The 70,116-nt window shown below is 44.0% G+C and overlaps 3 protein-coding genes and 1 long non-coding RNA gene across 8 annotated transcripts; 1 reads left to right on the top strand and 3 right to left on the bottom strand.

Moving 5' to 3' along the window:
- Nucleotides 1-15,766: 15,766 nt before the first annotated feature.
- On the bottom strand, nucleotides 15,767-24,061 carry LOC105474426 (HLA class II histocompatibility antigen, DM beta chain). 2 transcript variants are annotated; one of them, XM_011729040.3, is made up of 6 exons: nucleotides 21,945-24,059; nucleotides 19,798-20,079; nucleotides 18,290-18,574; nucleotides 16,673-16,789; nucleotides 16,479-16,514; nucleotides 15,767-16,125 (listed from the first exon to the last, which is right to left on the bottom strand). In XM_011729040.3, the coding sequence occupies exons 1-6, from the start codon at nucleotides 21,997-21,999 to the stop codon at nucleotides 16,109-16,111; spliced, it is 792 nt and encodes a 263-aa protein (XP_011727342.2). In that variant the 5' UTR covers nucleotides 22,000-24,059; the 3' UTR covers nucleotides 15,767-16,108. The 2 variants fall into 2 exon arrangements, with proteins under 2 accessions (XP_011727342.2, XP_011727343.2); XM_011729041.3 differs by lacking the exon at nucleotides 16,479-16,514 and having other exon boundaries at nucleotides 21,945-24,061.
- Nucleotides 24,062-29,837: 5,776 nt separating this feature from the next.
- On the bottom strand, nucleotides 29,838-35,030 carry LOC105474428 (HLA class II histocompatibility antigen, DM alpha chain). 2 transcript variants are annotated; one of them, XM_011729043.3, is made up of 5 exons: nucleotides 34,626-35,030; nucleotides 32,153-32,437; nucleotides 31,243-31,419; nucleotides 30,883-31,011; nucleotides 29,838-30,086 (listed from the first exon to the last, which is right to left on the bottom strand). In XM_011729043.3, the coding sequence occupies exons 1-5, from the start codon at nucleotides 34,711-34,713 to the stop codon at nucleotides 30,082-30,084; spliced, it is 684 nt and encodes a 227-aa protein (XP_011727345.2). In that variant the 5' UTR covers nucleotides 34,714-35,030; the 3' UTR covers nucleotides 29,838-30,081. The 2 variants fall into 2 exon arrangements, with proteins under 2 accessions (XP_011727345.2, XP_011727344.2); XM_011729042.3 differs by having other exon boundaries at nucleotides 31,243-31,521; nucleotides 34,626-34,813.
- A 12,852-nt stretch (nucleotides 35,031-47,882) lies between these two features.
- LOC139363432 (uncharacterized) lies at nucleotides 47,883-50,826 on the bottom strand. Its single transcript, XR_011623819.1, has 2 exons — nucleotides 50,731-50,826; nucleotides 47,883-50,500 (listed from the first exon to the last, which is right to left on the bottom strand). It is a non-coding gene; the product is annotated as an uncharacterized lncRNA (long non-coding RNA).
- A 4,089-nt stretch (nucleotides 50,827-54,915) lies between these two features.
- Nucleotides 54,916-63,580, top strand: LOC105474429 (bromodomain containing 2). Of its 3 annotated transcripts, XM_011729050.3 has the most exons (13): nucleotides 54,916-55,053; nucleotides 56,577-56,880; nucleotides 57,135-57,227; nucleotides 57,485-57,622; nucleotides 58,167-58,305; nucleotides 58,392-58,606; nucleotides 58,701-59,075; nucleotides 59,586-59,714; nucleotides 59,905-60,156; nucleotides 60,274-60,536; nucleotides 62,102-62,406; nucleotides 62,615-62,737; nucleotides 62,851-63,580. In XM_011729050.3, the coding sequence occupies exons 4-13, from the start codon at nucleotides 57,512-57,514 to the stop codon at nucleotides 62,985-62,987; spliced, it is 2,049 nt and encodes a 682-aa protein (XP_011727352.1). In that variant the 5' UTR covers nucleotides 54,916-55,053; nucleotides 56,577-56,880; nucleotides 57,135-57,227; nucleotides 57,485-57,511; the 3' UTR covers nucleotides 62,988-63,580. The 3 variants fall into 3 exon arrangements, with proteins under 3 accessions (XP_011727352.1, XP_011727347.1, XP_011727351.1); XM_011729045.2 differs by lacking the exon at nucleotides 57,135-57,227; XM_011729049.3 differs by lacking the exons at nucleotides 54,916-55,053; nucleotides 57,135-57,227 and adding an exon at nucleotides 55,214-55,260.
- Nucleotides 63,581-70,116: the final 6,536 nt, after the last annotated feature.

Below are 70,116 nucleotides of genomic sequence, written 5' to 3'. Positions count from 1 at the left end.
CCTCTGCCTCCTGGGTTCAAGTGATTCTCCTGTCTCAGCCTCCCGAGTAGCTGGGATTACACGTGTCCCACCATGTCTGGCTAATTTTTTGTGTTTTCAGTATAAACAGTTTTACCATGTTAGCCAGGCTGGTCTTGAACTCCTGAACTCAGGTGATACACCCACCTCAGCATCCCAAAGTGCTAGGATTACAGGTGTGAGCCACCACGCCCAGCCTGCACTTTATTTTTAACTTTAGAATCTATTTTCGGCCAGGTGCAGTGGCTCACGCCTGTAATCCTAGCATTTCAGGAGGCTGAGGAGGGCGGATTACCTGAGGTCAGGAGTTGGAGACCAGCCTGGCTAACATGGTGAAACCTTGTCTCTACCAAAAATACAAAAAAATTTGCCGGTCGTGGTGGCATGCCCCTGTAATCTCAGCTACTCGGTAGGCTGAGGCAGAAGAATCTCTTGAACCTGGGAGATGGAGGTTGCAGTGAGCCAAGACCGCGCCACTGCACTCCAGCCTGGTCAATAAGAGTGAAACTCCGTCTCAAAAAAAATAAAAATAAAAAAATAAAGTGCATAAAGGACAAAAGAAAAGATGTTCATGGGCTGGGCGCGGTGGCTCAAGCCTGTAATCCCAGCACTTTAGGAGGCCGAGACGGGCGAATCACGAGGTCAGGATATCGAGACTATCCTGGCTAACCCGGTGAAACCCCGTCTCTACTAAAAAAATACAAAAAACTAGCCGGGCAAGGTGGTGGGCGCCTATAGTCCCAGCTACTCGGGAGGCTGAGGCAGGAGAATGGCGTGAACCCGGGAGGTGGAGCTTGCAGTGAGCTGAGATCCGGCCACTGCACTCCAGCCTGGGCGACAGAGCAAGACTACTCCGTCTCAAAAAAAAAAAAAAAAAAAAAAAAAAAAAAAAAAAAAAAAAGATGTTAATGTAATTTTTAAAGAAACGAGAAGATATATTAATCATGAATATATATAAACTCAACAATACAGCCTCACAATTTATAAAGCAACAAGTGAAAGAACTACAGTTAGAAATTGAGTTTTTTAAAAAATACATTTGATGATTTTTACAAACCGTCTCTCAAAAACTGATAGATAAACTAGACCCAAAAAGACAAAAAAAAAAAAAAAGAAAGAAAGAAAAAAAGCAGAGTTCTTGAAGAGCAAAACAATAAAAAATTATGTAAGTTCAAGCTAATTAATAAAACCTGAATAAATAAGAAACTGATAGACTCTCTCACATTAAAAATTACCAAAGAGATATGAAAACTTACTGAAATGCTTGATTCTGGATTGCAGGACAAGAGCGTGGGAGTGGCTGGAGTTATAAGGTTCTTTTTTTGGGAAAACTGGTAAAATTTGAATATGTACTGTGGATTAGCTAATATTATATCCCAGTTAAATTTTCTTAATATGACTGTTTTTCTGTGTTTATGTAAGAGAACATCCTTGTTCTTAGGAAATACATTGAAATACTTAGCAGGAAAGGGGCATGTGTGTGTGTAACTTCAGACTTCGTAACCATTTTAAAGTAAACCATTTTTTCTCTCTAATGTTCTTTCATAACCATTTTAGAATAAGTCCCTAAAATGGACTTAGGAATATTAATTTTTTTAAGGAAAAAAACAGAGTGGGAAACAGAGACAGAGAGAAAAAGAAAGCAAATATGCAAAATGTTGCAAATCATTGAATTTGGACAAGTGTATGTAAGAATTCTTTGTACTACTCTTATAAAATTACTTCAAAATAAAAAATGTTTAAATGTCACAATAACCTGTGAGTTAAAAGAAAAATACAAAGAATACATACAATTAAATAAAAATTACAACACTGCATATCAAAATGTGTTAGATATGATTAAAGCAGAACTTAGAGGGAAATTTTTTACCTTTAAATACACTTACTAGGAAACACAAAAAAAGACCAAAATCAATGAGCTGAGTGTTCAACTCAAACGCTAGGTAAAGAGGAACAGAATACACCCAAAGGAGGAAGGAAATAGTAAAGATAAGGAGCTCAATGAAATAGAGAACTAAAAACAATAAAATAGATGAACAAAAACAAAAGCTGGCCTTTGAAAATATATTTCTATTCATTATTCCAGGAAACAGAATGAAGAACAAAATCTGCCTAGGTTGTTGTTTAGAGAAATTTTTATTACAAAAACAAACAAAGAAATACAAGAAAGGCAAGTTTTACGTCCATGCTTTATAAAAGTAAATACAACACCCTCAGTAAATATTAACTAAATAACACCAACAGTAAATGTGTAACTATAGGATGAACAAATAGGGTTTATCCCAGGAATGCAAAGATGTTTCACATTTTAAAAATCTCTCAATATAATTCACTATATTAGGAGATTAAGAAGAAAAATACAATGAAATAAGTCAATTCTGTTAAACTATTTTTTAAATGCAAAAATCCATTTATGTTTCAAAAATAAACTTTTAGAAAACCAGGAATAAAAGGAAACCTACTAATTGAGTAAAGGTTGACAGCAAAGACCTGGAAAAATTGAGTAGACATACTTTTTCCTATCTGTCTCAGTAAGTACAACTATAAACTCTGGACATTATATATAAAACAAACATAAGAAGACTCTAAAAGGTGGAGATGAGAAGGCAGAACAACTAGAATCTCAGGATCTGAGGAATGACATACTGGTGAGTTCCCTGAGCTTTCTTTTTACCACATATATGCCAGGCGTGGAGGTGAAGAAACTGACAATTTGGAAAGACCAACTGGCACAAACAAACAAACAAAAAGCCCCAACGACACTAACAACAAAAGCCCTAATATCACTAGCCAAAAGACCAACACAGAGGCAGCCTGTCAAGCCTAGAAAGTAACTGCTCAGTTCTAGGCAAATACCATAGCAATAACTGTGACTCTACTGCTGCTCACATCAGAAAGACCAAATGGGAAACCTAAGCGTTCACCCTCTTGAAGCTGTAACAAGGTGCTCCAACATCACTCTGCAGTGGTGTCCAAGAAGACCAATTAGGAAGCTAAGAATTTCATTGCTGCAAGCCAGTAATGAGGCCCCCTCTCTAAGATGTCAGTGGAGATGGGGGTGGGGGGAGAACACCTGCCCAGAAATAACGAAAATGGCTAAAAGAAGTTATCTAAACAGAATGGAAATGATAAAATAGGAACGTTGGAACATCAAGGAAGAAGAAAGAGCAAGGTAAGCAAATAGATGGGTAAATACAATAAAATTTTTCTTCTCAAGTTTTCTAAAGTATGTTTGATGGTTGAAGCAAAAATTATAACACTGATGTGGTTCTAAATGTATGTAGAGGAAACATTTAAGACAATTATATTTTCAGTGAGGAAGAAAAAGGGATGGGACATAAATTAGGAAGGTAAGATTTTTATTATTTACTCAAAATGGTAAATAATGACTCCAGCACACTGTGACAAGTTACATGTATATGTAATACTTAAAGCAACCACTTAAAAGTTATGCATCAATACACTCAAAAACACTATAAATAAAAGTGGCATTACAAAAAATGCCCAAGTAGGCCACAGAAAGTCAGAAAAAAGTAAACAGAGATGAAAACTGGAAAGAACAAACAACATAAATAAAAAAGAATTAAGCCCTTCATGTTACTACAGGCTGGATTGTGTCCCACAGAATCCTATGCTGAAGCCCTAACCACTAATGGGACTATATTTGGAGATAGGGCCTTTTTCAGAAATAATTCAGGTTAAATGAATTCATAAGGGTAGGGCCGTGATTCAATAGGATGAATTCAATAGGAAGAAAAACCAGGGTATGCTCTCTCGCTCTTTCTCCCTCCCAGCCTTCCTCTCTCTCTCTTTCTCTCTCACTCTGCCCCCAGAAGATGGCAACTCTCTATAAGCCAGGAAGACCCCTTACCAGAAGCTGACCATGCTGGCACCTTGATCTCAGGCTTCCAATGTCCAGAACTGTGAGATAATATATTCTGTTATTTAAGCCACCTAATTTTATTTTGTTATGGCACACCAAGCTAATACATATATCAATAATTCCATTATTCTTAATACAAAGAAATGATAAATCCTCGAGGTGATAGATGCCCCAATTACTCTGATTTGGTCATTGCACATTGTATGCCTGTAACTAACATCACATGTACCTCACTATATACAACGATTATGTACCCATAATAATTAAACATAAAAATTAAGAAAAAATTACACTAAATACAAATGGTCTAAATACGTCAATGAAGAAACCCAGTTCAGGTCAGGCATGGTGGCTTACACCTGTAAACCCAGCACTCTACAAAAGAAAAAAAAAAAGAAACCCAGTTAAAAATAACAGTATAGTCCAGGCTTAGTGGCTGTCAGCACTTTGGGAGGCTAAGCCGAGTGGATAATTTGAGGTAGGTTAGGAGTTCGAGACCAGCCTGGTCTACATGGTGAAACCCTGTCTCTACTAAAAATACAAAAATTAGCCAGGCATGGTGGTGCACACCTGTGGTCCCAGCTACTCAGGAGGCTGAGGCAGGAGAATCACTTGAACCCAGAAGACAGAGGTTGCCGTGAGCAGAGATTATGCCGCTGCACTCCAGCCTAGGTGACAGGTTGAGACTTTTTCTCAAAACAAACAAACAAAGACACAACAACAAAACCACACAAATATAAACAGCTTAAAAGTAAAAGGATGGAAAAAGATACAACATGTTTTCCTTAATTAGAGGACTACAAGAGTGAGTGTACTATTCTCAGATAAGGTAAACTTCAGAGCCAAAAAAAAAAAAAAAAAATTACCAGAGAAAGATAGGGACATTTTATAATAATAAAAGGGTCGGTCTACCAAGAAGATATTGCAATCACAAATGTGTATGCCCAAAACACCAGAGCTGCAAAATATGTGAAGCAAAAGCTGACAGAACTGAAAGAAAAAATAGAAAATCCACATTTATAATTGGAGACTTCGACACAACTCTCACAACTATTAATAAAACTAGAAAGAAAATTAGCAAAGATATAGAAGAGTTCAATAACACCATTAACCAACAGGATCAAATCCACATTTATAGGACACTCCACCCATCAATAGCAGAATACACATTGGTTCCTTTTTTGTTGTTTTTCTTTTCTGGTTTTACTAGGTGCAAGGGGTACATATGCAGGTTTGTTATATGGGTAAATTGTGTGTCACAAGGGTTTGGTGTACAGATAATTTTAAAAGAATTTGAATTATACAAATTGTTCTCTGACTATAATGGAATCAAATTAGAAATCAATCAATAACAGAAAGATAACAGAGGAAAGATGATCAGCATAATAACTGATAGGTACTTTTTCAATGGTCACCCTCCACCCTCAAATAGGCCCCAGTGTCTATTTTTCCCGGTTGTGTCCACGTGTACTCAATTTAGCTGGGTTTCTGCTCCTGCGGTAATTTGTTTAGGATTATGGCCTCCAGTTCCCTCTATGTTGCTGTAAAGGCCATGATCCCATTTTTCATAGCTGTGTAGTATTTCATGGTGTATATGTACCACATTTTCTTCATCCAGTGCACTGTCGATGAACACCAGATAAAGAAATCTAGGTTGATCCCATGTCTTTGCTATTGTGAATAACGATGCGATGAACATGCATGTGCATGTGTCTTTATGACAGAACAATTTCTATTCCTTTAGGTATATACCCAATAATGGAATTACTGGGTTGTATGGGAACTTTGCTTTAAGTTCTTTGAGAAATCTCCAGACTGCTTTCCACAGTGGCTGAACTAATTTACATTACCACCAATACCATGCAAGTGTTCCCTTTTTTCCAAAACCCTGTCAGCACCTGTTGTTTTTGACTTTTTAACAATAGCCATTCTGACTGGGGTGAGATGGTATCTCATTGTTTTGATTTGTATTTCCCTAATGATTAGTTATACGCAGCATTTTTTTCACATGCTTGTTGGCTGCACAGAATATACATTCTTTTCAAGTGCCCATGCAATATATGCCAAGTTGGACTATATCCAGGGCCATAAAACAAAAGTTGATAATTTAAAAGAATTTAAATTGTACAGAATGTGTTCTCTGACTACACTGGAATCAAACTAGACAGAGGAAAGTCAAGAAACTAAGCAAGCACTTTTAAATAATCTACAAGTCAAAAAGTAAATCTCAAAGGAAATTTAAAAATACACTGAACTGAAAGAAGATAAGAATACAACATATCAAAAATTTCTAGGAGAGACATCCCACAGAATGAGAGAAGATATTTGCAAACTACCCCTCTAACAAAGGATTAATAACTAGAATATATAAGGAGTTCAGACAACTCTATAGGAAAAAAAGTCTAATAGTCCAAACAAAAAATGAGCTGATTTGAATAGACATTTCTCAAAAGAAGACATACAAATGGCAATCAGGCTTATGAAGGGTGCTCAACGTTATGAATCATCAGAGAAATGCAAATCAAAAGTGCAACGAGATATCATCTCACTTAGTTAAAATGGCTTGTATCCAGGCTGGACACAGTGGCTCACACTTGTAATCCCAGCACTGAGGGAGGCCAAGGCAGACAGATCACCTGAGGTCAGGAGTTCAAGACCAGCCTGACCAATATGGTGAAACCCTGTCTACACTAAAAATACAAAAATCAGCTGGGCATGGTGGGACACGCCTGTAGTCCCAGCTATTCGGAAGCTGAGGCAGAAGAACCGCTTGAACCTGGGAGATGGAGGTTGCAGGGAGCAGAGATTGGGCCACTGCACTCCAGCCTGGGCAACAGAGTAAGACTGTCTCACAAACAAAAACAAACAAACAAAAATGGCTTGTCTCTAAAAGAGAGGCAATAACAAGTACTGGTGAGTATGCGGAGAAGGCTTTGTACACTGTTTGCAGGAATGTAAATTAATTCACTGTGGAGAACAGTTTGGAGGTTCCTCCAAAAAAAATTAAAATTGAGCTACCATATGATCCAGCAGTTCCACTGCTGGTTATATACCCGAAAGAAAGAAAATTAGTATTTCAAAGAGGTATTTGCAGTCCAATGTTAATTGCAGCATTGTTTACAATAGCTAAGACTTGGGGGCAACATAAGTGTCTATCAACAGATGAATGGATAAAGAAAATGTGGTACATACATACAATGGGGCACTATTTAGCTAGAAAAAAGAATGAGATCCAGTTATTTGCAACGACACAGATGGAACTGGAGATCATTATGTTAAGTGAAATAAGCCAGGTACAGAAAGACAAACATCACATGTCATTTATTTGTGGAATCTAAAAATCAAAACAATGGAACTAATGGACATAGCGAGTAGAAGGATGGTTACTAGAGCCTGGGAAAGGTAGTGGGTAGCTGAGCGGGGAGGTGGGGATGGTTAATGGGTACAAAAAAATAGAAAGAATGAATATGACCTACTATGTGATAGCACAATAGGGTGACTATAGTCAAAAATAACTTAATTGTATATTTTTAAATAACTTAAAGAATGTAATTGAATTGTTTGTAACTCAAAGGATAAATGCTCAAGGGAATGGCTACCCCATTCTCCATGATGTGCTGATTTCACATTCCACGCCTGCATCAAAACATCTCATGTACCCCAGAAACATATACACCTACCATGTCCCCACAAAATATTTTCAAAATAATAAAAAACATTATAGGACACAGCTAAACCTGTGCTGAAAGGGAAATTTTAGCATTAAATGCACACATTAAAAAGAAGAAAAACTGGGTGCTACTTGGGAGGCTGAGGCAGGAAAGGATCACTTGAGCCCAGTAGTTCAAGGCCAGCCTGGGCAACATAAGGAGACCTTGTCTCTTAAAAAAAAAAAAAAAAAAACCAGTACTCAAATTAATAATCCACACTCTCATCTCAAGAACCCCGAAAAAGAAGATCAAAATACACCCAAAGAAGAAAGGAAGACCGAGCGCAGTGGCTCACGCCTATAATCCCAATACTTTGGGAGGCCAAGGCAGGTGGATCACTTGAGCTCAGGAGTTAAAGACCAGCCTGCCCAACGTGGTGAAACTCTGCTTCTACTAAAACCACAAAAAATTAGCCGAACGTGGCGGCAGGCGCCTATAGTCCCAGCTACTTCGAAGGCTGAGGCAGGAGAATCACTTGAGCCTGGGAGCTGGAGGTTGTAGTGAGCTGACATTGCATCCTGCACTCCAGCCTGGGCCACAGAGTGAGACACAAAAAGTTGCTTCTTTGAAAAGATCAGTCAACAGATGAACCTCTAGCAGACTACACTGAAAAAGAAAAAAAGAAAGAAGGTAGAAATGTCCACAGGGAATATCACTACACACCCTGCAGATATCAGAAAAACATAAATGGTGCTGGAACAATTGAACATCCAAGGGCCATAGGAGGAGAGAAAGACAACGAGGAGGAAGAGAAGGAGGAACAGCAGCTTAACCTAAGTCTCATACCTTCTGCAAAAATTGACTCAATATGGATTACAAACTTATATGCAAAATGTAAAACTATACAACTTTTAGAACAAGATAGGGGGAAATCTTCTGAATCTAGATCTGGGCAACAAGTTCTTAGATTTGACACCAAAAACATGATCTGTAAAATGAAAAAATTAATATATTAGACCTAATTAAAATTCAAAACTGTTGCTCTGTGAAAGACTTGTAAAGGAATGGAAAGGCAAGCTACATAACGGAAGAAAATATTTGCAAATCATGTATGCAACGCAGGACTAGTATCTAGAATATATAACAAATTATCAAAACTCAGGCCAGGCCCCGTGGCTCATGCCTGTAATCCCAGCACTTTAGGAGTATGAGGCGAGTGGATGACTTGAGGTCAGAAGTTTGAGACCAGCCTAGCCAACGTGGTGAAACTCTGTCTCTACTAAAACTACAAAAAGTTAACTGGGCGTTGTGGCATATGCCTGTAATCCCAGGAGGCAGAGGTTGCAGTGAGCCAAGGTTATGCCACTGCACTCCAGCCTGAGCGACAGAGTAAGACTCCATCTCAGAAAAAAAAAGTAAAAAAATTCAACAGTAAAAAAAAAAAAAAAATTTTAATTAGAAAATGGGAAAAATTCATGAAGAGATATCTCATCAGAAGGGTATACAGATGGCAAATAAGCACATGAAAAGATGTTCAATATCATTAGCTATTAAGGAAATGCAAATTAAAACCACAATAAGATCTCACCACACGTATTAGAATGGCTGAAATAAAAAATAGTGACAATAAGCCAGGCGTGATGGCTCACGCCCGTAATCCCAGCACTTTGGGAGGCCGAGGCGGGCGGATCATGAGGTCAGGAGATCGAGACCATCCTGGTTAACACGGTGAAGCCCCGTCTCTACTAAAAATACAAAAAAATAACTGGGCATGGTGGTGGGCACCTGTAGTCCCAGCTACTCAGGAGGCTGAGGCAGGAGAATGGCGTGAACTCAGGAGGCTGAGCTTGCAGTGAGCCGAGATCGCGCTGCTGCACTCCAGCCTGGGTGACAAAGCGAGACTCCGTCTCAAAAAAAAAAAAAAAAAAAAAAATAGTGACAATACCAAATGCCTGTGAGGATGCAGTAAAACAATCACTCACACATTGCTGGTGCAACCACTCTGGAAAACAGTCTGACAGTTTATTTAAAAAACTAAAAATTAGAAAATGGGAAAAATTCATGAAGCGACATCTCATCAAAAGGATATACAGATGGCAAATAAGCACATACAATTCAGCAACCACCATACAATTCAGCAGGTATACTCCTGGGCATTTGCTCCAGAGAAATTAAGACTTATGTCCACACAAAAACGTATATAAGCCAAATCTGGAAACAACCCAGATGTCTTCAATGGGCAGGTGGCTAAACTAACTGTGCTATACCCATACCATATAATACAACCAGGCAATAATAAATTATTCATATATGCAACAACCTTGTATGATCTCCAGAGAAATACACTGGAGAAAAAAAGTCAATCCCAAAAGTTTATATACTATATGTTTCCATTTATTAAACATTTGTCTTAAAATGACAAAAAAAATTTGTCTTGAAGTGACAAAGTCATAGAAATGGATAACAGATTAGTGACTGCTAGACATTAAGGGGGATATGGGATGGTAGGGAAGTGGGTGTGTCTAGAAAAGGGCAAGGTGAAGAATCCTTGTGATCATAGAAGTGTTCTGCATTGTGGCTGTATCCATGTATCCTAATTGTGATATTGTACCATAGTTTTGCAAAATGTTACCATCAAGGGAAACTGGGTAAAAGATACACAGGATTGTTTTTATTATTTCTTACAACTGCATGTGAATCTACAATATACAGCAAAATGTATACTTAATGGAGAATATTTAGGTTTATTTCCTTTAAGAGTAATGCTCATTATCACCCTCCTGTTTGACACAGCATTGGAGATCCTAGTCAACAACATGAAAAAGAAAACACTAAGGATTAAGAGGGAAAACACAAAACTCAGTGTTTGCAGATGATACTATTATCTACCTGGAAAAAGAGAGAGACAGAGAGAATATCAATAACAACGACGACAACAACAACAACAACAACAAAAACCCCACTAAAACCAATAAGAGAATCCAGCAAGGTTGTCCCATATAAGATCAACCTACAAAAATTGATTAATTTCTAATACTTGAAAACATATATCAATATTTGAATATCATACATCAAATAAAGGGTTAATATCCAGAATATATAAAGAACTCATAAAACCCAACAACAATTGTTTATACAAACAATTAAAAAGGGGGCAACGGCCGGGCGCGGTGGCTCAAGCCTGTAATCCCAGCACTTTGGGAGGCCGAGGCGGGTGGATCACAAGGTCAGGAGATCGAGACCACAGTGAAACCCCGTCTCTACTAAAAATACAAAAAATTAGCCGGGCGCGGTGGCGGGCGCCTGTAGTCCCAGCTACTCAGGAGGCTGAGGCAGGAGAATGGCAGGAACCCGGGAGGCGGAGCTTGCAGTGAGCCGAGATCGCGCCACTGCACTCCAGCCTGGGCAACAGCGTGAGACTCCGTCTCAAAAAAAAAAAAAAAAAAAAAAAAAAAAAAAGGGGGCAACGAACTTCAATAGACATTTTTCCAAAGATGATATACAAGTGGCAAACACATATGAAAAGATGCTCAGCATTACTTATTATTAGAGAAGTGCAAATTAAAACCATAACATCATCTAACACTCATTAGCATGGCTACTATAAAAATGAAAGGAAAAAGGAAAGAAGAGAAGGACTGAAGGAGGGAGCAAATGAAGGAGGAAAGGAAAGAAGGAAGGAAGGAAGGAAGGAAGGAAGGAAGGGTTGGTGAGGATGTAGAGACATTAGAACCTTTATATGCAATGTTCGTGGGATTGTAAAATGCGTAACTGCTATGGGAAACAGTATGGCAGTTCCTAAAAAAATTAATAATAAAACTACTATATGACCCAAGAGTCCCACTTCTGGGTATAAACGCAAAAGAATTGAAAGCAGAGACTTAAGCAGGTATTTCCCTCCATATTCATAGCAGCACTATTCTCAATAACCGAGAGGTGGAAGCAACAAAAATGTCCATAGACAGACGAGTGGGAAAACAAAATATGGCATATACATACAGTGGCTTATCATTCGGCCTGAAAAGGAAGGAAATACTCTTACATGCTGCAACAAGTATCAATTTTAAGGACATTATGCTAAGTGAAATAAGCCAATCGCCAAAAGACAAAAACTCAGTGATTGCACTTGTACGAGGTATCTAAAGTAGTCAGATTCATAGAAGCAGAAAGTAGAGTGATGGTAGCCAGGGGCTAGAGGAAGAGAGAAATGAGGAGTTGTTGTTTAATGGGTGTAGAGTTCTGGTTTTGCAAGGTGAAAAAGAGTTCTGGAGATTGGTTGCACAAAAATGTGAATATACTTAACATTGCTGAGCAGTACACTTAGATTGAGTACATTCTTCTACATCAGAAATTACTGATTCAAAAGTAGAATTGCAATAAGATACCAATCACAATAGCAGCAAAAGCTATAACATGTCTAACAATTAACTGAGCATACTCAGGACTACTATGAAAAAGTAAAATTTAAAAACCATAATAAAGAGCAAACAGAATGATTTGAATAAATGAGAAAACAGTCTGTTTTTGCATGGTATGATTTAGTAATAAAAACAAGTCAGTTAACCCCAAATTTCTATAAATTCAGTATAACCACAGTCAAACTTCAAGTGGGAAAGACAGAACAGAAGCGAGTGTCCTCCCAAATTCCCCAGTAGGAAACTGCAAACTTAGTTTCTGTTGCTACTATGCGTTCGTCGTTGTCCAAGGCCAAAAGAAGCCCAATTTTTGCACCTCTCTCTCCATCCCGCAACATTGACATTTTTCCTTCTTGTTGTGAATGTGCTTCCTGTCCTCCATCTGTGCTTCTGGACCCACTCTCAATACTTCTGCACCTGGGGTCTGCCTCAGGCGCTGACCTGCATGGCATTAACTGCCTCCCATGCTCCCTGGCTGCTTCTTGCTTCCAGCATCAGCCTAAGAGCAGAGGGAGGAGGGGAGTGAGGTCAGTGTTTCTAATCCCTTGGCTTCCTCCCTACAAGGTCACCTTAAGCTGTTGTGCCCCTTGACTGAAGGGCACTGCTCTTGGCAAGGTGGTGACTGTACAGGGCTTGCCGTCCTTCTGAGTCCTGATAACCCCTTCTGTCCCTGGCCTCTTTGGACCTTGGGGTAGTAACAGCTATCCTCCACCCACTTCTTTGTAAATACTTTCCTAATGAATAAATTCTCTTTGAAATGTCCTACTTGGAGTATGCCATCTGTTTTCTGTTGAGACTCTGATACAATAAAAGCCATTTCTTTATTCCCTGCCCCAGACCAGCGTGGCCAGGGGCCTCTTAGAAGCCTCATATGAAATGGAAGAGGAAGGGTCTGGAGAAACAAGAAGCCCCCCATCTGGGAGTAGTCTCCATAGGTTTGGGGCCTCTCCACTCTCTGAAACCCCTGGAGACTGGTCTGGCCAAGTAGTGGCAGAAAGCATCATGGAGAAATCCCCCATGCCTTGCTTCAAGGCAGTTGGAGGGCTCTTGGGAATGACAGACACTCAAGCCAAAAAAAAAAAAAAGGCTTTGAGGATGGGGTTGAACTCCACCCTCATTTGCATCTAATTTGCCCGATTTTACTGTGGAAACAGAAAAACTTGAGAAAATGGCCTAAAGATAATTTTCATAAATAGACACTGGGATTAAATGTCAATTTTGTCCGTTTCTTTCACACGCATGTGTGCATGGGCAGGGAGGCAAAGAGAACCTGGAACCCAGGAGCATACTCTCCCTCAGGGAAAAAAAAAAATGCCAAGGATACCACCTCCCATGGTGTATTTGAGATTTATTCTCACTGTCTTTAATGGTCAATAGAAGAAGCTCAAATATGGGGTCAACACATTTCTCTAAAATATTGTTATCTGCCCCAAGTGTTGGAGGAACTCCCCGCACTGTGTGTGCCCTCGTTAACACAGGCCCAGTTCTTTCACGGGAGGGCAGTGGGACTAGATGACCTTTAAAACCAATTCTAGCTCCGAGTTCAGCTTTTAAAACAACAAGACATGGAAGGGAGAAAACAATTCTTTGTGCAGCTTGGATTATGTATAACCCAAAAGTCCAGCTCTCTCTCTCTTCCCTCCTTCCCTTCCCTCTACGTGTCTCTCCTTCTTTCTCCTACTCCACTTCTCTCCTCTCGCCCCTTTTCTCCCTTTCTCCTACTCTCTTCCACTCCTTCTCTTTTTTTCCTTTCTCTCACATGTGCTCAAGTGCGCGCGCGCACACACACACACACACACACACACACACACGCATGCACTCCTTTTTTAGCAATCCATTATGTTTGACATTCCATTCTCTTCATGCGGCATCCATTTTCCTCTCCTCATCCTCCTACAGTTTGGTCCGCCATTACCCTTCTTCCACCTTCCTTTCAAGTACCACTCATTCCCCTGTGTAAAGACTCCCCTTTCTATCTATAGTATTCTGACTGTCTGGATCGTAGGAGACCTACATATACTTTTCCCTCTTCCTTACCTGGAATGGTACAGCCTTTCCTATAAAACAAAAAACCTACAAAGTTAGGGCAGAGAAAAGCCTGCACTGGGAATTTCTAGAAAAGGAACTGGAAGCTGTCCCGTTAGCTAACTCTCTACTTCCTTCCTCTGGGGTCCTGTCACTTTGATTCCCACTGCTGTGACTAGAACTAGACCCTTCAGATCTGCAGCTTGTCCTTTAAAACTGTCCAAATAGGCCGAGTGCGGTGGCTCACGCCTGTAATCCCAGCACTTTGGGAGCCGAGGCAAGTGGATCACTTGAGGTCAAGAAATCGAGACCAGCCTGACCAACATGGTGAAACCCCATCTCTACTAATAAAATACAAAATTAGCCAGGCGTGGTGGTGCACGCCTGTAATCTCAGCTACTTGGGAGGCTGAGGCAGGAGAATCGCTTGAACCCGGGAGGCGGAAGTTGCAATAAGCCGAGATTGCACCATCACACTTCAGCCTGGGCAACAAGAGCAAAACACTATCTCGAAAATAAATAAATAAATAAAATAAAAATAATAAATAAAACTGCCCAGTTATAGACAAGGCCCAAAGCCCCATTCCTAGACTAAACTAGAATTTAAAAAGGAGTTTGCTTTGTCAAGCGAACAAAAATAAAAACAAAAACAGTGAATAGAAAAAAATGAATATGAAACATAAAAATGATAAAATATAGACATTAACTTCCTTCCACTGACTTCTGTTAACCCCTTCCAGAAGAGATGCTCTAATTCCAAGGATCCGTCTGAAGAAACTATGGATGTGTTCCAGATCAACTCATTTCTGGTTTCTTTTTCTTACCCACATTCTAGTACTTAACTCTAATTCCAAAAACAATTCCACACCCTAGCTTTCTGTGTCCAGCAGGTGTCGCCTTTCATGGGACAACAAACCACCAGCCAGCATCCTCTCTTCCATGGCGTGGAGTCCATTCCCCCAAAGGGTTCTCCTTGGGCTTGGGTTAGAAGGGAATAGAACGGAGGCCCTGAAGAGGTGTGTGCTCACCAGCATGAGGGTCTTCAGAATAAAGTAATCTGCTACTTCCAGCTGAGGTAGACAAACATCCTACAGAAATCTGTTCTTTGACCTTGGACAAGTCACTTAAATGTCTCTGAGCCTCATATCCTTTGTCTGTAACATAGAGGGAAGCAATCTGTCCCTTGTGGGGTTATTGTGAGAAGAGAAGGAGCTACAAATATAAAGGTCTGAGCCCAGTGCCTAAGATAAAATAATCACTCAAGCTATGCTCCCTTCTGCATTCAGGGTATGGAAGAAATAACTGTCTAGAACTCAATCCAGAGTTAAGCTCTGTTCCCTGAATCCTGAGGGGTCTGAGGGGTCTGAGGGGTCTGCCTTACGGTTGTGATGAGGATCAAAGCACCTGGTACAATGCCTGGCCAGAAAGTTGAATAACTGAAAATAGCTAACGTCCCTATTGCAGGCTGGCTGTGTGTCTGGCAGTGTTCTTAGCCATTTACAAGTATGAACTCATTTAATCCTTATAAGATCCTGTACGGGGTGAGTAAGCTGTTAATCCCCTTCCTTGCCCATACTCTGTGACTCCATCCCACCACAGTTTAATTTCTCCTTATGAATTATTAATCAGAAAACGGCCCCAAATTCTGTCATGTCTAAGTGGGAAAATGGAAGAAGGCACTGTTTCTCCCCCACTCAAGTAGAAGAGAATTAACCTCAGCCCCTGCTTTGCCCATATTCCTTCCCCAGGGCCCCAGGAAGAAGACATGGAAAAACATTATTTCCACTAAAGTTTATTTCTCCGAAACAATCACCAGTGACTTGCTGTCCTCTATGGCACACTGAGGGCCCCAGGAGGGTCTTTAACTCCCTTCCTCGGATTATATCCATCCCAGAAATATAGCCTTGGACGATAATTTGGTTGTAGCATAGTCCCAGGAATGAGGTCCCCCAAGTTGCTAAGTTTTACATAGGGGAGACTGGGAAATTCAAATAATTGGATGGAGAAACCATAGGATCCAAGATAATGTCAGAGTGTTGAAGATGTTGGAGAGGCATGGTAGCATCATTGAGTCTGAATCTCCTTCTCACTTGGAGTGGAAGTTGTAGGATTCTGCCTCTAGGAAATGTGCCGTCCTACAGAATAAATAAAAGGGAGATAATGAGGCTTGAACCCAACTTGCCCCCATCATTTGCCACTGTAACTATCCCATGCCTTAATACAGTGATATTGAGAACTCCAGGGCACCAACAACTAGTACAAAGGAAACACCTTTATCCTCCTGTCTGCAGATACCCCACTTAGTAGAAGAGGAGGATGCTCCTTCCTGCTCTTAATCCTAGCAATGGCAGCTTAAATCATGCCCTTGGCTAGATCCTCATGGAAGCTCACCCATATAATAAGCAAGATTAGTTGAACCCAACACTGACCCTCTAACCTGCACCCCAACCAAAGGACAAGTAGGGAAGTAGACCAACAGAGATGTTACCTTCTGGATAATTGGACCCAGGAAGAGGAGTGTAACCTAAGAGAGGAAGATACTTGATTATACCAGTCTTTGTGGATGAAAGTATCTAGCATTATTCATAGCAAAGGGAGTAGGAAGGAAAGAGTCAATCACAAACAGAAAGTAAGCAGAGATTGGGACCAAGAGTGGGGATGGGAATTCAGGGAGTCACTCACTAGAGGAGCCAGCTCTCCGCCAGCTGATCAAACCAAGAGAGAAGATGATGAGGCCCAGGCCCAGAGTCACTGCAGACACAGAAACCTTCAGGGTCTGCATGGGGGACAGCCCAGGTGCTGCAAAAAATAGAAACTTACTTGAACCAATTTCTGTTGCTCACCCCCAGGGCAATTCCATTTATTGCAGCCACCTCTCAGTGGGTTAAAAGGTCCTTTATCCCAGCTCCAAGGGTCTAGCTCGCACCACCCACTCCCAAGAAAATGATCTTTCTCAAATCAAACCCTCGTCCCATGGGCCTCTACTCCTAGAGTAAGCCTGGGGAACCCATCTCCCCAGAATTAGTATCCTGGCTTCCAGGTCCTCTCTAATACAGTGGCGCCTCTCAAGGCATCCTCTTTCCTTTCTTTACCCAAAAGGCACTCTTACCAGGATAAAGGCTCCTCACTGTCCTCTCCATTGCCCCCACGGTGACAACGTTTGCTTCCTTACTTTCTCCGACTGAGCAGCTTCCTGTTACACTGTCTTACCACGTGTCTTAACCTCCAGTGGATCCATCCTGTGAGTTATCCTACTACTTGTGTACCTTCTACATCTAGATGTCCCATGGAGCTTGTCTCCATCCCACTCCACAGCCCCTGCACTTCCTTGGGCTGGTCCTGTTCTGAATCATGTCCCACTCAGATTCTTTTCCTATGATAAAATGAACACTCTATTACCAAAGGGAGGTTCTTGTACACCCTGTGAGGAGATGTTCCCCAGGAAAGTTCAAGTGAGCATGTGATTTCCACTGTCTTCTCTGTTCTCCATTCCCTTCCCAACTGCCCAGCAGGAAACAGCACTTCCCACAAGGGGAAAACCTGGTTACAGCAGCTGATCTGAGATCCTGTTCTCTGGCTTTTGTAGACACCCTTCCTCTTCCTCATTTCTTTCTCTTTCTTTTCCAAGAATACCCAAAGCTGTGTGCAACTTCTCACAATACCTTTAACTACTCCCGACAGTGTTTGAACTGTAATTAATTCTTTAGCCATTAGCCCCTGAGCATGCACGCCAAATGGTCTGCCAGCCGTGGCTTGACTACTCCCCTATGCTTGGTAGAGCAGGCCAAATGTAGTACTGCCCCACACCAAGAAATGTCCCCCTTCTTCAACCTTCATCATTCCTTCAGCTCCCATCTGCTTCTGGCACCAGAATAGTTGAAATCTAAGGAGGCTAGAATAGTGTATTACAATTTGGGGTTCTGAAAATACGATTGCCAAATTTACATCCTCATTTCAAAGCAAGCACGCTCCCCTCCCGCCCTCAAATATAGATGCAGCAACATCAACCACACCACCAGAGCAACAATAGCACAGTCTAAATAGAAATATTAAATTGGTGCAAAAGTAATTGCGTTTTTTGCCACTAAAAGTAATGGCAAAAACTGCAAATCCTTTTCACCAACCTAAATATTTCCATTTCTTTATCCCATTTCCCAATTCTGGTCCTAAGCCCCCCATAAGTTCCTCCAGACTCAGTCCCCATTTTCAGCACCTTGCTGTCTACTATGTACCATGTATCGATCCACATCTCATTTTCTCTGCTTTGACCCTAATTCCATCCATCTGCCATACACTTACTCCAGTCCCGAAGGATGGGCTCAGGAGCCCCAATGTGCTCCACCACACAGGTGTAGGTGTCCCCGTAAGAGGGGGTTAAGGCTAAATAGGAGAGGGTCTGGTACGTCCAGTCTCCATTGGGCTGGGCCGTCTTCTGGCCACTGCCGTGAGGGATGACAAGATTCCCGTTCTTCATCCACGTGATGGTCACATCTGCTGGGTAGAAGCCCCACACATAGCAGGCCAGCATCACAGGCTCCCTCGTGTTAAAAGGAGTGGTTTGGGCTACTTGCACAGATGGTGGCCCTGCATAGGAGAAAAAACATCTTTAGGAAGGAGGGTGACATTCTGGCCTCTTCTCCAACCCGGTTTCTTTTTCTATCGCAACTCTTCATAGATTTTGCAACCCACTTCCCACCCCAGCCCCCCTGCCATGCTGCCCCTTGAAAGGGAATCATTAGAATATATTCCTGCATTCCTCTTTCTTCTCTCACATTCCTTCATTGCCCCTTTCTTTCTTTCCTCCTCCAGAGTTATGTTTGATTACAATTAGTAAAAACCAGATCTGAACTGCAAGCTGTTCTGGAAGTCATTGTATTATATTTCAAGTACGTAAGCTGGAAAGTATTTGAAATAAGTAAGCTAAGAGTAATCCAGAGTTGTACATTGGGTTTTTTTAAGGTGGAAAAGGAATTTTTCTCCAAATCTTGTTTAATACATTAATTTGCTAGTTAAAGCCTTTTCTCCTCGCATAGTTTAAGGAAACAAGCCTAACTTAAGATTCACTCTTAAATTTGGAATGAATGTAGTCAAATTAATGAGATTGCTAATACTGCCATATTTTACTGATTTACTCTCCTAGGTGACCCTCTTGCTTGCCTCTATCTTGACATTTTTCAAACACAATCTTAAATAAAAATCCAAGAAATTATGTTAAAATGCAGATTTCCTAGCCTGTATCCCCAGATACTTTCAACAGATCTGGAGTGGTACCAAGGGGCTTGCATATTTAACAAGCACCTCCTCCAGGCAATTCTGAGAAAGGTGGTTCAGAAATCACCCTTGAAACACACTATTCTGTACTGTGGAGAGCTTCAAATTTACTTTTACAAACTTCAAGCCATTGTCAATGCAAGAGTTTAAATGTGAGAAAAAGCATGTGTCAGGATCCCCTAGGATTCCGAATATTCCCATGCCTGGGCCCACCTCAGATCTAGAACACCAAAATCTGGGATAAGAAGGCATGAACATCTTGGGTACCCATCCTGAGATGCCCTGGCCTCTGCATAAGCTCCCCTCATGATTCCTCGCAGTTCAAACCTCACCTCCCCTTCTCTACTCCTGTTCCACTCAGGTCAGCCACCTTGTTCCTCTTGAGGTTCAATCCTCCCTCTTTCTACATTTCAGATCCACACATTTTCTCTTCTTTGCTGCTCAAATCTCAAACCCCTGGGCCACTGTGGGACCCTCCCTGGCCTGCCCTCTTAACTGCACTTCCTGGTAGCCCCTCTGCATCCCTCTCTCCTCACGTGTCCTGTGGGTCAGTGATCCCCAGAAGGGCTGGGTGTGTGTGGTACAATTCTGAAGCCCATTGCGCAAGCGCTGCATCAGGGTGTCCTGTTGGTTGAGGTAATGTGAGATGCCATTGGCCAAGGGATTCAGCACCCCAAATTCGCAAGGGACCATCTTGTTCTCCTCTGGATCCCAGCAGGTCAGCAGATCCTTGTTGAAGGAGATACAGTATGTGAAATCCTTTGCAGTCCCATCATCATCCAGTAGACAGGTGCTTTCCACATGGGCCACAAAGCCACCTAGAGGAGCCAGGGAAGGGAGAGCAGGTCAATGTCTTCTATTGGCCTGACGATAAATAAATAATAAATATACATAAATAATAAATATATATAACATATAGACATATATTTAGGAGCTCTGCACTGAGCTCTTAAAACCCTTGTAATTTCCTGAGTGATAGGGACGCTAGGTGCATCTTTTGTTTTTGTTCTAATATTTTGTCTTTGACCCTGATTCCTGAGATAGAGTGCCTAATCGCTTAGAATTTCCTAGATAACAGGAGTGTCTTTTGTTCTAATGGGGTAACTCTTGGTGGGCTCCTAGAGGAGGGGCTGGTCACCAGAAAGACCAAGCCATGATTAGAAGCCTGGAACTTTTAGTCCCTTCCCCCATCCTCCCTGAAGGGGAAGGGGCTGGAGATTGAGTTAATAATCAGTCATGCTTATGTGATGAAGCCTCCATAAAAATCCCGGAACTGTGAAGTTCAGAGAACTTCTCAGTTGGTAAACACATCCACGTACCAGGAGGTGAAGTACCCCAATTTTGTTGGGACAGAGCTCCTGTGATTGGGACCCTTCCAGACCTGGTATTTCTTCATCTGGTTGTTCATTTGTATGCTTTAAAATATCCTTTGTTAAAGGATGCAAAATTACAATCTAGTGTTCTATACCACTGTGGGATGACTATAATTAACAATAATACATTATATCATTTCAAATCACTAGAAGAAGGATATTGAATGTTTCCAACACAAAGAAATGATAAATGAGATGATGGATATGCTAATTACTCTGATCTTATCACTGTACATTACATGTACTAAAACACCATTATCCACCCCAGGAATATGTATAATCATATCAATTAAAATAAAATATCCCTTCTAAAAGTCTACAATAGTAAGTAAACTTTTCCTGAGTTCCATAAGCCACTTTAGCAAATTATCAACCCCAAGGAGGGGGTCATGAGAACCTCTGATTTGTAGCCAAGTTGGACAGAAGATGTAGGTAACTCGGGAAGCTACTACTTGTGATTGGTGTCTGAAATGGAGGTGGCCTTATGGGACTGAGTCTTTAACCTTTGGACTCTATGTTAACTCCAGTTAATGTCACAATGGAATTGAATTATAGGATATCCAGCTAATATAGGATAATTGGTTGCTATGAGTTAAAAAAAAAAAAGACAAAACCCACACAATTGGTCAAAGAAGTGTTGAGTGTGAGCATATAGAAGAAAAAAAGTTGATTTTTCTTATATTCAGCTGAGAACCTAAGCCTTGGTGACATCCAGTTAGTCTGGCACAGATTTCCTGCTCAGGGACCGTCTACTGACCAAGCTCATACCCTGAAGTTTCTGAAAGCCTGATTTGAGGGAGTCGATAGACATAGTAGATAAGTTTGTAGATCCAGTCTCCTCTTTATGCAAGACTAAGCACAGGGATAGGAGTGGCCCCCCGAGATTATTTGCATATTTAAACATGACAATCTGCCCAGAACACAGACCTTCACTATGGCAAATTATTGAGAGAGAATAAGGGTCAAGAGAAAGAGTCAGCCTTGTACTGTGCTGGAAATATTAAATATTCAGTTTGCACATATTTACGAAGCACTTGCTGCATGCAGGCACTGTGCTAGGAGCTGGGGATGCAGCAATAAATAAGATGAACAATGTCCTTGCCTATATTCCAGCAGGGAATATACACTGCACAGATAATTATACAGATTAATTACATTAAAATTGCTACAAAGATAAAGTACAAAGTGCTATAGGAATACATACCAGGGAGACAAACTATCCAGGGGGTCATATGCAATTACAAAACGGAACACCCTTATCCTGAAACAGGAGCAGGGGAAGGGAGAGTCCCCGGAAGAAGTGTCCTTACCTGCTCTTGTGCAGCCCAGGCTGAGCCCCAGCAGCAGCGGCAGGAATATGATCATGCTCTGCTCTGTAGAGATGCCCGGAGTTCAATCCCCTGGACCAGCTCTTCCAGGGTCCGTGGGTCCTCACCTGTCCCAGAAGCTCCAGCCTGGGTAGATGATCTCCAGACACTGAGCAGAATACTATATTGCCCGGGTCCCTTGATCCCCCGAAATGAGTGATTTGGGGATACCCAGCCCCTAGATATTAAACCTGTTCCTTCCAGCTCACGGGAGTCCAGTGTTCAAACAGGGACAGATTTGCTAGGTAGGCGGGGACAGATGTAGAGACAAATCGCTGAGTGCCTCAGCCTAGCGTCATCAGTTACTAGGTAAACCTCATCCTGCCTTAGGCTTAGACAACAGGTCTCCTGTTCTCTCTTAATTCTTTTTCTGCAGAACAACCAGTAGATTTCCCTAGATTACTGGAGAGAATAATCGCAATATTCCCAGGATGTATGCAGCCTGGGCTGCCCACTGGTTTAACTTTTTCCTCTCAATGCTCTCCCAAAAGACCAGGACCAGATAACCTCTCCTATTCCTTACAGGGAGGTTACCCAAGAAGATAATTACAAAAATCTTTGTCTGTCCTGAGATGAGAGGACCCAGAGCCCTTCTGGGGCAGGTGGTAGAGGCAGGGCTGCTGAGAAGGAAGGAGGCACAGACAGAGTACAGAATTGTCTGGTCTCAAAGCAAGACTGCAGAATAAGGGAAGCAGCGCCACTTTAGAGATCAGGAATAGGGGCCTGGAAAATCCCTCCATGGGCCTCCATTGTTGCTTCTGTTCTAGCCAGTCAAGCTTCATTTCCTCCTCAGTTATAATAGCTGCTTTCTGGAGCCAGTAAACCATATCCTCCTACACTCTGAGCAATCTCACGGGGTAGACTGCAGGTTAACACCACTCAGACTCCTTGAAAAATAGCTGGTGACGGGTCAGTGCCCAGAGCTCACCTGCCTTCCCCCAAACTCTAAACACCCCTATGTGTTTCCTCTACTGTATCCTGTTCCCTGGGGGCAGGTCCCTGCATTATGAAGCCACTAGGAAAATGAGATAAAGCTTTCCTACTTTTCTTCCCCTAAAAAGACAGATTTTGTTTTTTATTTTTTGAGAATAGCAAGTAAGATTTTATATTTTATTTATTTTTAATTATTTTAACCTTTGTTTTAGGTTCAAGGGTACATGCGCAGGTTTGTTATATAGGTAAATTGTGTGTCATGGGGATTTGGAATACAAATTTATTTCATCACCCGGGTAATAAGTATGGTATCTGATAGGCAGTGTTTTGATCCTCTCCCTCTTCCCAACCTCCACCCTCAAGTAGGGCCCAGTGTCTATTATTCCCTTTTTTGTGTGTCCATGTGTACTCAATGTTTAGTTCCCACTTATAAAAGTGAGAACATGTAGTATTTCATTTTCTGCTCCTGTGTTAGTTTGCCTAGGATAATGGCCCCCAGCTCCATCCATGACGCTGCAAAAGACGTGATCTCGTCTTTTTTTGTCTGTGTAGTATTCCATGGTGTATATGTACCACATTTTCTTTATACAATCTACTGTTGGTGGGCATTTAGGTTGATTCCATGTCTTTGCTGTGATGGATACTGCTGCAGTGAACATTTATGTGCGTATGTCTTTATGGTAGAACAATTAATACTCCTTTGGGTATATGCCTAATAACGGGATTGCTGGGACAAATGGTAGCTCTGCTTTAAGTTTCTTGAGAAATTGCCAAACTGCTTTCCTCAATGACTGAACTAATTTATGTTCCCACCAGCAGTGTATAAGCCTTCTGTTTTCTCTGCAACTTCTCCAACATTTGTTATTTTTTGACTTTTTAATAATAGCCATAATGAGATGATATCTCACTATGATTTTGATTTGCATTTCTCTAATCATTAGTAATGTTGAACATTTTTTCATATGCTTGTTGGTCACGTGTGTGTCTTGAAAAGGCAGATTTTACGTATTTGCGTATTTATTTTTTCACGGCTTTTTTTAAAGAGTCTCACTCTGTTGCCTAGGCTGGAGTGCAGTGGAATGATCTTGGCTTACTGCAGTCTCTGCCTCCTGGGTTCAGATGATTCTCATGCCTCAGCCACCCGAGCAGCTGGGGTTACAGGCATGTGCCACCACGCCTGGTTAATTTTTGTAATTTTTTTTTTTTTTTCAGTAGAGACGGGGTTTCACTATGTTGGCCAGGCTGGTCTTGAACTCCTGACCTCAAGTGATCCACCCACCTCAGCCTCCTAAAGTGCTAGGATTACAGGCATACATTGTGCCTGGCCTGAAAAAGCAGATTTTAAATGGCAATTCATTCTTCTATCCCATTGTGAACTATACAGTTGATGGATTTTCCATTACTAACTTGAAACTCTAAATTGGCTTCCTTCTGCTCCTCAGTAGGTTTCAGGGCTGCCTCTCCACACCTTAGTTTCTGAGGACTCTTGGATTTCATTAAATAGTGAGCTAAACAAAAGAAGATGTGGAGGGGTCCCCTTGACACCACACTTAGCTGCCCTCCCCCAAAGTCCCTGATCTCAGGAAAATCTAATACCTACGGAGAAAATGGTTAGAAAAAAATACATACAAAGATCATTACCAAAAACAAAAGACTCCTCGTGTAACTAATTGAGATTAACTGAAGCTCTGCCATAGCTCCCAGCCACTGCCCCCACTCACCTTGATTATATACTCTAACTCTGCTAATGAACTGTCAAGTGTGTTGGAGTGGGCAGAATATGGGGTGGGGAGTGCATAATTTGTAGAGCTTCTACTTTAGAACAGATACAATGCTAGGTAGGTCCATTATATACTATCTCATCTCATCTTAAAAGACTTGTTGGCCAGATGTGGTGACTCACACCTGTAATCCCAGCACTTTGGGAGGGATTCGCCTCCCAAAGGCAGGCACATCGCCTGAGGTCAGAAGTTCGAGACCAGACTGGCAAACATGGTGAAACTCTGTCTCTATTAAAAATACAAAAATTAGCCGGGCATGGTGGCGCGTGCCTGTAATCCCAGCTACTCTGGAGGCTGAGGCGGGAGAATCACTTGAACCTGGGAGGCAGAGGTTGCAGTGAGCTGAGATCGTGCCACTGCACTCCAGCCTGGGTGACAGAGTGAGACTCGTCTTAAAAAAAGAAAATCACACACACAAAAAACTTGTTAATTGTCCTCATTTCCCAGGTTGGAAAACAGGTCCAAAGATTCACACCCAAGGTCTAAAGGTTGTAACTCCTCTTCTTATACAGCTCTTACACATGCATGTGCGTACACACACACACACACACTTGAGCATGCCCACACACTCACTACATCCTGGAACTGGGATGGCTCAGATAAAGGGAGTCACTGAGGCCTCTGCTGAGAAAGGGAGAAAGAGAAGAGTCACAATCCATAACCCAGTTCACCCAAGTCTTATCTTTCCCGTCCTCAGAGTTCCTTCTGCTCTGCGAACCACCGTCCCTTCCACTTTCTCTTTTGACAAGTTTTAAAACTGAATTTTCCCCTGCGCCCCCCACTCCATACATTTCCCCCTCACATTCCTCCCCATCCTGTCCAGGTAAGCTGTTATCCTAACCTTATAGGAACCAAGTCCTGGGATCCTTTTCAATGTCTACAAAGCCTAGCCCTGGCAAGGGGGCACTGGCTGTGTGGTCCTGTGCCAGCACTGAACATGGCCGTAGCCAGTAACAGTGAGGCTGAATGTAGTTCCCTCTTATGTCTAGATCTCTGCTCCAGCAGTCAAAGGAGATGTGAAACCTTCTGTGAGGCCACAACAGGAGATGACAGGAGAAGATTTCACTTCTCTATTAATTCAAACACTGAGGGAGCTTTTCAGAATAAAGAAGGACAGAAAACCCAGACACCTGTGCTCAGCAGTGTTTTCCTTCCTCTCCTCCTCCCAGCCCTTCCATTTTTACAGCTATAGCTCTGTCTTCCCACCTCCAGCCAACCCAAAATAACATCTCAATGGCGCTGTCCATTGTTGCTTTTTGTTAATTATTGATATAGCACCGGGACTGAAGAGGCATGGAGCCCCAACCGGGTTCCCACATGTTGCCTTTCTTTTACTGACTCTACACAACCACCCAAAGAGTGAGTCCTCTCCTTTCCCACTGCCTCTGCCCTTAGCCTGGCCACCACATGCCTGCAGTGGACTAGTCCCAGGGTTTGTGTGCAAAGCATTACTGGGAACATTCAGAATGAGAAGATATGGATTCTGCTCCCGTATCACTTTGCTTGTAGGTCAGTTGGGGAGTGAGAACAAACACTTTAAATAGTTTATATTAAAGCAAGTAAGCAATAAGAGAGCAATAAGGCCCGTGGTCTTAAAAAAGAAGAGAGAAATCACCATGGGCATGGTAGACAGGGAGTACTCTCAATCAAGAGGACCTGGAATGAGCCTTGAATACTGGGCTGGAGTTGTGCTGGAGAGGACGAAGGCAGTTGGCATCGTAGGTCTGGTGTATAGCTTCACAAGCTTGACAATGCTGTGAGGTGCCATCAGGGAGGAGGTGTCCTACGAGGAGCTTGGGGTAGCTAAAACAAAGACAAGCTACAATAACATCACTGGCACTGCACATTGGAGGAAGTCACACATGCAATCTCTTGTGTTTTTCTGAGAGTATGGCCATAATAATAAATCTCTTCTAGGCACTTCCTAAAGTTGCTCCATGTCAGTTCTCAGGTTCCTCTTTGGGGCAGATGGTTTTAACTGAAGTCTCCATTTTATAAACACAAAATTGCTCAACCAGTTAATCATGCCTCATAGCATAAGACCACATTCGTGACTTCGGTGTCTTTTCAAAACTACACACACCTACATCCTGCCAAGATTATATTACTTGCCCAATCTGTCCAATCCCCACCCTACTCCTGCCATCTACGCCTTACCTCACCTCCGCCCACACACACACCCTTCTACCCTGTCAGGATTCACTGCTCTAGATCTGACCTTTGGATTATAGTTTCTGTAGTCAGTTCACCATCCTTCCATCATACAGCCAAATTACTTGAACTACTAGGAGATAGTCTATCTGATTTGCCACCACAACTATTTTTCCTTTTTTATTTTTATTTTTTAACACCACAACTATTGAAGAATGCTATCTTCATCTTACCCATGAGAAAATGGAGGCAGAGGGAGGTTAAGTGGTTGCTGAGGTTTACCCAGATACTAAGTAATAGAATCATTACTTGAACTCAGGATTTCTTACTTTAAATCCTGTATTGCTAATAATCAATTGGAAAATAACTGAAAATTGCCTACCTTTTATAATAACAATAAAAACCATAGCATATTTATGAATTAACATACCAAATATAAGAATTTTAAGAAAAAAGAAAACTTTATTGAAGTGCACAAAGACCTGAGAGGTGTAGAGATATACCATATTCATGGATAGGCCATGCTAACATAATGACAACCTCTCCCCACATCTCTAACCTAAATGCTACCCCAATTAAAGTAACAGTAGGATTTCAGGAGAATTTAACAAACTGATTATAAAATGTACATGGAAATATAGTCCAAGAGTATCTTAGAATATTTTGATAAAGAAAAGAAAAATAAGTTTTTTGGGAAGATGGTAAAGGAATGGAGACTAGTTCTACTAAATAGTAACACATATTAAAAAGCCAAAATCATCAAACCATGTGATACTGATTAGTAATGAGAGAAAAGCAAATTAAAACAACAAAATACCACTCTATGCCCACCATGTTGCCAACATTTAAAAGTCAAATAATTACAAGTATTAGTGAGCATAAAGGGAAATGTGAACTATCTTGCTCTGTTGGTGAGAGTATAAACTGTTTATGATCCCTGAATTATAGAAATTATAAACTAGTTGGGTGAAAAAAAATTAACCTAGGAAATAAAGTGGCATATCCCAATCCTTAGGTTGAGTGCTTTAAGTCTTGGAAGATTTCAGTAAAGAGAAATTAGGGGCAGGTTCATGGAATAAGCTGAACTGGAGTTGGACCTATGGAGTGGGTTAAGACAGGAACAAGACAAGCAGAATAAAGAAGGCATTCCTGTGAGAGGAAAGAGCCTGGGCAAATGCCCTAAACCAAAAACAGATATAATACCTCAAGAAAGAGTGAGGAAAAAAGATTCATTCAAGAACAGCTTTCCTGCTGGGAATAGTGAGTAATATTTTTTATTAGAAAAGGGGCACCAGACTAGAGAGGATACTGAGTGCTTCTAGAGTACTTAAGTAACAGTATCATAGAAGGTTTGTTCAGAAAGCATCTAATCTAAGCCCATCATTTTATAGATGAGGACTTTGAGGCCCAGAGAGGGGAAGTGACTTGTCTAAGGTCACACAGCATAATAAAGCACTTTTAAAGCTTGCCTGACAGGAAATATCTAGATAAGTTGGAAAATAGAGAGCGAGAGAGAGAAATTAGGAAGAACTAGAAAGCACCGTATCTAGAATTAGTAAAGTGAGAATAAAAAGAAAAACATCTAAAATGGAGAAAACACAATACTTGAAGCTAGTATTAAGGTGTATTTCAGAAAAGAGAAAGAAGTCTACGAGGCAACTAAGTTCTCCTCTGAAGATCAAGACAAGTAATGATAAGATTAGGTTATTGAGCACATTTTGTATGTGCCAAACGCTATTGTAAGCATTCTATAGATATTAACTTATTTAAGCTTCACAGCATGAGGATATGCTGCCTTATTTCCTATATTAATTTTTTCACTCAACTAGTTTATAATTTCTGTAATTCAAGGGTCATAAACAGTTTACAATCCCACCAACAGACCAAGATATTAGAGTTCACCTTTCCCTTTATCCTCACTAACATTTATTTGACTTTCAAATGTTGGCAACATGGTGGCAAGGTGGACACCATTGTTATCATCATCCTTTTACACAAAATGATACCAAAGCACAAGTTAAGTAACTTGCTCAAGGGCTCACAGCTAAACGCTGACAGTTACAATTGAATCCCCAGCAGTCTGGTTCCAGAGCCCGTGCTTCTTAACCAGCACACATGATGCTGTTAGAAATGAGATGGTTCAGAGACAGTGCTAACTTCTCTTAGGGGGAATTTTTATTTTAGATTAGACTCTAATACAATGCCAAGAACAGAAACTCCCTCACCAAGTAATTGCCCTCTCAACTTTATTGCCACCCTGTCATCCAAAGCAAATCCCAGACCCTAAGGAATGCAAGAAAGAAAGCACATGCAAAGCAATTTACCACCAGTGGTCATGTGCTACCAGCTTTCATTATCTGCCCAGGACAGCACCTGTGCAGTTCTCCTTGGACAGTTCACTCAGGCCAAGGAACAGATTGTCAGGAAAGACATGTGAATTCTTTGCCCTTCCAGGCTGTTTTCACTTCATGTTAGGGGCTTCATGATACTGTTTTCCCAGAACTGACATGACTGATTGGAATTGCACCTGGGGGCTTACTCTACCCATCCCTGAGCTTCCGTTTCCCAGTTACAGTGAGGGTTGTAGGGAGTTACATGTTTCTCAGGGCAGCCTATACAAGACATAAACATTTTCACAAACAGTAAAGTACACACACACACACACACACACACACACACACACACCCCGCACAAGCAGCTTCCTTAACCATTTGGTAAGCAGATTATTAGAAAATAACTCTTCCTTTGTTTCTCACATATTTTGCACAAACCGATAGAAGGAAAAACATCATGTACCGCCGAGACCAGGGAATAAGAACTCAGCTGGAAAATTAGGGGTTTTCCCTATTTCCCTCCCTAACGAGGGCAAGCTGTGTCCAGGTTAAGGCATGCTGAATTTGAAACGACAACCCACTAAAGTTGAGCTATCCAGAAACAAATACCATAAGTTAAGAAAGAAGCCACCCTGATATAAAGAAATGAGATGATTTATTGTCTTGTGCGGGGAAGGGATGTGGTTGTGATAGGCAGGCCACTCTGGGATCCCTGGGATGCAAGCCCAGGGATAGCAGAGTCCCCAGGTGGGAAATCTACACACACACCCCAGGGATGTCCCAGAGATTTCTTCTACCCTGAGAAGAAGAGATCCTGAGAAACCTGAGCATCCTCTGTTTGGATGGCCGAAGCTGTTGGCATCAAACTCTGGTCTGGAAGAATCAGTCTGGGGAGAGACAGGGATGGAGGAAAGGCATCAGGGGATTCCTCCTTCTCCTCCTCCTCTTCCTCCTTCTCCTCCTCCTCTTCCTCCTTCTCCTCCTCCTCTTCCTCCTTCTCCTCCTCCTCCTCCTTCTCCTCCTCTTCCTTCTCCTCCTCCTCCTCCTTCTCCTCCTCCTCCTCTTCCTTCTCCTCCTCCTCCTCCTCCTCCTCCTCCTCCTTCTCCTCCTCCTTCTCCTCCTCCTCCCCCTCCTCCTCCTTCTCCTCCTCCTCCTTCTCCTCCTCCTCCTTCTCCTTCTCCTCCTTCTCCTCCTCCTCCTTCTCCTCCTCCTCCCCCTCCTCCTCCTTCTCCTCCTCCTCCTTCTCCTCCTCCTCCTTCTCCTTCTCCTCCTTCTCCTCCTTCTCCTCCTCCTCCTTCTCCTCCTCCTCTTTCTCCTCCTCCTTCTCCTCCTCCTCCTTCTCCTCCTCCTTCTCCTCCCCAAAGGCCTTGCTCGCCCTGCCTTCAGCATACCCTGCAGAGGTTGATCTCTCCTTGTTCCCAAATCATCTCCAAGCACCCTTCCTACAGCACCCCATGATTCCTTTTTTCACTCAAAGCCATTCTTGTGACCCATAACTGTATGTGTGTAACTGGGTCCCCAACTGGGAAGATGTGCTCCCATGGTGCTGAATACAGGCCCCTACACCCAAGAGCCTGAGGATCGCTATATGTCCCCCCATGCCACAAAATAATGCTGACACATGCACACATGCACCACCGTATCTGGCTCCCACGGCTCACCCGCCCCCTCCAGATGACATACCACCTGAGCAAGGCTTCCGGAAGTAGATGATGAGAACAATGCCCACGATGATGCCCAGCACACCCAGACCAAAGGCCACACCACACAGCACATTCTCCAGCAGATCTGAGGGTAGTGCGTTCTGCGGCACTGGAGGAAATAAGGAGTGGCTCAGCCTGGGGACCTAGTTAGGGAGCCTCCCTCCCAGGGGAATGACTTGGGTGTCTGGGATGACATGGGAGAAACTGAGGCATGGAAGATTGGGATGGGCTTAGGGTAGGAATGGACTAAACAAGGTACCAGTGGAGAAAGAAGACTCCTCCCATGGATCTATCCCTTTTTGCGCCCAAAAGCACCAGACTTCCAGGGAGAAAGCCTCACCCCAATAGGCAATTGCTGTGTAGCGGTCAATTTCGTGAGTCACAATGCAGGAGAAAATGTCCGAAGGTTCCGGTGTGATGTTTAAGTAAGAAAAGGCCTGGAAGCTGAGTCCATCGACAGCTGAGACAAAAGTAGGCCCAGATCCTTCCACAGGGACGGAATGATGCTGCCAGTTCACTGTCAGCATGGGTGGGAAGAGATTACTGACAAAACAGACCAACGTGTTGGGTTTGCCAAACTCCAGGGGCTTCAGCGTGAACACCTCAGCGATAGGAAACCCTGGTGGGGGGATTGTGGTGTGGGGGAAAAAAGAGACTAGTTTAGATGGTATCTCTGTGTTTGGAGGGTGCATGGCATATGGAGGGGAGGGCAGAGAAGAACACAGTGGGTCAGGCTTTGGGAGACAGAGATGAGGGAGGAGCTGGGCTCCCAAGGGAGGTCTTCTTCCAGGCAAGGACTGCAGCTAGACCTAGAAGCAGAGCCCGATCCAGGCCACTCTGGACCCCTCCACCATGACTTCCTTCAGCACTTCCTGTCTAGAGCTCACATTGACGTCTAACCATGCACTGTCTTCTCACTAAGACATAGTCACATCATCAGATATTTCCACTCTTCCCATCCATCTTGCTGGGCATAGCAGCACAAGTGTTAATATTCAGTAGGTATCAACTGGTACCTGTTGAATTCATCACATTCAATACATAGTTCTGAATGCCTACTACATGCTAGGTACTTCTGCCCACCAAAAAACACAGGGTGCAGACCAAGGCTGGTGGAAAACTTAAGGTGATGGAGAGAACCAGAAGGTATTTGAGATGGGGAGCTGGTATCAAGGGGAATTATTCAGTGTACAGATCAATGAGGTTAAGAATGCAGCCCTCCTTCCTTCACTCCCCAGAAAACTCCTGACCTCTGGACACCGGGATTTTCCCATCAAGTTGTGGCCCTATTTGCTGGATCATCATCTCGCAGAATGCTTTGTCAAATAAAATGGCAGGAGCATCTCCCTGTTCCTGAGCCCAGTCAGCAAATTCAGGCAGGCGAGGCACCCGAGTGTTCTGGGAAAAGTCGAAGAAGAAAAGCTGGTCCTCGTCGTAGGCCTCAGAGAGTCCCATACTGGGACTCCCATCCTGGCAGTACACTGTGTGCAGGAACGTGTGGTTTTGCAGGTCATCTCGCCACACTGGAGTAGGAGCTGCAAAGGACATAGGGTGAGGTTCAGGGAGGTGGGAGCCTTCTCCTTCAACTTAAAAAACAGCAAGGTGGGGCTGGGCGCGGTGGTTCATGCCTGTAATCCCAGCACTTTGGGAGGCCAAGGCGGGCAGATCACGAGGTCAGGAGTTAGAGACCAGCCTGGCCAGCATGGTGAAACGCCGTCTCTACTAAAAATACAAAAAATTAGCTGAGCACGGTGGCGGGCGCCTGTTGTCCCAGCTACTCAGGAGGCTGAGGGAGGAGAATTGCTTGAACCAGGAAGGCAGAGGTTGCAGCGAGCTAAGATTAAGCCACTGCACTCCAGCCTGGGTGATAGAGTGAGACTCTGTCTCAAAACAAAAAACAACACCACCACCAAAAAAAAAAAAAACAAGCAAGGCCTGCTTCAAGGAGCGTGGGCTGAGGTGAGACCCTTTCCCGTGTCTGTTATTTAGACTCCCCCTCCCAATGGGGGTGAAGAACATATTATAGCATCTCTCCAAGCTTCCCTGGCCTATAAAAAGGCCAGTTGTCTAAAGTTGGCAAAAGTAAAAAGAGTTCTACTGTCTAAAGTGACAGATTCAGTCCAGGCATGGTGGCTCAAATCTCGACCCTTTGGAACGCTGAGGCAGGCAGATTGCTGGAGCCCAGGAGTTCAAGACCAACCTGGGCAACACAGCGAGACCCTGTCTCTACAAAAAATACAAAAACTTAGCCAGGTGTGGTGGCAAGCACCTGTGGTCTCAGCTACTCTGGAGGCTGAGGGGGGAGGATTGCTTGTATCTAGGAGCTTGGGGCTGTAGTGAGCCGTGATTGTGTCACTGGACTCCAGCCCAGGTGACAGAATGAGCCCATCTCAAAAATATATATATATAAAGGCCGGGTGCAGTGGCTCAAGCTTGTAATCCCAGCACTTTGGGAGGCCAAGGCAGGTGGATCACTTGAGGTCAGGAGTTTGAGACCAGCCTGGCCAACATGATGAAACCCCATCTCTACTAAAAATACAAAAATCAGCCGGATGAGGTGGCATGCACCTGTAATCCCAGCTACTCGGGAGGCTGAGGCAGGAGAGTCTCTTGAACCCTGGAGGCAGTGGTTGCAGTGAGCCGAGATCGCATCACTGCCCTCCAGCCTGGGTGACAGAGAGAGATTCTGCCTCAAAATAATAAGAAGAAGAATTAATTAATCAAATAAAAATTTTAAAAATGCATATACATAAAATAAAGTGACAGATTCAGAGTTACTCTGTTCGTTGTGTGTTTGTGGGCTGCACAAAGACACCTAGCCAAAGCAGCAAGTGGAAGCCTGCATTCTGCTCACCACGCCACACATCCTGGCATAGGGCTGTATCCTCCCAAAGATTCCTTTGTCTAATTCACACCAGGCCACTGTATTGACTAGAGAAGGCCATGGATGGGTTTCTCACTCTTAGAAGGGAAGGAGGAGGAATGGCTACAGCCTCCCCAAGCCATAGATGGGACTGCCTCCCACTACCCCCAGACACAAATGGTAAATTGGAAAACCAGTCTCCAGACATTTCTTCAGCCACTTCATTGGCACCAAGCCTCTCTGAAAATGTCTTCTGTTCCTTAACCTACCAGGCCTCCCAAAGACAGCACTGGGAGAAGTGACCCCATAACTGCATAAAATAATCCCTCTTCTTTGAAGCGCTTGGCAGGAATCGCTCAGCGAGCAGGAAACCTTTAACCCAATACCCAGAAAAACAGACATTTGGAGGAAGAGCGACCTTCCAGATTATTCTTCCATTCTGGGCCATCCTCTACAGAGAATGAAACTAAGAGACTTTTCAAGAATCACAAGATAAGTTAATGATAGAAAGCAGAGTAGAATCTTGAGTGGAGGAGTGAAAATAACATCCACTTTGTTCAAATCCCAGCTCTACCACTTTCCAATGTTGTGAACTTGCACAAATAACTCTGAGTCTCACTTTCTTCATTTGTAAAACGGAGAGAACAATCTCCACTTCAAGAGATTGTCTTAAATGGAACATGTAAAGCATCTCTGATATCGTTTACCAACCATACATAGTAGCTGTCTTTCCCCACTCCCCTACTGTTTCCACTGCCTCAAAAGACTTCCCACCACTCACAAAGCACAGCGCTTTTCCTCACAAACGCTGGGTGGGCTCCCTAGGTTCAGGATGGAAGTAAATGGGAGTACCATCTTACCTTCTGGGACGGCCCAGGAGTGGGGTAGCAGCCACAGAAGTGGTAGCATCTGTAGCAGCGCAGCTCCTTGGTTCTGTTCATGACCCATACCTTCTCACCACACAGTAGGTAGGAGCTACCAACCCAGCCAACCCTTGCACTTCCCCAACTCCTTCCCCCAGAGGGTGGCCTTAGATCATGTTTTGCCAGATAATTTCCAATAGCTGCCCTTGTCATTTTGTCTAAACCAATCAGAGAAGTGTAGGGTTTAACATCATCAGTCACTGGGGAGATGCCTGGGGCTAGCAACCTCCTGAAGACTTGGCTGTTTGACCAGGGCAGAGTATGGCATGTAACTGGGCTGGGAAGCACAGTGGAGGAATGTTGCTTCGTGGTGGAGTTCCCTCTTTGGTTTCAAGCTGTCAACCTCAGGCTGTAAGCCACCAGCTGGCTCTTCAGAGCAGTGCCACCTCCTGGCAGAATGCTGCAGTGGGGAACCGCATCTTCCTGAAGTAAACTCCCAGAGCTCTTCAGATCCTGCCTTCTCCCTCCTGGCTCTTCCTCTTTCTGAAAAAAAATCATTCTCCTTCAGGCATTAGCTCTAATTCATTTTGCAGAAATATACTGAAAATACAAGAAATGCTGGGTGTTGGGCCCAGGGCTAGAAATACAAAGATGAATAGGCATAGTCTGCCTTCAAACAGCTTAGAGTCTAGTGCTTGGAGAGAGGGCCAAGGGATAATTACACAACAATGTAACGTATTCAATAAGAATGTGCCAAGTGCTTTGTAATTTTATGAGGATGCAGTAATTTTACGAGGATGCGGAATAGGAGGAACATAATCAGGCAGGCTCCTAAGTCTTGAAGGAAAAACAATTTGATCAGCAGAACATAAGGGAAGAGAAAAACATTCCAGGGCAAAGGGTAGGCAGAAGTACAAAGATCACAGGCATCCAGAGGTCCTCTTTGGAGACCCTGTGTACTCGCTGATATGAATGTTGTGAAGGTCACTTGTGTGTTCCTGTATAATAGGAGGTAATGGGGGGTAGAGGGATGTTGTGATGAGCTACAAATTCAGGCAAGGGCCAGATCACATGGGCCCTGCTACGCCACAAGGAGGAGCTTGCTTTTACTTAGCAGATGATAGGGATATTAAAACTGGGGGATGATACAATCATTTTAGCATTTTGGAAAAAATGTTCTGATTGATATTTCAAACAATGAACCAGAGTTTTTAAAGAATTGAGGCAAAACTGCTGGGCAAGAGTCTATAGCATACCAAGAGGGACATTTGCACATACACACACCACTCCTGTAGCAATACAGCAATAATTTAAATGACAGATGATAAGAGCCTGAATTAAGTCATAATTAGAGGAGGTGCAGGAGATAGAATATCGAGATAATTAGGAAGTAGAATCTAAAGGGTTTAGCTACTTATTAGTTGTGGGAGTGAGAAGGTGGAGGAATCAAGGATATCTCAGATTTCCAGCATGGGTGGCTGGGTGGGTGGTCAGGGATGGACGGAATTGAAGTAGGAAAGAATGCCATGGGAGCAGGTTTACAGAGAGAAAGAGCTTGATTTTGTACATGTTGAATTTGAAATGCCAGTGGAACAGCCAGCTAAAACTGCACGGGAGCACAGTGAGTCATGTGGGTATGGACCCCAGGTATGGTCTGAAGAGCCTGATTTGAGAGTCATCAGCACAAATGTCAAAGCAGAGGCCATGAATAAGATCACCCAAGTAAACTGTGCAGAAGGAGTGGGAAGTGAAACAAGGACAAAAGTATGCATGGGCTCAACCCCAAACTTCATACCAGTTATCCAGGATCCAGTCAGGAGCATTTAACTACTTTATGTGCTTCAGACTGAAAGAATTTAATATAGAGAATTGGTTACAAAGGTTAAAAAAAAAAAAAAAAAAAAGAGCGTCCTAGAAATGTAAATTTAAAAAAAAGATTGCTATCTGGAAATCAGAAGCTGCCATCATCCCTGAGCTGGAATCTGGAAATCTACTCATTGTCTTGTGAAAGACATTGTCATAGTCAGTTCCAATCTACTAAAAAGGTGCCACCTCCTTCAAGGCTAGAATCCTTGAGAAGGTACTTCTTTTGCTCAGGAGGCTGGAGTCCTGAGTCTCCCATTCTTCCTGCTGCTACATCCACCAGCTATTCCCAGCAACTGTCACTCTGTTTAGAGGCTGAAGCAGGATGCTTCTCAGTTTCTCTTGCCTTCTGATCTCCCACCAGTGCCTCCTACTGGCAGAATCTAACAGGAAGCCAGATGTCCAGGAAGGCTGGGAAATACACACCTGGCTAATTCCTAAGCTGAGCAATTCAGAACACAGTAGAGGAGGGTGTGTGTGTCACTGAGACAAAAGATAATAACGAGTATACTGAAATACCCTGGTTTGTGAGAATCTGGTGGCATGAGGACCATCCAGAGCACTGAGAAAAGAACAAGGTAGAAGCAGATCAGAGAAATAAAAAAGAGGTGTGCCACAAAGGAGGGCAAGGTCAGCATTTCTAAATGCTACTCAAAAGTCAAGGGAGGATTGAAAAGTGTCCTTAGATTTGGTGATTATGAGATGGCTGACAAATTTATTGAGAGCAGTTTCAGTGTTGTAGTGGGAGTTGACTCCAGATTGTGGTGGGCTGAGAAGTAAGTGGGAGGTGAGGAAGAAACTGTCAGTGTATATGCTTCAAGTTTGTTAGACAAAAGAAAGAGAAAGACAGAAGGGGTGGGGGAAGAGGCAGTGAGAAAGTTCTCATGTGGCAATCAAGTAATCTGAGAAATTAATATATGTGAATATTATCCATCAGTGTTTCTGAGACTTTCAAAATTCGTACTTTCCATCATTTTTTTTTTCTTTTAGACAAAGTTTCCCTTGTTGCCCAGGCTGGAGTGCAGTGGCTACTTACAGGTGCAATCATAACTCACTCCAGTCTTGAACCCCTGAGTTCAAGCGATCCTCCCGCCTCAGCCTCCCAAGTAGCTGGGGACTACAGGCACATGCCACTGTGCCTGGCATCATACCCTCTTTTGATAAACAAGTAATAGTAGCAGTAATAGCCAAAAACAAAAACAACTCCATGACCTCCTAGATATTCTGGAACAGCCATGTGTATACATGTGTGTGTGTCTGTGTGGTGGAGGCAGGGTGCCAGGGAAGGACTAGGGTTTGGAAATCATTGTAACCTTCCAAAAACCAAAAGAACATTTCCCAGTATCCCAACATTCAGGGACTAACCCATCAGTGGTTCTGGCAGTGGGGAGATTCAGGCCCCTCGGGACAGTAGAAAAGAAGTTTATGAGACTACCAGTGGGGAGACATATGGGACACAGCCACCTAGAGTCCTAAATCAGGGGTTAGCAAACTTTTTCTGTAAGGGGCCAGATGGCAAATATTTTAGGCATTGTGGGCTATCCGATCTCTGTCATGAGTACTCAACTGTGGCACGAAAGCCTCCATGCACAATATGTAAATGAAGGAGCGTGGCTGTGTTCCTAGTTTCCTCCTAGCTTTTCCTCCCACTTCTTGAGCATCTCCTTCTCAGTCTCCTTCATAGACTCCTTCCTTTCAGCTACTCTTTAAATACTGGTGTTCCCTGGAGTTTTGTCCTCAGCGCTCTTTTTATTTATGGACACTAAAATTCAAATTTCATGTAATTTTCATGTGTCACGAAATATTCTTCATTTGCTTTTTTTTTTCCCAACCATTTAAAAATGTGAAGACCATTCTTAGCTTTTAGGCCATTTTAAAACAGGTGGTAGGCAAGATTGTGCTAAAAGCCCATAGGGTGCTGAATGATGCTCTACACATGTGGTCAGAATTGATATGGAAACCCCACATAAACCCACCCTTCAAAGAAGAACCTCAGTCCCCTTATTATTGGATTGGCAATCAGTTAACAAACATTTTGTGCCAGTTACACCAGTCTATTTGGAAGGAGATCTGGGGAAGAACAGGAGAAATAGGCTGGGTGGAAGGGCATAGGAATAGGTACAACAGACACTATAATTTCTCTGGGTGAGAGGAACAAGGCAGAGGGGTCCAAATTCTCCATAGGGAGCACAGTGTAGAAAAGACCAAGGTGAGGAGAAACATAACCATCCCTCACCAAGGCTATGGTGAGTGGTGGTTAACTCCATTCACCCCTTCTATAATCACAGTTTAAATGGTAACAAGTTCAAACATTTATAACTACTCTTCCTTCTATGTAATCCTTCCCCACCAGGACCTCCCAACTACCTCCATCATAAGTATCTCAGGAATAGTCTCTCATCAGTTTGGAAAGTGATAATTGTGGGCAAGAGATGAGCAAGGCAGACAGTTCTGCCTTGTAGTAGTTCACTGTCTACTTTGTCATTAGCTATGAATGCCTCTGAAAATAATGGCACAGCCCTGGTAAATCCAGGAGGCTCTGGTTTTCTAACACTCAGCTCTGCTATCCCTCTCTAGCATTTAAAAATGGACTCTCTTTGGCCGGGCGCAGTGGCTCACGCCTGTAATCCCAGCACTTTGGGAGGTGAGGCGGGCGGATCATGAGGTCAGTGGTGAAACCCCATCTCTACTAAAAATACAAAAAAAAAAAAAAAAATTAGCCAGGCGTGGTGGAGGATGCCTGTAACCCCAGCTACTCGGGAGGCTGAGGCAGGAGAATCGGTTGAACCCAGGAGGCGGAGGTTGCAGTGAGCCGAGATCGTGCCATTGCACTCCAGCCTGGGTGACAGAGCAAGACTCCGTCTCAAAATAAAATAGAATAGAATAAAATAAAATAAATAAAATAAAATAAAATAAGACTCTATTTTTCCCCCTAGCAGAGTCAAATTTCTTGGAAAAGTCATGGGCAACTGTGGCCCGGTTCTCATATTTGCCATTTAATCTTTTAACTCTCAACAATGCAGTTGTTCACCAATACTTTTGTGTTGCCAAATCAAATGAACTACAGTCTCTGCAACATTTGACACTGTTGGCCATACCCTATCTCCTAAATTGGTCAAATTTTTGGCATCCCTGATGGCACTCTCTCCTAGTTTTTCCTCCTACTTTTCTGGCATCCCCTTTTCAGTCCCTTTGGGACTCCTTTCTTTCAGCAACCCTTTAAGTACTGGTATTCCCTGGAGTTTTGTTCTCAACCTTTACTCTTCTTACACTATACACTTGCCCTGGATGATCTCATTTACTCCCACATGCCTTCAGTTACCACCCATTTGCTAATGTTTTCCAAGCTTACCTCTTCAGCTCAGACCTTACTGAGTTCCACACTACCCATATCCCAACCGCTTCTGGTCAAATTCACTTGGATGCTATGCAACAGCAGTTCTTAAACTGTATTCTTCACAAGATAATAGCGTTCCTCAAGAAATAAAAAAAGTAAGTTTGATGATAGCAATCATTTATTTTTGAATTTATTTTCACATAGACATAATGCAACATCAAACACATTTATATTTTTATTATGCAACAATTTATTATATTTAATAAGTCTATTTTATTTGCAAGCAATAGAAACCAATTCTGGCCAACTTAAATTTTAAAAACGAGGATTTATAGGAAAGATACTGATCTAACTCATGAAATGAAAGTAATAGTTGAATAAGCTAGCCTCAGGTAGAATAGCCACAGGGACCTTAGAAGCAGGAGTTGAGTTGCCATTAATATGCTCACCTGCAAAGGCCTCCTGCCTCTTTATCTTTCATGTTTTGCTTTGCTGGGAGAGACTCTCTGACTGGCTCAGCTTGTATTAGGTGTGTACCACTGGATTCATTGGTTGTGGCCAGGTACAGTATTACCCCTACGGATTAGAGCTATTCCTAGAGAAGGGAGAATCCTATGAAAAGTAACCACCTCGGCCGGGCGCGGTGGCTCAAGCCTGTAATCCCAGTACTTTGGGAGGCCGAGACGGGCGGATCACGAGGTCAGGAGATCGAGACCATCCTGGCTAACACGGTGAAACCCCGTCTCTACTAAAAAATACAAAAAACTAGCCGGGCGAGGTGGCGGGCGCCTGTAGTCCCAGCTACTCGGGAGGCTGAGGCAGGAGAATAGGGTAAACCCGGGAGGCGGAGCTTGCAGTGAGCTGAGATCCGGCCACTGCATTCCAGCCTGGGCGACAGAGCGAGACTCTGTCTCAAAAAAAAAAAAGAAAAGCAATCACCTCAATACAGCTATTTTCAACATATGGCATCTCAGACAATTGTATGAGATCATCCGAGGCATAAACATAAGGTTAAATCTGTGTATTAATGCTCAAACAGCATTTCCTAACTAACTACTTAGGTGACATTTGTCATCTACTTGATGATCTCTGGTCTGTCACTTGTCTTACCACATATTCAAATTACATTTATCGTATGATTCAATATTGATTTATTAATTTAAAATTATATATTCCACTAATTTCCTTTGAATCTGACTAAAAAGTTTTTAAAATTTTATCCTGAAAAGCTCCAAGCACACACAGAAGAGAAAAATCTAATAAACTCCAATGTACTGTCATGAATTTCAACATTTTCCAACATTTACTATTCTTCCATTCTTGTTTCATCTATTGTTCTGCATTTTTTGGAGTATTTTAAAGAAATTCTGCCATTACATTTCACCAGAAAATATTTTTAGGCATATCTATAATAGATAATAACCTTTCTCTTAACATAACTATAATGCCATCACCACAACCAACAAAATTAAAAGTTACTTAACTTCATTTAACCCAATCTGTTCATTTCTCCTAATTATCTCAAAAATGTCTAAGAGAATGAAGTTTTAAAAGAAAAGCAGTATCTTATAATTTTCAAACTGTGCCATTAGTTTAAAAAAATTGGTGAGTTTTCTATTTTATATTATGTTTCATAAAACTGATGGTTCAATAATGAATTCTAATTAGGTATTCCATAGGCAAATAAAGTTAGGAATTGCTACTCTGAATGTATCTCCATCGCAAGATTACAAGAGTACATTCATCACTTTCACTTCCCAATATATTCCAACTCCTCTCCTATATTTAAGACTTCAGTGAATAACAAGATGTCCACCTGAGCTACAAACGTGGGTCATCCTTGACAACCCCATCTTCCTCAAACCTTCCCATTCAATTGTCCTAAGAATTCTAATAGCTCTCGAACCTTCCTTTCTTTTCTTTCCATTCCCACTGGTCCAGGCCTTCAATGGTTGGTTTTCACTGCATTATTGCAACTTTCTTATAATTGGTCTCTCTCTCTCCAATCTTATTATTTTCCACAGTGCTGCCAGAAGGATATTTTTATTATGCTTAGTTGATCATATTATACTTCTGCATGAAAACCCTCCATGATTCTTAATGATCTACTTTCCTTGTCATGACCCTTAATGACCTGAAGTCTACTTACCTACTTCTATATGTCCTTTCAGGTGAAATCTCGCTCCTCTCAGGAAGCCTTCCTTGAACCCTGAGTTGAGATTAATTGCCTCTTCAGTACGTTTCCAAAGCACCCTGTGTTATACTGTTTTAATTGTATTATTCTCTTCCATTTATGTCTGTTTCATAGTCACCTCATTTCTACTGCAAGGACCTTAGGGGAGGGTGTTCTCTCTCTCTATATATATAATGGATAGTAGATATATATATATAGTGGATATATATAGAGCGGTTATATATATATAGTGGAGATATATATATATATATATAAATATATATATATATATGTATCTATATCCACCACCAAGTGACCTTTCACTCGATGAACAAATGGGCTACCAGTCTCTGAAGGTGCTGAACTGAGAATGGAAGAGCCTGCAGGTGATAGTGATGGATTGTCTCTTCTAACACAGATGTTTCAGAGGTAAATCTTGTCATCTTATCAGGCTTATCTATGAGCCATTCTTTTTTTTCTTTTTTTTTGAGACAGAGTCTCGCTCTGTTGTCCAGGCTGGAGTGCAGTGGTGCGATCTCTGCTCACTGCAACCTCTGCCTCCCGGGTTCAAGTGATTCTCCTCCTGCCTCAGCTCTGGAGTATCTGGGACTACAGGCGTGTGCCACCACACCTGGCTAATTTATATATATTTTTTAATTTTTAGTAGAGATGGGGTTTCACCATCTTAGCCAGGATAATCTTGATCTCCCGACCTCGTGATCCACCTGACTCGGCCTCCCTAAGTGCTTTGATTACAGGCATGAGCGACCGCACCCAGTTTCTATGAGCCACTCTACACCTCCACAGCCTTCCCTATGTACTCTACTACCCTTCCAATTCCATTCTAGGTCCTTCCCAAGCTCCTTGTCAACTACCGTTTTCTTCCTACTCCCTGCCACCTCCTGTTTGAGAGAGCAAACCTAGCCATCCAGCTCCCACATTTATTCTTATTTCTACCTCAGCATATTTCTCCATACCCATATTCATCCTTCCCTTTTAGTGACATTACTATGATACAGTAATCTTTACAACTACTCTACAAGGTTATAATGTATTATCTCCATTATATAAACAAGAAAACTGCGACTCAGAAAAGTTCATTTATTTAGCAAATATTTATTGGCCACCTTCTATGGGTCTAGCAGTATGCTGTGTAACAGATACCTGCCATCATCACACTTAAAGTCTAATGAAAATAGACATTAAACAAGTAAACATACAAATCTATAAACTAAAAGTTCCACATACACACACAAAAACTTCTTAGAATTGATAAATTCAGTAAAGTTGCAAGATATAAAATTATCATATAAAAATTAATGATGCTTCTGGATACAAACAGTAAACTAGTGAAAAAAGAAATCAAAGAAAGTAATCCCATTTACAATAGCTACAACACCCCTCCACCACCAAAAAAACCACAAAATAAAATATCTAGAATAAACCAAGGAGGTGAAAGATCTCTACACAGAAAACTATGAGACACTGAGGAAAGAAACTGAAGAGGTCACACAAAAAAATGGAAAGACATCCTATGTCTTTGGAAGAATTTGTATTGTGAAAATGACTGTACTACCAAAATCAATCTACAGATTTGTTGCAATTCCTACCAAAATACAAATCCATTATTTGCAGAAAGAGAAAAAACAAACCTAAAATTAATATGGAACCACAGAAGACACAAATAGTCAAGGTAATCCTGAACAAAAATAACAAAGCTATAGGCATCATACCAACTGACTTCAAAATATACTACAAAGCTACAGTAACTAAAAGAGCATGGTACTGGCATAAAAACAGATACATAGACCAACAGAACCAAAGAAAGAACCCAGAAATAATAGATCCACATCTTAACAGCCAACTGATTTTCAACAAAGGTACCAAGATATTCAATGGGAAAAGGACACACTCTTCATTAAATGGTACTGGGAAAACTGAATAACAATATGCAGAAAAATACAACTAGACCCCTATCTCTCATCAAATACAAAAATTAAATCAAAATGGATTAAAAACTTAAATGTAAGACTTGAAACTATAAAAATTACTGTAGGAAAATACTGGGGAAATGCTCAAGACTTTGAGCAAACATTTTTTGGTTAAAGACTTCAAAAGGACAGGCAAGAAAGCAAAAATAGACAAACGGAATTACATCGAGCTAAAAGGCTTCTGCCACAGCAAAGGAAACAACAGAGTGAAGAGACAACCTTCAGAATGGGAAAAAATATGTGCAAACTATCCATTTGATAAGAGATTAATAACTAGAATATATATCAACAGAGTGAAGAGACAACCTTCAGAATGGGAAAAAAATATGTGTAAACTATCCATCTGATAAGGGATTAATAACCACAATATATAAGGAACTCAAATTCAACAGCAAAAATCCTCCAGATAATCCTCTATTTGAAAATGGGCAAAGATCTGAATAGACCTTTCTCAAAAGACATACAAATGGCCTACAGGCATATGAAAAAATTGTCAACATCACTAATCATAAGGGAAATGCAACTCAAAACCACAATGAGATATCATCTGAATCTACTTAAATTGGCTATTATCAAAAAGACACAGATGAGATACTGATGAGGATGCAGAGAAAGGGGAATGCTCATATACTGATGGCAGAAATGTAAATTAACATAGCCACTATGGAAAACAGCATAAAGATTCCTCAAACAACTAAAAATAGATCTACTATCTGATTCAGCAATCCCACTGCTGGGTATATAGCCAAAAGAAAGGAAATCAATATATCAGAGATGTGTACATGTCCATGTTTATTGCAGCACTACCCACAGTAGCCAAGACATGGAATCAATCTAAGAGTCTATCAAGAAAAGACTGGATAAAGAAAATGTGGTGTATATATATACAATGGATACTATTCAACCATAAAAGAGAATGAAATCCTGTCATTTCCAGCAACATGGATGGAACTGGAAGTCATTATGTTAATGAAATAAGTCAGGCACAGAAAGAAAAATATCACATGTTCTCATATGTGGGAGCTAAAAAAGTTGATCTTATGGAGGTAGAGGGTAGAATGATGGTTACCAGAGGCTGGGAAAGGGTGGAGGTGGAAGAGGGATGAAGTGAGATTCATTAATGGTCAAAAAAATATAGTTAAAATGAAGGAATAAATTCTATAGTGTTTGATAGCACAGCTGGGTGACTACAGTTAACATTAATTTACTGTATATTTCAAAATAGCTAGAAGAGTAGATTTGAAATGCTCCCAACAGAAGGAAATAATAAATGTTTGAGGCGATGGATATCCTAATTACCCTGATTTGATCATTACACATCATATGCATGTATCAAAATATCACATGTACCCCCTAAATATGTATAATGATTATGTATCAATAAAAAATTTCTAAAAGAAAAAGAATTCAGAGGTCCATAAACTTGGATGGAATAAAAAAAAGTCAACTTTATTTTCAAAAAACTCTCATTGAAATTTAATTTTAAGAATGTAGAAAATAAATCTTTGCAGTACCAGCCAGCAGCTGTAACACTGTCATCAATAGAAAACACCATCAATTAATATTTTCATGTCACATTATAGTTGTTACAGACATCTTAAAATATCACTTAAAATTATGGGAGTTGTTAAACTTGCCAATAAATCATGCTTTTTAATGTATTAATAAAGAAACACTGTATTGTATTAATACAGAAACACATACTACTAGATCACACATTTCTTTAAATATAGTAGTGTCCCCCACATAGCACCAAATGTAATTACACAGTTTCTCCTATCCATAGATATACCTATGATAAAGTTTAATTTATAAATTAGGCATAGGAAGAGATTAACAATAGGACAATTCTACTGTAATAAAAATTATGTGAATATGGTCTTTCTGTCTCATACACAAAGTATCTTATTGTACTTATTTTCAGACAAGGTTGACTTTGGGTAACTGAAATCACAGAAAGTGAAACTGCAGTTAAGGGGGGACCACTGTATTTTGATAACTATAGTTTATATTTTATTTTATGCATTTACAAATATCATCAGACAAGATCCAAAGGCTTCACCAAACTGCCAAAAAAGCTAATGGCACATAAAAAGCTTAAGGAGTCCTGATTTAATCAGTCATTCAATAAACATGAAATCCTTCCTGGAACCATCTCCTGTTCTAGCTTCCTCACATTATATTGCTCTGCTGCTTCTTGTTTGAGATTTTCCACTGGTTCCACTTCCTATTCTTGCTCCCTATATGAAGATGTAACCCAAAGCTCAATCCTTTATCCTAAATTGTTTTTATACCCGCTCCTTTATAAACCTCGGCTACCTTCACGGTTGATTCAAATATCATCTCAAAGGTGACTCTCAAATCTACTCTTCCTAATCTTTTTTTATCTAACTTCAATCTTGGATCTTAAATTCCCTGTTGTGCCTAGTAAACAGAATAATATACCACCCAGAGTTAGCTGGGTTCAAATCCCAGTTCTGCTACTTACTAAAAGTGTGACCTTAGGTAAATACTATCTGCTATGGTTTGAATCTCCCCTCCAAAACTCTTGTTGAAATTAACTGCCATTTTGACAGTTTTAACTGGGACCTTTAAGAGCTAATTAGGTCATGAGGGCTCTGCTCTCATGGATTAATGCTACTAATGTAGGTACGGGTTCCCATTTAAAAGGGTGCGTTCTGAGGCAGGGCATGGTGGCTCATGCCTGTAATCCCAGCACTTTGGGAGGCCGAGGCAGGCGGATCACAAGGTCAGGAGATCTAGATCATCCTGGCTAACACGGTGAAACCCTGTCCCTACTAAAAATACAAAAAATTAGCTGGGCGTGGTGGGCGCCCATAGTCCCAGCTACTCCGGAGGCTGAGGCAGGAGAATGGTGTGAACTCGGGAGGCGGAGCTTGCAGTGAGCCGAGATCGTGCCACTGCACACTGCACTGCAGCCTGGGCAAGAGAGCGAGACTCTGTCTCAAAAAAAATAAAATAATAAGTAAAATAACAAACAAACAAAGGGTATGTTCTGGCCCCTATTCTCTCTCCATCTCATGTGCTTGTTTGCCCTTCTGCCATGGGATGATGCAGCACAAGGCTCTCACCAGGTGCCAATGTCATGCTCTTGGACTTCCAAGCATCTGGAACTGAGCCAAATAAACTACTGTTTATAAATTACCCAGTCTGTGAGTATTCTGTGATAGCATCAGAAAACAGACTAACCCGTCCTTTGCTTCTGTTGTTTCATTTGAAAACTGAGGTTGATAATATTAGTATTGACTTTACAGGGTTATAAGGATTAAAAGAGTTAATACATGTAAAGTACTCATCACAGTACCCGACACATTTTAACTACTCAATAAATGTTTTGTATCACCAATCACATCTCTTTCCTACCTCCTAACATTTTAATTTGATGTTTATTAACATAGACAGTGCCAGCCACTGGAAGACAGAGTTCCTATCTAACAACATAACTCTGATCAAGTCATTACTCAAAAAATTTCAGTGGTTCCCCACTGGTTCCAAACTTAACAGCACCGGAAACCTTCCATAATATGTTCTCCAATATACATTTACCTCCCATTTTCTCTTCTCCTGCTCTACTTCTTGTAGCTTATGTTCTGGCCAGATTGGACTAGACTACTCTCTGTGACAATAACCTGTGCTGTTCTACTTCTGTCTTTCCTCACATAATTCTAATGTCTCAGATATGTCTGAAGGCAATAATTTTGTCTATGATTCTTCCCCTATATATGGCACCCCATAAAACATACACATTTCAATCTTACCTAAGTCACATACTTACTTACACATCAATTCACCTCAATATTTGCTCAACTTGTGAGAAGCTAATACTGGCCAGATACTGTGCAAGGACCTGAGGATATTAAAAAAAAAAAAAAAAAAAAAAAGCAAAGCAAGAAAAATATATCATGGCCCTGCTCTCAAAATCAAGGCCTAGTACTGGAGAGAAACATGTAATCACATAAATGCCATTCACTGTGGAAAGTAAAATCCTAAGGGTAAGGGACACCAAAGAATGAGCAGTCAGCTCAACTTCAACGATAACAGATGTTTTCAGAGATGTTATTTAGGCTTACATAGATTGGGGAAAAGTCTACTCCATATAAAAAGTGCATTATGTGTAAAACACAGAGGCATGAAACAAAATGATGCGTCTGGGAAACAGTTCAATACAGCTGGAATATAGGGCCCAAGAGGAAGTGGTTAGACATGAGGCTGGAAAGCCAGGCAGACTGTTCTGGCAAACACAGGAATTTGGACTTCATCACATAGCCAATAAGGAATTAACATAGAGTTTAAAAGAGAGCTATGGCCAGGGCTATATTTTGGAAAGCTTTCTCCTGGCAGTATTGTGGCCGAGGCAGAGAGGAAAGTCTAAAGCAGCACTGTCCAATAGAACTTCTTGCAATGAGGCTGGGCGCAGTGGCTCACACCTGTAATCCCAGCACTTTGGGAGGCCGAGGTGGGTGGATCACAAGGTCAGGAATTCGAGACTGGCCCGGCCAACATGGTGAAACCCCATCTCTACTAAAAATACAGACATTAGCTGGGTGTGCTGGCGGGCGCCTGTAATCCCAGCTACTTGGGAGGTTGAGGCAGAATTGCTTGAATCCGGGAGGCAGAGGTTGTAGTAAGCCAAGACCGCGCCACTGCACTCCATCCTGGGCAACAGAGCAAGACTCCGACTCCGTATCAGGAAAAAAAAAAAAAACTACTTGCAATGACACAAATGTTCAATAATCTGTGCTTTCCCATATGACAGCCACTACTCACATGTGGCAATTGAGAACTTAAAATATGGCTAGTATATTGAGACACTAAATTTAAAATTGTATTAATTTAAATCCAAATAGCCATGTGTCTAGGAGATAATTTAGGAGACTGTTGGTACAGCTCAGGTGATAGAACTAGGATAGAAGGGTGAGTTGATGCATAGTTAAGAGGCAAAATGATGAGTCTGTAAGGGTATGAGAAAAGGAAATCAACAACAGGCTCCCAGATTACAGGCTTTGGGGTTAAATAGCCGCCATTACTCGGGATAACAGAAGAGAAAGAGCAGGTCTAGAGTGTATAGAGATTGCATCAATTTTGAACATATTGGTGTCTGAGAGTTATCCAAGTGGGAATATTTAGTAGGAAGTTTAGCTTAAAGAGCTGTGTGAACTAAAGATTCAGACTTGAGAGGCTTTGAGCCATGGAGTCAGATTACTTAGAGAAGTTGAACAGAATTAGAAGCAAACAAGAATCACGGCAAACATCAACACATAAAAAGGGGCTAAGGAAGAAAAACCCACTGAGACTGGAGAGGAACAGTTAGACAAATAGAAAAAGAAACAAGTGAGAGTGGTCATAGAAGTCAAGGGTAGAGAGAATGTCAGGAAGGAAACATGATCAAATGTCTAATGCCTCAGAGGTCAAATAAGGTGAGAACTGTAAAGTGCTTCCTGACTTTGCCACTTAGGAGGTTCTTGGTGACATCTGCCAGAAAAGTTTTGGTGATAGCAGCCTGACAGAGGTCGCTTGAGGAGTGGGGATAGGGAGAGAGAGGGTGACAAAGAATTGAGATAGTAAGGATAATTTCAATTTCAGGTCTTGGCTGTGCAAGGGAGCTGAGAGAAATGAGTCTCTAAGAGGGCAGGTGATTGAGAGGGTTGTTCTCTTTTTGTCAGCAGGGAAACCAAGAGAAAAGTTAAAAAGGTCAAAGGGCGGAGAAAGGAAGAGAGCTTCCGGGTAATAGAGAAGGTTGACCAGGTCAATAGTAAAGGATTTCCTTAAACCGAAGGGAGGACCTCTAGTGAAATGGTAAAGGAATACACACTTGACCCAGTTTGCAGGTGGGAAATGGGAAGCCAGGAGTTCTGCAAGTTGGCCTTTCTGTTCTGTGAGGTGCCATCTGTCGGTGAGGAGAGATTAGGGTCTGCAGCGTGAAAATCTAGACCTTACTCTGGGTAATCAAGGGAGAGGTTATCGGCTAATGACAAATTAAAGGCTTACTTTTTAGCTGGCAACTGAATCACCATAACATTTTATGTTACCAATTCCAAAATTTTGGGGGGATTCACTCAAGATTGAGAGAGTAGAGGTCGTAACTTTAAGAGTATAAGAGGTTTAAACGGTCCACTACGAGATAGAGAAAGAAAAGTGATCAGCTGGTAAATATCGTACAAGATAGAGCGGTCCAGGGACTCACAGGTCTCACTAAAGAAAAGTCTAGCGTAGGTTCATGGCACGGAGGAATTGTAAGGCTGCCTAAGACTAAAGCCGAATACGAAGTCCATGTCTGCGGTCCGCACCTCATCTCTCCGCGCGGCAGGCGCGACGAGGGCGAGAAACGCCCTGTCCAGCGGTCACACCACACACCAGGAAAGGGGCCCCTCTCTGCAGACCCTCATATCTCCAGGTCCAGGCCCCATTCTCCTCCGCTGACAAGTTTCCTGGCGCGCGTGTCCGCTGGTTTCAGGCCAAGACCAGCCAAGGTGCACTTTACACCCACCTAGAAGGAAACAAGCCTGGTCGCCCGCGGCTACCCAGCTAGGCCGCGGGTAGTGGTGGAGGGGGCGCTGAGGCAGGCGGTCGGCGCCAGGGCGCCGGCTCCCCCGCCCAACCAAATTCGCGCGCTCCGAGCCCCGCCGCCGGAGCTGCGATTCCGGCCCCGACGCCTGCGCACTACGGCTCTCCCCGCCGCCTCTGGCACTCCTTTCCCCTCCCCCAGTCAGGGCGCACCCTTGCGCCTGCGCTGTGCGTGTTCCTGGTCTGCGGCAGCCATGCTGAACCCGTATGGAGAGGCGAGTGGGGGGGACAGAGTCGAGGACTGCGGGATAGGAAGCTGGGGATATGGACAAGCAGCAGCATTATAGCGCTCTGGGTTTCAGGACATAGGCCTGGGCCATGCGGCCCCCTTGGCCCCTTGCGCGACCCCCAGGAACGTTCGGAAAACTGGCCCTCGTGGCTTGGGGGGGGGCAGCGGCACGTGACCCCCGTCAGCCAATCTGGGCGCTGCTGACGTGGCCGCGCGGCCCGGGTGCTCTCCCCACCCCCCAGCCCGTTCGGGAAGGGAGGGGCTGGGGGCTACGCCCCCTCCCCCAACACGGCTTCGTTTTCCGGGGGGGGTTGACACCCCGGATTACATACCCCGTACCAAGCCGAGGGCAACTTTGGAGGCCCCCTGGAAGGCTTTAGGATCCAGGTGAGAAGGGGCCCTTGTGGGGCGGAGATGTTGTCAGTCAAGTGCTTAGCCAATGGTGGGGAGTCCGGGAGGGGGATTCTTGGGGTTCAGAAAAGAATGCTGAGAGTGGGAAGATTTGTCTTTCAAACCTTTTACAGCCAATGGGAGCGTAGAGGGGGGCGAGCGGGAGAGGGCCACTGGGGGGGGGGATGGGAATGGCCAGCCTCATGCCTCCATACCAATTGGAGGGCAAAAGGGTTAGGGGGCGGTGTGGCCCCCCCTATTCCATTCGTCCCCTGGGGGTACAGCAGCCGGGAGCCAGGTGAGAAGGGATCCATCGGAGGCCGAGGGAGGGGTGACCTGGCGGTGGGCTGAGGAGTGGTGGCTGTGGCCCCTACCCGTGGATGTGAATGCTTTAGGAGTTGGCCACCCAGGCTGTGAACTGAGGTTGTTCCCAGGCGCCAACTTCTTTTCTCCCCAGAGCCTCTGGAGGGAGCATTGCTGTGCGCCCTTTGTGTTCGCGGTAGGGGAGCTCCAGTGGTCACACTGCAGGCTGGAGGTTACGCTTCGAGTCGCTTACCGAATTTGTGTGCATTCACGTGGACACGGCCTGTGGGGCCTTTTGCCCCTGTAGGATCTTTACTGAGCACGTGTCTACTCCAGGCTGGGGGTCTCACAAGCTGAAAGCTTGAGGTCTGCTTAGGAACAGAAACCAGGCCCAAGGTGGGTGCTGGCAGTAGGGGGTCTAGAAAGCGTGGTCTGAGATGCGAGGGAGGCTCGGGACCTGGAATGATTTCACAGCTCCCAAGGTTTCGGGTTTCTCCAGGGTGGCCTCTTCCCTCGCCTCCCTCATCCCCTCCCCCAGTCCTGAACAGTTCTCTCCTTGTGTACTGCGGGGGAGGGAACGGAAAGGAGGAAAAGAGTTACTTTCCCAAATTACTGAGTAGCAGTAGCCTCCCTGGTGACTCATGTGGGGGAAGGGAGGATAGAGGATCGGGAGGCAGTGATTTTCCGGAATGCAGGGAATAAACGAGAGCAATGTCTGGCTGCCCTTTTCCTTTCTAAGGCCTGGTATTTTCTCAGCCTGCTAAGTTCTTCTTCCACGGCCGGCCCCCTGATGGGCCTCTGTCCTGGCCTGCAGAGCCCGGGTGGAGAAAAGCGGATTTGGGCGGTTGGGCCACTAGGGGGAGGGGAGGAGGCCTCTGCAAAGTTGCTGTGTCATTGCCCTCTCTGCTGCAGCCACCCGGACGGGGCCGCTTGTACTTTTGGGGGCCAAGGCCTGATCCCTGGCTGGGGGAAGGGGGCTCTGCTCTCCCGATGCTCATTTTCCCCCGCCCTCCCCGGGTTTGCCCTACTAGGGGGTAAGAAGACAGGAGACTGGCGGCCATTTTAGACGCAGTAACCGAGGTTGGAGCTGAAGGGCTACTGCAGAGGAGGGAGGGTGGCATGGTTGCAGCTAAAGGACCTAGGCCCTCACGAGTCCTTCCCGGGGGAGGGGGAATCTTACCGTGTATTTGTTCACCTACGCTGATTACTTTTCCCTGATAGGTACACAAGTTTGTTTTCTCCCTGGTAGCGAAGAAAGGGGAAACGGGGGAGGGGACGCCCCGCCAAAGCCCAGGTTTTCTCGGGTGGGGGAAATCCTTTCACTCTCTTGTAAGGGGGCGGGGACGGCCCCAGAGATGCTCTGGAGATCCAGACTTTGGGCTCTGGTTTATTCATAGAGTCTGTACCCTTATTTAGATAACCAAGTTATGAGGAAGACTTGAGTAAGTTGGGGGGAGGGGGCGAAACTGAGCTCCCAAAATGGCTCCTGCCCCTCCTCGGAGGCGGACGGCCGGGGGGAGGGGAGGAGGGGAGGAGGGGGAGGGCTAGTCTGAGCCGCAGCCGCCGCCTCCTCCGCTCGCCCTCCTCCCTGGCGCTGACCGATGGACCAGCCGCTCCGTGGGGAGGACTCCGGACCCTGGTGGGGGGGCGGGGGGGTTCTTTCGCCCCCGTGGCGGAGGGCCCCTAAGAGGCGGATACCCTTAGGGGTGGTGTGGCGTGTGGGGAAAGGTCCGAGCCCGCCTGGAGGGGGAGGGTTTTTCCCCTAAGTCACCCCTCACAGGACTTGTTTTTTCTGCTCTGAGCCAGTCGCCGGAATGGAGTTTGAGGAAGAGGTGAGGTGGGTTACATTGGATGCGTTTGGAGATTTTAATCCCACTTCAGGGTTGCCGAGGTTTTTTCGAACGAGCAGAAATGTATTGGTAACCGTAGGTGTGAGGGGGAGGGATTAGAAAGGCGCTTGGACGTGCAAATTTGGGAGACGTATTCTAGCTTTTGTAGTCTTTAGGACTAAACAGTAAATAATGAGTGTTTTGCTCTTGTCTTTCCATATTTGGTCTGGGGGAGGGAGTGGAGTATTTTAAGACTTTAGCAAGCCTGTGTTTTACATTGTGGGGCATGGAAACTTTAGATCCCCTCGTCGCCGTTCTGAAGCCCGTAGCTGTTAGCCATAGAGGAACAGGCCGCGGCTTCTAAGATGGCGTCGTCTTCTTCGTTTCAGATTCTTCGCTGCAGCTGCCTTGCCGCCGAGAACCACCACCCGCCGGGCGTCTTGCGGCCACACCCCTGGAGGGCCCAAGCAGGCTACGCCCACGCGACCCCTCCCGTTTCCCTGCCGGTCTGGCCAATGGAGGAGCTACGAATGGCACGACCTGCCCGAGCTTGGCAGTCTCCAGTTGTGCTGTGCATGGAAGCCTGGGAAGACTTTGTTGGAAGGGGAGGCGGGGAGAGGGTGCTGGAGGCTGTGGGGCGATGGCTTCCGCACCCCTTCCAACCATCTTCTTTGCCTGGATTCGGCGGACCACAGCTCAGCCAATTGGCTTGGAGATGTGGCGGGTTGCCACTTCCCTGTGGGTCTCTGCGGCACTCTTCTGCCTGGTGACTGACACCTTGGAAATGAAGTTTATGACGTCATCGTTGCTGCTGGCCAATAGGAAAAGCTCCCGCGGAGAGGCGTTCCTTCCCCTTCGACTCAGCTTCTTCACCCGCGTGAGCGAGCGCGCGCGCGCGGAGGGGGTGGGGGAAATCTCGAGCGGGGTGGCGCGCATGAGCGGCGAAGCTCCTCCTCCCCGCCTATATATAAAGGGCTGGCGCGGGGCTCGGCGGCGCCATTTCGCGCTGGAGTGGAGCAGCCTCTAGAACGAGCTGGAGGATTCTGCCTACTGATACAGAGCCTTCGAGTCGTCCGGGGCCGCCATTACAATCCACCTCCATCCACTTGGAAATGGCCTTCGTCCCGGCCTATGACTGGTCCCAGCGGACAGTACAGACCCCATAGAAGCCCCTGAAGCTCCCCTTTTTCGGGCCCCGCCCAATCCTCGGAGTCTGTCCTCCCCTTCTACTCCGCCCTCAAGAGGATTTCAAAGATGGAGGCGGCGGCTCCCTAAACCACTTTTCGTGTTCATCCGCCTCCATCCGAGAACGAAACGGGACCTCGTCCGCCCCGTAGGCTCCCGACAAGAAGAGGGGATCCCTGCAGAGCAACAGCGGGCTATATCGACGACGGTGTCTGAGATCGGGGACCGTCCTTTGAAGAGTCAGTCCCTCCTTAGTCGCCCGCCTCAGCGGAGGCCGCCGCCATTTTCTTGCTGTCCGCCGTCTGCAGAGCGCGCCAAGCTGCCGGGAGCTCTCCGAGAGGCCCCAAAGAGACTGCTTTCGTGCCGGTCCGGCAGGGGGTTTGTTGCCTGGAGGCCCAGGAGGAACGGCCTCCCCCGTACTTACCGGGTTATGCTGGACCGGGCGGTGAGGGGAACCGAGGCCACCCGGACTTCCCGCGGCTGAGGGCAGCGCCGGTTCCCTGCGGTCAAGATGCTGCAAAACGTGACCCCTCACAACAAGTACGTTCCCGGGAGCCGCGTGTGGGAAGGGGATGTTGCGGGCGGCGGCACAGGGGTGTGGGGCGCCGTGCTCGGGGGGAGTACGGAGCGGCCCCGGCGCGCTGCTGTTTGGCGGCGCGGCTGTTGACTCGGCCGCGCGGAGGGCATTGAGCGACGGTTTTGGAACGGTGGTGGCGGCCCGGCTACTGCGCATGGAGGGGAATACAGGTTGTCATTTTATACACTTGATGCCGCCGTGGCCCAGTCTTCACCGAGTCAGGCAGAGCTAGTTTGGCGGTGGAGTGTAGTGAGGGTGGACAGCAGCTCTGGCGTTTGATGGGGTCTGGTGTCTAGCGGCGGTTTGTCATGGTTTTTTAGGGGGGATTCACGGCCACCTCTAGCGCCCTGTAGGGTTGCCATGGTGATAGCTTAAGGGACTGGCAACGGGGATTCCCGGAGAAGGGTAAAGGGATCACTCTCCAAGTCTGCGGGTTCCTAATGCCCAGGATATGTCCTTAAATCTTTTGTTTTCTTTGGGCGAGTGGGTTGTATGTGGTGTGTGTTGGTGGAGGCATTGTTTTTTCCTAATGTTAGGGGTTTCGTTCGGAGCAGGAGGGTAGATCTAAGGTTCCTCGTTCAGCACTGCGTTGTAAACAATGAGATTCCCATATAATGTCTTAAATCTTAGGTGGTAGGAAACTCATCGGAGGAGCACCTGAGGGACTGTAGATGAACCACTGTTGGCGTTTGGTGTCTGGAGTTGGTGCTATAGTGGGGAACTGGTAGTGGAATCGTGTTGTGTAGTGGGTGGGTGGAAGGGGGCTATCACTTGGTGACCTTGACTGTTTTGTACGGGTTTTTGACTTTCTTGGAGTGAGGAGACTTTCATTTGGTGCGAATAATTTTGGGGGCTTGGCAGTTTCGGGCTGTGAAGTCTGACAAATGCTTCCTTGTCTGGGTGTTTTTTAAGTTGGTATGGTTTTTCATTTGAGTTTTTAGTCCATGTTCTGTTGTGGCGTTAACTACCCAGACTTTGTGGAAGATGGTGCTCTCTCTTCTATCTAGGTGGATTATTCGATGTCTTACCAGCATTTTATGGAATTTTCTATGTCCATAATTTGTTCTCTTCCTCTTTTCACCAGCGCTCAACCACCATGGCAACCACCAAACCCCCCAGTGAGGAGGAAGCTTGGGGTTTGAGTTTCTTAGCTCCTCCCATCTTGCTTAAGCCCCATCCCCATAGGGCTGTAGTTCTGAGATATTGTGCGCTATCAGAAACAATTTTAGAGTTTAAAATACGAAAAAGAAGTCGTTAGAGTTCAGAAGGTGGGATCTAGATAGTATACTAAAAATACTAATAAAAGAAAGGCAGGGCCAGCAATAAAAGCTCCACAGATTGTTTGGATATTGTTTCTGCTTAAATCACTTGGCATAAGTGCAACCACCTCACTAGGGCCAACACCTGGATTTATTAGACCTTTGTGCAAATGCATTTTTTTCTGATTTGCACGATATTGCCCTAATTTTGTTTCCCATCTTTACAGGCTCCCTGGGGAAGGGAATGCAGGGTTGCTGGGGCTGGGCCCAGAAGCAGCGGCACCAGGGAAAAGGATTCGAAAACCCTCCCTCTTGTATGAGGGATTTGAGAGCCCCACAATGGCTTCGGTGCCTGCTTTGCAACTGACCCCTGCCAACCCACCACCCCCGGAAGTGTCCAATCCCAAAAAGCCAGGACGAGTTACCAACCAGCTGCAATACCTACACAAGGTAGTGATGAAGGCTCTGTGGAAACATCAGTTTGCATGGCCATTCCGGCAGCCTGTGGATGCTGTCAAACTGGGTCTACCGGTGAGTAGAGACATTGGAGCCTGGGAGGTATGGGATGAGCAAGACTGCGTGTGAATGGGGGTGGTCTGCCTAGTGTAGATGCTGCGGCCCCTAGGGAGTTCCCATTTCTCCCCTGTAGGGCAGTTAGCCACCAGATTTCTGGATTCTTGGTCCTTTGTGATTGATCCGACCGCTTGCTGTAACTATCTTGGCATCTTTCCTTGTGCCCTCCATGTGTCCTTCCTTAACTTTTGTGCCCTGGCTCCATTTTACAGATTCCCACCTCGGGTTGGGGAGAGGACCACGGTGGCCAAAATTCTTAGCTTCTTCCTTTCCCTCATGCAGCCCATGGATAGCCAGCCCCAGAGGTAATGTCACAGGATGGGAAGTTTCCAGAGTGGGTGGGAGGTGGGTGGTTAGAGAAAGGCAGCAGGGGCCTCCCTGTGGGTGTCAAGAATATTTATTTATTTATTTTGTCCCACAGTTTAACTGGGGCCGCAGTTTAAGTAAATATTCCTTTGATGCTTAGAGGGGGGTGTGTGTGTGTGAGAGAGAGAGTCGGGGATCCGTAGTGTCTGTAAGCATTTATTTTCCTATGGTTCTGACCTAACATTTCTCTATTTAGGATTATCACAAAATTATAAAACAGCCTATGGACATGGGTACTATTAAGAGGAGACTTGAAAACAATTATTATTGGGCTGCCTCAGAGTGTATGCAAGATTTTAATACCATGTTCACCAACTGTTACATTTACAACAAGGTGAGTTTTTCTGTGTGTTCATTTAGCAGATGCAGATAAACAGTGACTTCTATTATTGCTAGATACTTTGTCTACATAAAGCTTAAGTGCTTTGCTAGTAAGGGTGTTACCCAGGTAGAGTAGTCAGTTTTCAAAACCTGATTCTAGATGGTACTATTGAACACAGTGATGTGACTTCCAGAGCTCCAGTTAAAGGTTATTTAAGTAGAACACTTCATACTTGGGGGGGTGGTGGCCCTATTTCTTAGAGAGCACCAGAGACCTGAGTAGACTAGGGATCTCTTTTCTTTTCAGCTCTTAATCCCTTCTGAACTTTAAAGGACCATGTAGTTTTTTCTTCAGTATTTTGGGAGACACAGTTAAGAGAAAGTGGAAATTAGTAGTGGTCTGGAGTAGGAAATTTTCTTCAAGATTTGATGACAAGGTGACTTGCGGGGGGTATGGTAATGGCCTAGAGTCTGAATGCCTCTGAGAAAGATGGTGTATGTCTATCTTCTGTTGGCATTTTTTTTAACTTTCTTCATTGTTGTCTGTGTTCTTATAGCCCACTGATGATATTGTCCTAATGGCACAAACTCTGGAAAAGATCTTCCTACAGAAAGTTGCATCAATGCCACAAGAAGAACAAGAACTGGTGGTGACCATCCCTAAGAACAGCCACAAGAAGGGGGCCAAGTTGGCAGGTAGGAAGAGTAGGAGTTTTGCAAATGGACACCTAAAGATAGGGGAAAGAGAATCAAACTATACTTGCTTTTTTCCTTTTTCCTAGCACTCCAGGGCAGTGTTACCAGTGCCCATCAGGTGCCTGCCGTCTCTTCTGTGTCACACGCAGCCCTGTATACTCCCCCACCTGAGATACCTACCACTGTCCTCAACATTCCCCACCCATCAGTCATTTCCTCTCCACTTCTCAAGTCCCTGCACTCTGCTGGACCCCCGCTCCTTGCTGTTACTGCAGCTCCTCCAGCCCAGCCTCTTGCCAAGGTATGATCTGTGGATTTCCTCTGGGCAGCAGGGAGGCAAGGGTCTTAAATAAGGTGGGCTTGGAGTAATAGATTCCTTATCTTTCTTTCTGCAGAAAAAAGGTGTAAAGCGGAAAGCAGATACTACCACCCCTACACCTACAGCCATCCTGGCTCCTGGTTCTCCAGCTAGCCCTCCTGGGAGTCTTGAGCCTAAAGCAGCACGGCTTCCCCCTATGCGTAGAGAGAGTGGTCGCCCCATCAAGCCCCCACGCAAAGACTTGCCTGACTCTCAGCAACAACACCAGAGCTCTAAGAAAGGAAAGCTTTCAGAACAATTAAAACATTGCAATGGCATTTTGAAGGAGTTACTCTCTAAGAAGCATGCTGCCTATGCTTGGCCTTTCTATAAACCAGTGGATGCTTCTGCACTTGGCCTGCATGACTACCATGACATCATTAAGCACCCCATGGACCTCAGCACTGTCAAGGTACCCACTGCATGGGCAGATGGGATGCTCAGGCAGTGATGGGAGCCTAGGTGCAAAACATTAAGTAGCCTTATGTGGGCACACAGCAGTCTTTGGTTCTTGGCAGTTTACTTTTATAAAATAGTGGAACAGAAAGAAGGTCTGGTGTTTGAGAATTCATATTTTCTGGAGTTTGAAACAGTAGGGTGGGGTTTCTTTGTCTTGGGAACAATACTGTTTATAATTAAGTACTAATGTTGTGGCAGTGTTGGGTTAAGGAAGTTATGGGGTGGAAAGACAGTCATAGGCCACCTCTTCTCTGTCACTTAGAAATGATTTCTTTTTCTAGACATAAATATCTCTTCAACCCACCCAAATTCCTTTGACTTCAAACTTGAACCCCAGGGCACAGATCCTTAAGGTCATCCCCACTGTGCTCTCAAGAGAGGGCTCTTCTTGTGGTGTCTGGGGTTGGCAGGGAAAGGTGAGTCTTCCTGCCTGTGCAGCTTCTGATGCTGCCTCCTTCTGCAGCGGAAGATGGAGAACCGTGATTACCGGGATGCACAGGAGTTTGCTGCTGATGTACGGCTTATGTTCTCCAACTGCTATAAGTACAATCCCCCAGATCACGATGTTGTGGCAATGGCACGAAAGCTTCAGGTGAGCGGAAAGGTTGGAGTTGGAAAAATAAATGGTATGGGGAGTTATTTTGTCATCTGTGCTGCGTAGCCTCAACATGAGGGTCTCGCTTGTCTGTACAGTTGTAAATTGGAGCTGTATCACTTGGTGGCTGGGTATGCAGGGCACCCACTGTTCATCAGCATAGTTTTGAGTTTGTGCCTCTTTATAGGATGTATTTGAGTTCCGTTATGCCAAGATGCCAGATGAACCACTGGAACCAGGGCCTTTACCAGTCTCTACTGCCATGCCCCCTGGCTTGGCCAAATCATCTTCAGAGTCCTCCAGTGAGGAAAGTAGCAGTGAGAGCTCCTCTGAGGAAGAGGAGGAGGAAGATGAGGACGACGAGGAGGAAGAAGAAGAGAGTGAAAGCTCAGACTCGGAGGAAGAAAGGGCTCATCGGTTAGCAGAACTACAGGAACAGGTATTTTGTCACTCTTAAAAGTTTTTACTGGGTAAGAGGTTCATGCTTTTTGTCCTGATTTTTTCTTCTTGTCTTTTTATCTTTATTTACTTTTTCCACTTCTTGTTTTTTCTGTAGCTTCGGGCAGTGCACGAACAACTGGCTGCTCTGTCCCAGGGTCCAATATCTAAGCCCAAGAGGAAAAGAGAGAAAAAAGAGAAAAAGAAGAAACGGAAGGCAGAGAAGCATCGAGGCCGAGCTGGGGCCGATGAAGATGACAAGGGGCCTCGGGCACCCCGCCCACCTCAGCCCAAGAAGTCCAAGAAAGCAAGTGGCAGTGGGGGTGGCAGTGCTGCTTTAGGCCCTTCTGGCTTTGGACCTTCTGGAGGAAGTGGCACCAAGTGAGTTAGAGTAGGAAGCAGAGACTAGTTGGGCTATTTCTCTCTCTCCAGGGGATGCCATCTCTCTTTGCAAAGATTTTTCTAAATGGCCAGTTAACAGATACAATAGGCTTTGAGCATTGGTCCCCAACCTTTTTGGCACCAGGGACCAGTTCCATGGAAGACAGATTTTTCCACTCGGGGTTTGAGGGGATGGTTTTTGGTATGAAACTGTTACACCTCACATCATTGGGCCATTAGATTCCCATAAGGAGCATGCAGCCTAGATGCCTACCACATGCAGTTCACAGGTTCATACTCTTACAAGAATCTAATGCTTATGCTGATCTGACAGGAGGCAGTGATGCCCACATGCTTGCTGTTCACCTCTTGTGTGGGCCAGTAATAGGCTACAGACTGGGTACTGGTCTGGGGGTTGGGACCCCTGGCTTTGGGAGTCATAGGGTCTTTCACAGCTACTCTGACAATGAACTCTGAAAGCTATAAGCTAGAAACAAATGAAGATGGCTGTGTTTCAATAAGTTTATTTGCAAAGACAAGTGGCAGATAAGATTTGTTCCCTGGGCCATGTAGTTTGCCTGTTACTCTAAATCAATGAGTCTAGACTTTTGTTTTTAGTGGCGTATCAGTTTTTGGTTTTTTGGTGTGTTTTTGTTGTTTGTTTTAGACTCTAAGCTGGAGTGCAGTGGCGTCATCTCGGCTCATGGCAGCCTCCACTTCTTGGGATCAAGCGGTTCTGCCTCAGCCTCCCGAATAGCTGGGATTACAGGCTTGCGCCACCAAGCCCAGCTAATTTTTGTAGTTTTAGTGTTCGGCTGATTTCTGTAGTTTTAGTAGAGACGGGGTTTTGCCACGTTGGGCAGGCTGGTCTTGAACTGACCTTAAGTGATCTGTCAGCCTTGGCCTCCCAAAGGGCTGGGATTACAGATGTGAGGCACTGCACCTGGCCCATGGTGTAGTTCGGTAGTGTTTTAGGGAGTGGAAAGACCCATACCAGTATACCTAAATGGGTGTACCTTGTTTTATTGTGCTTCACTTCATGGAGATTTTTTAGAAATTACACCTTTTTTTTAATTGAAGATTTGTGACAACTCTGTATGGAGCGAGTCAACAGTTTTTCCAACATGTTTTTGTGTCACATTTTTAGTAGTAGTTTTTCATTAAGGTATGTACGTACATTGTCTTTTTAAAGACCTAATGCTATTGCCCACTTACAGTCAAGAACATAGTGCCAAACAACCAAGTAATGTGACTCATTTTATTTTGGTACTCACCTTATTGCAATGGTCTGGAACCAAATTCAGAATTTTCTATCTCCAAGAGGTATTCCTGTATAAAGTTTTGAAAGCCCAAAGTAAATGTAATAAAATGCTTGGCAGGTAAGAGTTCCATAAAACGCTGTTTCACTATACAGTGTCCCAGTACCCCACCTCTGACTTGGCCATTGAATGGAAAAGCAGAAGCTCCACTCTGGGTAGGAAATAGGATCACTGAATTATAACAGTGGGAACATACTAGGAGAGGTTAATGAAGATTCTTTGGCTGACAACTCTTTTTGCCCGTAGGCTCCCCAAAAAGGCCACAAAGACAGCCCCACCTGCCCTGCCTACAGGTTATGATTCAGAGGAGGAGGAAGAGAGCAGGCCCATGAGTTACGATGAGAAGCGGCAGCTGAGCCTGGACATCAACAAATTACCTGGGGAGAAGCTGGGCCGAGTTGTGCATATAATCCAAGCCAGGGAGCCCTCTTTACGTGATTCAAACCCAGAAGAGATTGAGATTGATTTTGAAACACTCAAGCCATCCACACTTAGAGAGCTTGAGCGCTATGTCCTTTCCTGCCTGCGTAAGAAACCCCGGAAGCCCTACAGTACGTATGAAATGAGGTTCATCTCGTGGTTCTGAGGACAGATTAGGAAAAATAATGGGGTCTGTTTGCTTTCAGGATTGTCAGCTCCCGGGATAATGGGATGTGTTGGTTGACTCCTCATGTTCAGGAAAGGAACTTGGGAACCTAGGGACCCATAATAAGATGCTTGGGGCAATCTTAATGTATCCTGATAAATTTCTTTCATTAGCCATTAAGAAGCCTGTGGGAAAGACAAAGGAGGAACTAGCTTTGGAGAAAAAGCGGGAATTAGAAAAGCGGTTACAAGATGTCAGCGGACAGCTCAATTCCACTAAAAAGCCCCCCAAGAAAGGTGAGTACATACTTACAGGCCACTACCGATTGACTGCATCCTGCCTTCTTGACTCTTACTGACAATTGAAGATTCAGACTTGAACGTCTTTAACTTTCAAATTTGTTCTGCAGTGAATGAGAAAACAGAGTCATCCTCTGCACAGCAAGTAGCAGTGTCACGCCTTAGCGCTTCCAGCTCCAGCTCAGATTCCAGCTCCTCCTCTTCATCGTCGTCCTCTTCAGACACCAGTGATTCAGACTCAGGCTAAGGGGTCAGGCCAGATGGGGCAGGAAGGCTCCGCAGGACCGGACCCCTAGACCACCCTGCCCCACCTGCCCTTTCCCCCTTTGCTGTGACACTTCTTCATCTCACACCCCCCCCACCCCCCTCTAGGAGAGCTGGCTCTGCAGTGGGGGAGGGATACAGGGACATTTACTGAAGGAGGGACATGGACAAAATAACATTGAATTCCTAGCCCCATTGGGGAGTGATCTCTTGGACACAGAGCCCCCATTCAAAATGGGGCAGGGCAAGGGTGGGAATGTGCAAAGCCCTGATGTAGAGTTACCTGAGGCCATAGCTGCCCTATTCACTTCTAAGGGCCCTGTTTTGAGGTTGTTTGTTCTAATTTATTTTAAGCTAGGTAAGGCTGGGGGGAAGGGTGGGGCCGTGGTCCCCTCAGCCTCCACGGGGAGGGAAGAAGGGGGAGCTCTTTTTTTACGTTGACTTTTTTTTTCTACTCTGTTTTCCCTTTTTCCTTCCGCTCCATTTGGGGCCCTGGGGGTTTCAGTCATCTCCCCATTTGGTCCCCTGGACTGTCTTTGTTGATTCTAACTTGTAAATAAAGAAAATATTATTCAAGTTTTGAGTTACCTTAATATTTGTTTTTGTAGTGTTTCAAAAGGAACATCATAAGAATTGTCTTGATAATTTTGAAGAAAATATTGTTGCAATGAGAAAAGGCAATAGCTACCCTATAATTATATTGTTTTAATTTTTAAACCCGTAGGCTTTTGCTGTGTTTTTAATAAATCCATCTCACTTTTGTAAACTGAGTGCTTAGAACTAATCTTTAGGTCTACAATTTGCTCTTGTTTAAATGAAAAATAGTTCTGTGGGCCGGGCGCGGTGGCTCAAGCCTGTAATCCCAGCACTTTGGGAGGCTGAGACGGGTGGATCACGAGGTCAGGAGATCGAGACCATCCTGGTGAACACAGTGAAACCCCGTCTCTACTAAAACTACAAAAAACTAGCCGGGCGAGGTGGCGGGCGCCTGTAGTCCCAGCTACTCGGGAGGCTGAGGCAGGAGAATGGCGTGAACCCAGGAGGCGGAGCTTGCAGTGAGCTGAGATCAGGCCACTGCACTCCAGCCTGGGCGACAGAGCGAGACTCCGTCTCAAAAAAAAAAAAAAAAAAAAAAAAATCTGTGGCTCATTCATGCTTTAACCAAGAACTCAAAATGTTGAGGTAGGCTTTAGGTTTTTCCCTGTGGCACTGGATGTGTGAATTTTCTCCTGAAAAGATGTAAAATGTGAGAAAGGGGTGGGAGGTAGCCGAAGGTAAAGTACTTTATGCATTGAGTTTATTGCCTTATAAAAGGCAATTGGGCCTACTTCGTTGTTAAATTTTGCTGCCATGGTCACACATTGCAAATTTACAGATAGTTTATTAGAATACTAGAGTATTACAACAATTAAATGGCAAAACTATCCTTTCTGCATACCACCTTGTCTTGCTAAGGGGAGGGAAGGGTTGTATGTTGGGGGGTTGGGATGTGTGCATTCTGGAATTCGGGGCTTTAATACTGGAAAAGTGAGACATTTGGCTTAGTATAGTATACCATAGTAGGAAATGAATAGAAACATGGAAATTAGAATCAGGAATGTAGTAAAGCAAATGGTTTATTCTGCTATAAATGGCACCAGAAACAAAGTATAGGGTGGATTTTGGAAGCAATAAATTTTACTAGTGATTCTCAGCCCTCTTTAGGGAGTCCGACTAAACGGGCTTGAGCAACAATTTTCAAAAGCTCAGGAGATAGTAATAAAAAATTAGGTTTGTGAGCCACCTGCTATTCTTTGCCAAACAGTTTTAGAGGGGAACAAATTCTTGTTTCGACTTTTTCACTAACTGGTGTGCACCATTGAAAGTTCTTGAGCTCTGGTCCCCTTTTGAGAACAGATGTTGAGGATTCATAAGTAATAGACATGTTGGGCAATAGGTGATGAGACAGTTCTGAAAATCGTAGTAAATAGATTTAAGCTAAGTGCATGTCCATGTCAAGGGCTACATCTCATTTCAGAGGGAATTTAAGGATTGAATTGGCTTAGTTTTGGGACAAAATACAGAATATTTTGTCTGACTGCAGCCCCTTCTGCTCATGTACTTTTTTTGTTTTTGTTTTTTTGAGATGGAGTCTCGCACTGTCGCCCAGGCTGGAGTGCAGTAGTGCGATCTTGGCTTACTGCAAGCTCTGCCCCCCGGGTTCACGCGATTCTCCTGCCTCAGCCTCCCGAGTAGCTGGGACTACAGGCACCCACCACCACGCCCGGCTAATTTTTTTTTTTATGTATTTTTTAGTAGAGACGGGGTTTCACCGTGTTAGCCAGGATGGTCTCGATCTCCTGACCTTGTGATCCGCCTGCCTCGGCCTCCCAAAGTGCTAGGATTACAGGCCTGAGCCACCGAGCCCGGCCTGCCCGTGTACTTTTAAGGTTTGTATTCTGTAGTTGGGAAAAATAAAAGTTTCAATCTGACATTGGAGGCCCGTTAGTACTTAATTCCCTATAAGTTGAACCCAGACCACCCTAAGTGCTTTAAAGAGGGAGAAGTCCTGGCTCATCTGCTTGACTGCCGACCTGGCTGACACGGGCTTCACACCTGCCTTAAACCAATTGGACTAGTCTCTTTTGATTGACTTACTAGTTTGAACTTATTTCAAGCCTGTCTCACTTAGGGATTGTAATTGTTTTAGGACTTTGGTTGAGTTCCATCTTGGTTGCCAAAGGACTTCATTCCAAAATAGCAGTCTCCAGCACAACTCAAAAGAACTAGTTGTGGAGTCCTGTGGGCATGATTTCCCCCTATGCTCCTCTCCGCAACTGGAATCATAGGTTCTATTGCTGCTGCTTTTTCTCTCTCCCCTCATGCTGCCATTTACTCCCTTTTATTATATCCATAGGAAGCGTTTTGTTGGGATGTGGGGGAAGGTGAGAGTTGGTTTTATTCAGTCACACATTTATTGAGTTCCCTTGATTGCCTTTTCAGCAAACTTAGGCCCATAGACCTGGGCATTGCCAAGCCAGAGGGTATAAGGTAAAGATAAGGTCTTATCATGGAGTTTGCTTAGCACAAATAGAGTGCGATTATTAACCATCATGGTGTGATTATACTGGTTGAATCCAAGATACAGGCATGACTTGGTCTTCACAGACTATCCTTACTGTGCACCCATATGTGGACCCCAGTTCCAGCCTGCCTGGAACCTTACCCAAACTCCTGCTCTTAAGTTCACTCAGGACAACCTTGATTGGAAGGCCCTGCTTCCATGAGTGACCAGCATGAGGGACTCCCAGGACAAGGACCAGAGCTGACTGGTGTTACTCTGGGGCTTGGTGCAAGACTGGAGGAAGATTTTCCTGAGCAATTAGAGAGTGGCTGTAATAGAGAGCTGGGAAGGAGATGTGGGAATGGTAGCATGGGACTAATGTGTTGTCACCATGATTTCATTTTTTCCTGGGTCATCACCCTAAAGATCCTCACAAAATCCTACTAGTTGGTTTCCAGCACCAAATGAGACAACAGCTTCTTGCTCTCAGAATTTATATTCTAGGTTCAGGGAAAGGGGCAGCATTAGACAACTAGTCACACGATTTTTAGCAAAAGTAGGTAATTCTAACGGGACAACGTGCAGAGATCTAGCAAGAATTCCGAAAAGAGGGTTCTCTTTTCTGAGAATGTGAGAGCTATTCAGATATCTCAGAAGGATGAGTTCCTTCCTGTTTGTAAGGGGTGGATGGGTGTAGTGAACATTGCCAGCAGAAGAAACAGCAACTGAGAAGGTAACTAGGTGATGCTGAAGCAGCAGGGATGAAGGTGGTGAGTGCTTCCAGATAAGGCCGGAAAGCAGGGAAGCTAAATCAAGGAGAGCATTTCACCTGCGATAAGGACTTGAATTTACATCTCAAAACACTAATAGCTAACGTTGAGCACTTAGTGTGTCCCATGTACCGTGCTAAATAAAAACCCTGTAAACTCATTTGGTCCTCACTATAATCCTGTGAGGTACATCTTGTCTGCGTTTAACAGATGAAGAAATGAGGCACAGAGAGATTAATCAATTTACCCAGTATCACCACATTGTCAGTGCTGGAGGTGGGTTTTGATACTAGGCGATCTGGCTTCAGGGTCCACATTTATAACTACTGCACTAGACTTCCAGTGCTGTGGGCCAGTAGGGAGCTAGGAGATAGACACGCTTTAAGGAAATTGCACTAGGGATAATCATGTTAGGGTTGGTGGGGTGTTGAGAGTGGATAGTTTAGAAAATTGCAGCAGTTAATCCCAGCAAGTGAGAATAGTGGTGTAGAAGAGACAGGCAGCAATGTAGATGAAGAAATGTAGGTAGATTTGAGAGCTATGTGGGAGATAAAATAGATGGGACTTATTCTCAAAATGTTCTTGTCTCCACACATTAAAGGAACAGCAGAGCACACGGGCACTTGCAGACATACACCTCTCAGAGTATCTAGCACAGAGCTTTCCAATAGTGGAAGCTTGATATTTTGTTGACTAAAGGAGTGCCACCTGGCTGACTGGCAGATTTGCATGGAGCTCCCTCCAGTGAGGCTTGCGGAAGGGGCAGGGGTTCTGAGGCTCTCGGAGACTGCCACTGAAGTATTTGGCGCCACCTGTTGGGCGTGTTACCCACGATTTCCTCCTGAATCTATTGTCATTTTTGTGCCCTGTCCCCGAAGTTAGGTGGTTCTTCCCTTCTTTCCTATACTTCAACTTTTAAAATGTGAGCCTTCATTTTTACGACCCAGAGGGTCATAGAAGAAGGAGATTAGGCCTTTTTAGTCCTTATCTCCCTTTACCTCTGAAGCATTCCATGCAGCTTCCCTAGCATTTTATTTTTATGTATGTATGTATTTATTTTTAAGAAAGAGGATTTCTGTCACCCAGGCTGGAGTGAAGTGGTGTGTAAAGATATAAACTTTGAAATTTATATATTTATAAAGATAAAGATCACTGTAGCTTCGACCTTCCGGGCTCAAGTAATGCTCTTGCCTCAGCCTCCTGAGTAGCTAGGATTACAGGCATAAGCCACCGCACCCTGCATCTCCTGGCTTCTTTGACTTGACACCACTTGTTCCTAGCTCTCATACTTTTCAGACACCCATTTCTTAGTCTGCTGCTTTAAAGACTCTGCCTCTGCTTCCCATAATATATTGTTCCTTATGACACCTTCCTTTGTCCTCTTTTTATTTGCACAGTATTTTTAAGCAAGTTTACCCATTCCTCTGGAGGCAACTCTCACCCATAAAATCTGTGTCTCTGTTTAGACCTTGTATTAGTCCATTCTCACACTGCTATGAGGAAATACCTGAGACTGGGTGATTTATAAAGGAAAGAGGTTTAATTGACTCACAGTTCTGCATGGCTGGGGAGGCCTCAGGAAACTTACAATCATGGCAGAAGACACCTCTTCACAGGGTGGCAGAAGAATGAGTGCCAAAGTGAAGGGGGGAAGTCCCTTATAAAACCATCAGATCTCTAGTCCCAGCTACTCGGGAGGCTGAGGCAGGAGAATGGCGTGAACCCGGGAGGCGGAGCTTGCAGTGAGCTGAGATCCGGCCACTGCACTCCAGCCTGGGCGACAGAGCAAGACTCCGTCTCAAAAAAGAAAAAAAAAAAAAAAAACCATCAGATCTCACGAGAACTCACTATCACGAGAACAGCATGGGGGAAACTGCCCCCATGATTCAATTATCTCTACCTTTGACACATGGGGACTATTACAATTCAGGGTGAGATTTGGGTGGGGACACAGAGCCAAACCATACCAAACCTTAAGCCAAAGTTCCAACACCTAATGCCAAGTTCCCATAAGCTCGTGCACACAACATGTCTAGAAAAGATTCTACCTTTTTCCCCAAAACATGTCCCTCACAGTGAGTTCTCTAAGTCAGCAGTCCCCAATCTTTTTGGCACCAAGGACTAGTTTCGTAGAAGAAAACTTTTCTATGGATGGAGGTGGGGGGAATGGTTTCCAGATGAAACTGTTCCACTTTAGATTACCAGGCATTAGGTCCTTAAAATGAGTGTGCAACCTAGATCCCTCGCATGCTCAGTTCACAATAGGGTTTGCGATCCTGTGAGAATCTAATGCTGCTGCTGATGTGACAAGAGGCAGAGCTTGCTCGCTGCTCACCTGCTGTGCACCCCAGTTCCTACCAGGCCACAGACTGGTAGTGGTCAGTGGCCCAGAGGTTGGGGGACCCCTGCTATAAGGAACAAGCACTTATATAGAGCTTACCATGTACCAGACACTTATGAGCACTTTTGCAATTTAGTCTTCATAATAATCCCAAGAGGTAAGTACTCATCACCATTTTATACATGAGGAAACAGACATTTAGTAACAGTTCCATAGCTGCCTAGTTTCTTCCCCTTATTTTCCCCCAATTCCCTGTTCAACCATTGAGATCTATTGAGCCTTTCTCTGTCCCTTCTCTCAGTGTCCCCCATCAGCTTGGACTCTCACACAACTCTCTCACTAGTCCACGTCTTTCAGCTATACTGTGCTGTTTCAGGGCCCATCATTCACCTCTCCCTTCATGCCCTGCCCTATTCCCACCACACCAGTGAAGGCCTCCCTTCCTGGGTTATCAGGCCTGTCACTTTCAGTGAGTCCTCACCTCAACTAAGGAGGTCAAAAGAAGAATAGCCTCTCCTGTGAGTAAGAGGAACTCATCATCCTTGCCAAACTTTCCATCAACCCCAAACTTCAAGTATTTTTGTGTCCTTGTATAGTAAGTGAATATTTCTACATAATAAAATATTTCTTACAACTCTTTGCCAAATGAGGACATTGCTCATTTTGTCAGACAAGCTAATGTTTGATTTGAGGTTGAAGGAGAAAAGGGATTTATTCTCCAGTGATAAGCATTTTTGCTGGTGTTTGACAAACAAAAAAAGAACAGTTCTTCTATTAACCGCCACTGTCAGACCTCATGGAGTCTGACAGTTGCTATTCTAATTGCTCAGACTATGAGAAGGTAACACTGGTTCACTGATGAATACTTTCCCCTCTTCTGCCCCTGCAGAAGATGTATTGGAACTGGCTTCTCTGTGAAGGCAGGTTGTAGAGACAATGACAGCTCTTCCAAATTACC

Source organism: Macaca nemestrina, chromosome 5, assembly GCF_043159975.1.
Source record: "Macaca nemestrina isolate mMacNem1 chromosome 5, mMacNem.hap1, whole genome shotgun sequence".
NCBI classification, from domain to species: domain Eukaryota; kingdom Metazoa; phylum Chordata; class Mammalia; order Primates; family Cercopithecidae; genus Macaca; species Macaca nemestrina.
The sequence above is the reverse complement of the archived record's forward strand: the minus strand, read 5'-3'. Positions and strand labels throughout refer to the sequence as shown.

Bases quoted from the DNA above. Each gene is read 5' to 3' on its own strand.
- LOC105474429 (XM_011729045.2), top strand. From the start codon at position 55,025: ATGCTGCAAAACGTGACCCCTCACAACAA. The intron at 55,054-56,576 runs GTACGTTCCCGG...CCATCTTTACAG, and splicing joins AACGTGACCCCTCACAACAA to GCTCCCTGGGGAAGGGAATG. The intron at 56,881-57,484 runs GTGAGTAGAGAC...TTCTCTATTTAG, and splicing joins CTGTCAAACTGGGTCTACCG to GATTATCACAAAATTATAAA.
- LOC105474426 (XM_011729040.3), bottom strand. From the start codon at position 21,999: ATGATCATATTCCTGCCGCTGCTGCTGGGGCTCAGCCTGGGCTGCACA. The intron at 18,575-19,797 runs GTGAGGAGAGAG...TCTCCTATGCAG, and splicing joins ATCACTGACCCACAGGACAC to GGCCACCATCTGTGCAAGTA. The intron at 16,790-18,289 runs GTAAGTGTATGG...TATTTTTTGCAG, and splicing joins GCCCATCCTTCGGGACTGGA to CACCTGGGCTGTCCCCCATG.
- LOC105474428 (XM_011729042.3), bottom strand. From the start codon at position 34,713: ATGGGTCATGAACAGAACCAAGGAGCTGCGCTGCTACAGATGCTACCA. The intron at 31,522-32,152 runs GTCAGGAGTTTT...TCCCCCCACCAG, and splicing joins GAAAATCCCGGTGTCCAGAG to GGTTTCCTATCGCTGAGGTG. The intron at 31,012-31,242 runs GTGAGGCTTTCT...TATTTCCTCCAG, and splicing joins CACAGCAATTGCCTATTGGG to TGCCGCAGAACGCACTACCC.